We start from the raw sequence: 72,089 nt of genomic DNA, 5'->3' as shown, positions 1-72,089 counted from the left end.
CATTGCCATTGATAGGCGAACTAAAGGCTCACATTATGGCCATTATGCATGAGTATGCATTGATATTGATGACGCTGCTCCCCGAGTGGAAGAGGTGTATGTCGAGAGAGAACAGGCCGGATCATCTGAGATGTTTGTGTTTAAACAGGCTGTAGTTTTTGAACAACCCCCAATTCGATGCCCAGGCTGCAATGGTTTTGGTCACAGGCCGAAGGTTTGCCCTAAACGACATGAGGGGGATCCAACGGCAATTGATGGAGGTCCTAAGGTGGTGATCGGTGCAAGGCAGGAGTGGCGCCAGAGGGTTGCACCGGCGACGGAGGTTCAGGTGCAAGGGACAACGAGGGAGGAGATAGAGTAAACGTACCCAGGTTGGATACGTCACAGTACGTGGAACCAGCTTTGGTTCCATCTTTTTCGGCTCACAACCAGGGATCGCTTGGAGCAGTTGGCGTTTTGAATCAGGGAGAAGAGTCCCCACTACACTCAATCTCTAGAGTAAGTGATTCGCTGGTCCATCGCACTATGGACCTGCCAAGTGGCAACACCGATGTGAAACAGGTTGGATTGCATGGGAATGGGGTGGAACCGTTATCTTTAGCAGGTTTGGGAGAGAAAGCACTAGAATCCTCTTCATGCCACGTTTCGTTACAAGGGGAGCAAAATGAGGCTATTGACGAGGATGGAGCCTCTTCCCCGGTTTCGGTGACGTGCTATAATAATGGCAGGATGGCTATGGTGCATCATGAAGGTTCAACACCAGGGAGTGAGAACGAAACTAGCAAGGAGACTCCTTTCATCAAGGTAGTAAGTTGGAGGCGGAATCGTGAGAAGCATATTCTAAAGTCTAATATTCTCTCCGCTTCAAGGTGACGATGTCAAGGAGTGAATGAACTAAGCCGGGTGGACCATGATCTGCAAGGTGCACATAGAGGGGACGCAGCGGATAAGCGTCACCACAATGCTCTATCCAGTTTGCAATGAAGTAACTCTTCTGGAATATTGGGGGGGTGGGGAACCAGCGTTCTTGTGCTCACCTGCATGGTATAGTGAAGGAGAATTTGCCTGATTTCCTGTGCTTAGTTGAGCCAAAAGTGGGGGTAGTGAAGTGCCCATTAAGCTATCTTTCAGCCATTGGCATGACTACAGATATTATTGCCAATAACCGTATAGATGGTACGCCAAACATTTGGTTTCTCTGGAGGCTAGGGCTGCCGCGCCCTCGTGTAATCATGGATTTTGATCAACACCTCACACTTTAGGTGGAGGTACAAGGCATTAGAAGCTTTATTACGGTGGTCCATGCAAGTTGTTTCAGAGCCATTCGACGTAATCTCCGGTGTGACCTGGTCTCTCTGGCTGGTGCAGCGTGCCCATGGTTAGTGATAGGAGATTTCAACTCCTATCTGTTCGCATCAGACAAGAGAGGTCCAAGGAGGTTCAACATGGGCTCGGCAGAAGTATTCGCAGCTATGATTGACTCAGCATCCCTGTCTCTGATCCCTTCTACAGGTAACAGGTTTACTTGGTCCAACAATCGTCGTGTGGGGAATGTGCGGGCAGTATTGGACCGTAGTCTGTGCAATAATGCTTGGTGGCAGCGCTATCCTAACAGTGCCCAGAGAGTTCTGGTTAGGGGGACTTCTGATCACTCCCCAATTCTAGTTACCTATGAAATGGTGCAACGCCCTTCTAATATTCCGTTCCGGCTCCAACGCTTCTGGACAGAGCATGAGGAATTTAAAATTTTCGTTAAAGCATCATGGGCTGAACCGGTGTGGGGTACAGCTCTATTTGTGGTGGCGCATAAGCTGAAGCGGCTAAAGGGCCCATTAAAGGAGTGTGCTAGAGGGGTTTTTCTTCATGTGGATCAGGAAATAATTCGTACTAAAATGGACCTAGAATCTGTTCTGGCTGCAATAGAGGACGAAGGATTCACAGAGGATCTTTTTAACAAGGAATTACAAGCACGTCTGGAATATGATAATGCAGTGATGTTGCAAGAAAATCTATGGAGGAAAAATCAAGAGATAAATGGATAAATTATGGAGACAGGTGCACCAAGTTTTTCCATCTTTCTACCAAGATCAGACGGGCGTGGAACACCATTCGCGAACTCAAAATGGAAGATGGAATGGTCCTAACAGAAGGAAAGGAGATTGGTGACTGTATGGTTGCTCACTTCGAAAAAAATTTCAAGAAGGGGAACTCGACAAAAAAGCCTAGGTTGCTAGACGTCATTCCCTTCTTAATGTCTGCTGAAGATAATGGAATGCTAGTAAAAATTCCTTCCCATGAGGAGATCAGAGCTGTAGTATTTGATCTTGATCCCAATAGCGCACCAGGACCGGACGCGTACCCAAGAGCTTTTTTCAGAGTGTGTTGGCATAAAATTGGCAGTGACGTTTGCAAGGGAATTCAAAATTTCTTTAAGGAAGGTGTGGTTACGAAAGGACTTAACAGTAATTTCTTAAGTCTTGTCCCTAAGGTGGAGAATGCAAATAAAGTTGGTCAATTTGGACCGATCTGTATGGGTAATTTCTTTTTCAAGTTGATTTCCAAAGTTATTGGCAACACGTCTCTCAGCCATACTTCGTAAATTGATTTCACAAGAGCAGGGTGCTTTCCAGCATGGCAAGGTTATTTTTGAGAATATTGGTGTAGCCTTAGAATTAACAAATTTAATGAATGTTAAATGCAGGGGAGGTGGTGTAGCCATGAAGTTGGACATTCAGAAGGCCTTTGACACCTTAGAATGGGAATTTTTATTTGATGTCCTCCACAAGTTTGGATTCTCGGGCCTGTGGATCTCATGGATACATCAGATTATGCTCTCAACAAAAATCTTTGTCCTAATAAATGGGGGTCCAATGGGGTTTTTTGGAATGGAAAGAGGTCTAAAGCAAGGAGATCCACTCTCCCCATTATTATTTATTTTAGTTGAAGAAGTTTTGTGTCGTGGTCTCACTGCCCTTCGCAATATGGGAGGGATGAAAGCTCTTCCAGGTCCCCGACAGGTAACTACACCCACTCTCCTTCTTTATGCTGACGATCTCTTCATATTTATGACAGCAGAAATGCAGGCGGTGAAGAGGGTAATGCATTTCCTGAAGGAGTATGGCGAATATTCAGGGCAAAAAATAAACTTGGCTAAGAGCAAGGCCTTTCTAGGAAGGATCTCTGAGACACGTAGCATGTGCCTAAAATCCGAGTTGGGAATCCCAATCTGTCATTTCCCCACAAGATACCTGGGGATAGGATTGAGAAGAGGGCGTGTTACAAAAGAATTTTTCCTGCCTTTGATCGATCACTTCAAGAAAAGGCTCTCTGCATGAAAGGGACGACTACTCTCTATGGCAAGGCGGGTAGAGCTGGTTCGATCTGTCATGTGCAGCAGCCCAATTCACAACTTCTCAATCTACCTATGGCCGACTACAGCGATTGAGATCTTGGAGCGATGGGTTGGCAATTTCATTTAGTCAGGAGAATCTGAGAAGGCAAAGGCCATAATAGTCCATTGGGATAGCCTGTGCAAGCCCAAGCGAGAAGGAGGACTTGGTATTCGGCGTATGCGTAGAATATCAAGACGGCGAAGTCAGAGCTTGCTAATTTTTTAAGAGGACGACTGGTGAACATAGATGGTTCTCTTAAAAAACATGTGGGATCTTCATCGATCATGCCAGGTCTACGAAAAGTGTGGAGCTTTATTAATAATGCTGAAAGGTAGGTGGTAGGAGGTGGCACTAAAATATAGTTCTGGTATGACTGCTGGACTTGGGACCAAAGCATTGAGACACTCCTGCTACCAGAACAAATACCAACAAATTTAACTACTATGGTTTCAGACTTTTTAGAAGGGAACAAATGGACTTTTCCACAAGTGGAGTATCCAGCTCTTAAAAGTATATTAGCAGGTATTCAGGACCTGGGCATTACAAGCTCCAACCGTGAGGATGCTAGGTTGTGGGTGCATTCAAAAAATGGCATGTTCACGGTGAAGTCAGCGTGGGAGGCATTGAGATTAAAGGCTGCTCCACCACAATGGATTTGGGCAGTATGGCAACGACAGCTGCACCCTCGCACTTCTCTCTTTGGATGGCGGTTAGTGCATAATGCATTACCAACGGATGACAAAGTATGCTGCCGTGCGGTTCCCTTAGCATCCAGGTGCGAGCTATGTCGATCGGATTCTAAATCAGGTCAGCACATTTTTTTAGAATGTAATTTTACATGTCAAGTGTGGGCAGAGATCCTTTCTTTCTTTAAGGAAATTTGGAGTGGTTTCCCAGAGCTGGAACTGTTCTTCTCTTGGTAGCGAAGGAAAGCTAAAGTGGTTCCAATTCCTGAAGTCTGGAAGGTCCTACTTCTTATAACATGCCAACAAGTTTGGCTGGAGAGAAATAAGAGAAGGTTTGAGAACACTACCAGCTCACCATGGCAGATTGTGTTGAGGTGTATAAAAGGGGTTGCGGACTGGTACTCGCTTCAATGGGATACAAATCAGGTCAGTCCAGGATCTGACTTTGGCAAGGACTTTTCGAACCACAGTTGCAAAGCCTAAAACCAAGAGAATCATAGAAGTGAATTGGAGGGCGCCACCACCGGGCTGGTTCAAATTGAATGTTGATGAAGCCTCATTGGGGAACCCAGGTTCCTCTGGGGCGGGGGGGGGGATATTTAGGAATCACCTTGGTACAGTGATCAGTTGCTTTGCTACATATCAAGGAGTTGAAACAAACTACAGCGCAAAGATGGCAGCTTTCTTTATTGGCATCAAAGAAGCGCAAAAATTAAGAATTGAGAAGCTATGGGTGGAATGTAACTCCACTTCTGTAGTCACTGCAATACTCACGTCCAAGGTTCCATGGACGTTTCTTCAAGCATGGTGGTCTGCAACAAGCTTTCTTCAAGCCATTCAATGGCGAGTTACTCACTGCTTCAACGAAGGGAACATGCCTGCTGATGCCTTAGCAAAAAGGGCTGTTGTTTCAAAATTGTCATGGAACTGGAGTTCTACTCCAGGTTTCATTTCGCAATCGGTCGCATGGGAAGCAATGGGGCGGACATTTTATAGATTTAAGTGATGCTTTGAGTGGTAGCCTCTGGCTGCGCTACTATGTAATGTAACTCTCTTTATTATTTTTCTTATCAATACATTGCTGACCTTTAGCAAAAAATGGATTGATTAGAGATCCATTCCCACCTTAAAATAGGAAAGACTCATTCTGGACGAGAGAAAGAGAAGGGAAGAGTTTTGGAAGTAAAAAGGAAAGTGGGAGAGAGTAGAAAAAAAAAAGGAAAGAGAGGGGGAGGAAGAGTTTCCTTCTGGAACATGAGAGTGAGAGGGGGAAAGAGTTTCGGAAGTAAAAAAGGAAAGTGGGAGAGTAGAAAAAAAAAAAGGAAAGAGAGGGGGGGAAGAGTTTCGGAAGTAAAAGAGGAAAGTGGGAGAGAGTAGGAAAAAAAAAAAGCAAAGTAGGAGAGAGAGAGGATAGAATGAGAGATGAGAGGAATAAGGAAATTAATTTTTAATAAGTAATTCAATATTAAAAAAAATTAGAACCAAGATTTTGGGAAAAATAAAAAAGAAGGAAAAAAATATAATGGAAAAGATAAGGCAATTAAATAAGAAAGAAGGGTAAAATAGTGAAGTGAAAGTTTTGCCATGAAGCATGAGTTCATGCACTTGTAATAGTATGATGATTATTAGATAGGGAAAATGATAGGTATCAGGTAGGGGTGAAACAAGGCCGGCTTTTTAAATCCCCAGCCCAACCCCTAAGTCCTCTTAGCTCAGCCCAAGCTTAACTTGGCCCTAAGTCGGGTTAAGATATCTCAGCCTAGGCCCAACCTTGCTGTCGGGCTCAACCTGACCCTGTTTGACCCTGATTGGGCTTGGCTAGGCCGAGTTGGCACTGATTTTTGCCAAGGGCTAGGTTGGCCCTGATTTACCCCATTTTTGCGACCCTAGCTGATCCTTTTTTGTTCCATTTACGTTGTCTCATGCATTAAAAAAAATGAGAAACATGTGATTGGGTATTGGTTTTTTTATACTCAATTAACTATTAGGCTTTTGTTTGGGTTAAAAAAAACTTAGTCTAATCTTAAATTTTTTAATATTTGGAAAATTTACGTTTACCACCCTTGTAGTTTGAATCTATTACATCTACCACCCTTGAAATTTCATCTATTTCAAAAGCCTCCCTTGTATTTTGAAAAAATCTTACAACCGTACCCCTACCGGTAGATTAAAACAGTTAAGTGATGATGTCATCACCCAATTTTAATCTAAATGCCTATAATACCCTTAATAACACTTCATTCCTTATTTATCCCATTTGGAATAAAGTGATATTACTTTCTTACCCCCATTAGGGATGATGGGATGAAGCAAAGCATCATCTTCTCAAAATGTAAAAAAGAAAAAAAAAACCTGAAAAACAGAGGAGAGAAACCTCCATCACTACTGAACAAATCGAGAACCTCTGCCTCCATTCCCAACTCCGATTAATCGACGCCACCATCGCTAGCCATTCCCATCGTCGACGTCGCCATCACCATCCCTGAGGAACATCGGCCATCACCATTCCCCTCACACTGTGCATGGCCACTCTTCCTCTGTGGATTTGAACTATTCACCTACCTGAGTCAACAATCGGAGAAAATGGTCTATCCCCAGTTGTAGATGCCATGGAACATATTACTGACTAAGGTGAGAAGCCCGTCTTCCTCAATAGATGATTTACGACATGAATGCCTTCGAAGAGGCCAAGTGATTATAAGGGTATTTATGTAATATCCCTTCATATGTTCTAATATAATCCTACTTGTATTAATACCCAGGCTGTGAGGGGCAATCTAGTAATTAGCCCATCTGACCTAAACCCTAGTTTTCCTATATATACTAGCTGGAGGCAGCAGTCTGGGTATTCCAAACTAGATACTCAGGGTGTAATGCTTTAAGCAACCTTGTGCTTAAACCCTAACCCTAACAATCTTAAAGCATTAGATTAATTTTTTAGTAGATCGTCTTCGGTGTTTGTCGGTTTTTGGAATCAACGTTCGGCTTCGATGTTTGTCGAATTTTGGAATCAACGTTTGGCTTCTGGTTTTGTTGATCGATTCTGCGATCGGCTTCAGCTTTGATTCATAAGCTTTTCTTGTGATCGACTTTGTGAAGAGAGAACGTTCATCATAAGTTTTTTATTTGATCGAAAGGAAAAAGGAAGTTTTTTAAAGCTTTGATTTGATCCAAAGACAGGTTTGCAGAACACTATTTCCAAAGCTCTTATTTAACTCCTTTTGATTTGATTAGTTTTGTTTTGAAAAAAAAAAAAAACCAAAACAAAAGCAAAAGGACAAAACAGAGTACTTGATTGCTTTTTCCCATTTTCCTTTTTTTAAAGAATTGGTTCATTATTTGATTTGACAAGAAGACAAAATCAAAACTCTTATCAAATTTTGAAAAGCTTCTGTACTTTAGTTTGATTTGATAGAAAGCTTTATTAAAAAAAAAAAGTAAAAGAATAACATCTGCACGGATTTTCTCCTTTTGGTTTTGGCTGTACATAATCAAATCGGATCGGCACCAGTGTCGACATCATCGCACCAATGTCGACATCATCGCACCAGCGTCGACATCATCACTCCAGCACCGGCATCATCGCATTATCGCGATCCTTTTCTTCGCTGCTCAAATCCAGTGTTCTTCATCTCAGGTGTGATTGTTCCTTGGAGCTTTTATTTTTATTTTAATTTCTTCTTGGGCATATAAACAAATCACATCCTAATGAATAAACATGTTGTTCCAATTGAGATGATCAAATTGGAAAGCTTTAGTGGCTCTGAGTTCGGTTCTTGAAAAAGGAAGACTCAGTTTGGACTGAAGTACCTCAATATTTTCTACACTGTGGTAAATACCTTTTTTGATTGCACGGACCTAACTGAAGCCCAATGGATTAGTGATGAGGACTTTTGCAAAGACTACCTATTGAACTGCCTGTCAGATAGACTGGCAAAGAGACCTATAGTAAATATGAGACTGCAAAAGAGATTTGAGAAAACCTTGAAGCCCAATTCAAAAAAGAGGAGGACCTATCAAAGACCCATTTAGTTGATAAGTTCATGGATTTCAATTTTCAAGAAGAAAAGGAAATCACTCCACAAGCTACAGACCTTGAGAACTTGAGAACAAAACTGAACCAAGAAAATATCCCTGTTGTTGATGCATTCTTAGTGGGTGCAATTATTTTTAAGTCACCATCTACTTGGCATTCCTTTAAAACTGAGATGCATAGGAAGAAAACACAAGTGGGGCTAGATGATCTCAAACGGTTCATTAGAATCGAAGATGAGAACAGAGCCAGGAATAACTTGGACATGGTGAAACAATAACAGGCATCTGCCAATTTCGTTTCACAACCCAAGAAAAATCCTAGGCAGTCTAAGTCACCTAAGAAAGAACCCCAATAGTTGGAGGCCAAAAAAACTAACTTTAAAAAGAAGGACAAGTACCGCAACTGTGAAAAGTGGGGTTACTATGCATCTGAGTATAGGAGTCCTAAGAAAGAAAACACTAACACACCATAGAAGGAAGTTCACATGTTGGTGGATAAGATTGAGCCTACTAACTTTGTTGCCATGGTTGGCAATGGTAAGGGGTTGGCCAATACATCTTCAGATTGGTGGTTAGACTTTGGAGCAACTTGTCATGCTTGCAATAGCAAGAACCTGCTCACTGATGTTGTTCAAGTAGCAGAGACTGTCAATATTGTAAATGGAGACGTCGTGAAAGTGGTTCAACAAGGGACAGCAAACCTGGTTCTTTCATCAGGTAAAATACTTACTTTGAAAAATATTAAAATCTTTCCTGGTTTTGAAAAGAATTTAATTTCAATTAGAATTTTGCTTTATGCTGGCATGTCTATTACTTTTAGTAGTGGTAGAGTAACACTGTCTGTTAGCTCTTTTTATTTTGGATGTGCTTATAATTTGAATGGTATGTTTAGGTTGAGTTTAGCTAATGAGACAATAAACCAGGTTAACCATACTTCACTTGATCTAAAAATACTATACTGTAGGTTAGGACATGTGAACTATAGAAAAATGCTCAAACTAGCTAAAACTCATAATTTACTAGTAGACACTTCAATTAGATTTAACAGATGTGAAATGTGTGCTTAAACCAAAATAACTAGAAAATCTTTCAGAATGGTTTCTAAGAGCACTCAACTTCTTGAACTTATACATTCTAACATTTATGACTTTAAAAGCTACACAACTAGAGGAGGTCGAAGTATTTGATAACATTTATAGACGATTTTTCTAGATATTGTCATTTATACCTGTTAAAATCTAAAGATGAAGCATTTAAAAATTTTAAAAATTTCAAGAATAGGGTAGAAAATCAGTTGAACTTGAAAATTAAAAGATTTAGAAGTGATAGGGGAGAAGAATACAAATTGACAGAGTTCAAGGAATTCTGTGCCTCTGCAGGCATAATCCTTGATACTACTGCTCCTTACTCACCTCAATCAAATGGCATAGCTAAAAGAAAGAACAGGATGTTAACAGAGATGTTAAACTCCATGTTATTGGCAGCTGGCATGCCCTTTTGCTAATGAGGAGAAGCAGTGTTGACTGCAAATCACATTCTAAATAGACTACCACATTCAAAACTGACTTCTACACCTTATGAACTATGGCATAACCATCCCTGTAGATATGATACTCTTAAAGTTTGGGGTTGTATAGCTTATGTTAGGATACAAGACCCTAGGAGAACTAAGGTGGGACCTAGAACAAACACTTGTGTGTATCTAGGTTATGCAGAAGACAGTGCTGCAGATCAGTTTTTGGATCTATCAACCAATGTGGTGATAGAATCTAGGGATGCCATATTCTTTGAAGATAAATTCCTCAGAGATAAAGGCCTGACCTTGCCTAGTTTGACTGAAATGGTTACAGAATCACCTTTGAAATCTGAACCAATTGTTTTTTACATTACTCCCACAATGCTCCCTGAATTAGAACCTAGAAGAGTATCTACTAGAGATAGAGTACCCAAAGATTTTGGTGAGGATTTTGTGACCTACCATTTAGAGGCTGATCCATCCACCTATAAGGAAGCGATGAGATCTAGGGACTCACTACTATGAAAAGAAGCCATTGATGAGAAAATGAGCTCTTTAATGCAGAATGAGACCTGGCACCTTGTTGATCTGCCTAGAGGGGCCAAGATAATAGGGTGTAAGTGGGTACTGAAGAAGAAACTTAATCCAGATGGGTCTATAGCCAGGTATAAAGTACGGTTAGTAGCTAAGGACTATAAACAGGTGAGAGTGATAGATAATTTTGACATCTACTCCCCAGTCTGCCATTTGGCAACGATAAGGATTCTTCTTGCCATAGTATCTATTGAGTACTATGTTGTACATCAAATGGATGTAAAAATGATTTTCCTTAATGGAGACCTAACAGAAAAAATCTACATGAACCAACCTGAAGGATTTGTCATGAAAGGTTCTAAAAAAAGAGTTTGTAAATTAAACAAATCTCTCTATGGTCTTAAACAAGCACCTAAATTGTGGCATGAGAAGTTTAACAAGACAGTAAAGAGCCTTGGTTTTCAAACTAGCAACTCAGATAAGTGCCTTTATTTTTTGTCTGAGTCAAACAAGGTCGTAATTATTTATTTATATGTAGACGACATGTTGATTCTAGGTTCTGATCTCTCTATAGTGAGTGACATTAAAGAAACCTTGTCCAAAGAATTCGACATGAAAGATCTTGGTGTGGTAGACACCATTCTTGGGATGAGAGTAAGCTTCACTGAGCAAGGGATCACCCTTAGTCAGTCTCATTACATTGAGAAGCTACTTTCTAGTTGGGAATACAGTGATTGTAAACCGATTGAGACACCCTATGACTATAACAAACGGTTGAAACCTAACACAGGTGACACCATGAATCAGTTAAATTATTCTAAACTGATTGGTAGTCTCATGTATGCAATGAGTTGCACTAGGCAAGACATAGTCTTTATAGTAGGCATGCTGAGTCGTTTCACTAGTAATCCTGAAAAAGAGCATTGGGATGCCCTATTGAGGCTGATGAGATACCTTAAGGGTACTCAAGGTTATGCTCTATGTTATACTGGACATCCTCCAACTTTGGAAGGATATTCTGATGCATCTTGGTGCTCAGATTTGGGAGATAGCAGATCCACCAGTGGTTATGTATTTACACTAGGAGGAGCAGCTGTAGCATGGAAATCCAAGAGACAGACTAGTATTGCTCTGTCATCTATGGAATCAAAACTTTATGCTCTAGCTTCTGAGGGAGATGAAGCAGAGTGGATAAAGGATCTGATCATGGATATTCCATTAAGGAGTTTTAAGTTAAACTCTATATCTATATTCTGTGATAATCAAGCAACAAAGACGATTGTGAATAATTCACTCTTTAATGGTAAGAGGAGACACATCAGGCTAAAACAGGCCATGCTGAATTACAGAACAGAACAAGGGATTATCACTTTGATTGATGTGAGATTGAAAGATAATACGGCAGATGCCCTTACAAAGGGATTGAACAAAGATCGAACATTCAAAACTACGGGGGAGATGGGGTTAAAGACCATTTAATTAGATCTTAACCTAACCCAGTATTATTTTGAATTATTCGAATCTCATCTAGCCTTGGAAAGCATTCGAGACAGTTTACATGTTTCAGATAACTTAGTTAGGTTACTAAGTATGGGGGTTTGTGAAACCATTCCAAACTTGATGGTGTAGCAGATTTTCATGTGAAGTTTTCTTATTTTGTTATTCCACAAAGGAATATGGAAATTGTTGGATATGTTTCAATGATATTGTGCTAGTCTTTATGTCATTCCAAATTTGATGACATGTCTTTCGTAGTATGGTGTACCATTCTAAATTTGATGATACAACATAAATCTATGACTGATATGACGAACATAGTATTCCAAATAGAAACATGGTATGGTCCTTGTGATAGAGACTATATAAGATCGAGTTCTTGTAAAGAAACTTGATGATGATGCTTATTATATTTTATTTACCTTCAGCCATATATGAAATGTACTAAGTTCTTATTGTTGAACTAGATACTATTATGAAAATGATTGAATTCATATTATCTTATGAAATTCATATTTGACAAATTATAGAGAATGGCAAAGATGGAGGAGAACGGTTGAATCTGGATCTCGATGAGGATGACTTACTTGATGAGTAAAGTCACATGGATTGCAAGGACTTTTTCCTTTTGATTATTTTTCTTGGTTTAGCCACTTGCATGTGGAACTTCGGATTTATTGTTGGGTTTAGTTGTGATCTAAAACCCTAGTTTTATTTCTTGAAGTTTACTTATTGCTTATTTGATTTATTGGATTATTGATATTCAACTTATTCAATTTATATTGATTCAATTACTGATTGAACAATGGTTTCTATATATATGTGTGGTGGATATATGTAGAACATAGGAGGAGATTATAAGGGTATTTATGTAATATCCCTTCATATGTTCTAATATAATCCTACTTGTATTAATGCCCAGGCTGTGAGGGGCAATTTAGTAATTAACCCATCTGACCTAAACCCTAGTTTCCCTATATATACTAGCTAGAGGCAGCAGTCTGGTTGTTCCAAACTAGATACTCAGGGTGTAATGTTTTAAGCAACCTTGTGCTTAAACCCTAACCCTAACAGTGATTACAATCCTTCTCTTGCTGCAGCACTTAGGCCAAGTCAACCCAATCCCAATCTAAACCTAGCTGTCGTTAGATTAACACCAGGTTCTGCTGTTGGACTCGAGGGTCCTGATTGCATCTTTGTGGGTGGGCTTTCATACTATTTCACAGAAGTACAGATACGAAAACTTCTAGAATCATTTAGACCTCTTCCTGGTTTTGATCTTGTCAAGGACAGGGAAACAGGGAACTCAAAAGGCTATGAGGCTATGCTTTTTGTGTGTATAAAGATCTGTCAGTGACTAACATTGCTTGCACAGCTCTCAATGGAATAAATATGGGTGATAAAACTCTCACTATTAGACACATAAACCAGGGAGCTTCGCAGCCCAAACCTGAGCAGTAGAGTATAATATTGCAGGCGCAGCAGCAGGTAGCATTGCAGGTAAGGAACAATTGCCTTTCACATATATCCATTATTATGGATGGTAAAAGCCTCCTTAATTCTTCATGTTGGTTATAATACCATGCTGGTTTCCTTTAACTTTTTGCAGAAACTGCATTTAAAAACCTCTACTGTAAGCCTCCAGTCTTTGGGATCATTAATGAGTGCTTTAACTTTGGCAGAGACTTGTTTTTCAAGGTGGTGCACTACCTACCAAGGTTATAAGCTTAACAGAGGTAGTCAATCCAAATATACTGAAGGATGATGATGAGTATCAAGATATAATGGAAGACATGAGAACAAAAGGCAGAAAATATGGTGAATTCTCATGATTCTGATCTCTTCTTTCTTTATATATTTTGTTAAAATCATTTCATAGTTATTAATCTTCTCTCTCTCTCTCTCTCTCTCTGTCTCTCTCTCTCTCTCTCTCTCTCTCTCTCTCTCTCTTCCAAAATCCAAATTAATTAAGAAACGTGAGAGGTCTCAACTCGTCAGTCGCCATTGAAGAAAAAAAAAAGAAGATTCTTAGGGGCCTGCAAGATTCTAAAGAAAGTGATTTTATGAGTTCTAGAATGGAACTAAAGGAAGCTCGGGTCCTCTTCACTCATCATGGTCGTGTGTACATACAAAGAGAGAGAGAGAGAGAGAGAGATGATATTGCGATGGAGCTCAAAAGCAAAGAAGTTTAGCAGAAGCAGTGAAGAAGAAGAAGAAGTTACCTGCAGCAGCAGGTGGTCATCGCCAGAGCAGGAGGTGGTCGCCTTGCTGGAGCAGTAGGTGCTCCCAAAGTTTTCCTTTCTCGATCTAGGTGGGTATGCAACGATACCAAGGGTTGGGTGGGGTACTTTATTAATAACAAATAGGGAAGGGCAAAACTATCTTTTCAAATTAAAACTAACAGAGTTAGCACTCAAGGGTACGGACATAATTTAGAAAATTTCAAGGGTGGTAGATGTAATAGATTCAAACTACAGGGATGGTGAACATAAATTTGCCTAAATATTTTTGTTCAATATTGGTAAACCAATAGATAATTAGATACTAAACAAAAATTGTAATATGTAAACACTAAATTGTAAAGCATAACCTAACACAGGGCCGGGCTCAGCCCAAGGCCTCAACCCTGGCCCAATTTGACTCTAACCCCGGACCTAAAAATTCCAACCTTAACCCGCCCTCAAGGTTGAAAAATCCAGCCCAAGCCCTGTATGGGCTCAGGGCTGGCTCGAGCCAACAGGGCAAAACTTATTAGACAAACAACGCCCAGAAATGGAATTTGCAGAAGAAAACGAAAAGGAAGAGAAGAACCAACACAAAACACAGAGATTTTGCATGGTTCACCCCCAAAAAGGTAGGCTACATCCACGACCGGCGATAAAACTGTTTCACTATTCTCTAAAGCAATTTACAAAACCCTCAAATCTCATATTAACCCTCTCAATGAGATAAGGACACTTTATAGAAAAACCCTAACCTAGAAAATGATAGAAATGCCCCTAGAAACCCAAAAAATGACCACCCAGTCAGGGTCGGACCAAAATTGAATATATGTCGAAATACATATTGATTTGAAGGTCTCGACAAGCTCTACAGGAATTAGCACCTATGGCGCTATCATATGCACTTTTAGGCCTTTTCCAAACGTTTCAAAGCCGAAACGATCCTCCAAAGACCACTCACTGCACTTTCTGAACTAAGATCAGGCTTCACCAATAACAATCTCCCACTTGAAGACTGATATCAACACTTCAAAGACAAATAAACCCAATTGTATCGCCCGCACACCAACCAATCATCCATGAAGATCGATTAAAGTTGAGCGAAGCCTCAACTTCTCCCTGTCAATTTTCTTGGTTAACATATCTGCAGGATTCTTGCTGCTATCAATCTTGTCAAGCTTCAGCAGCCCAAAACTGAGCAAATGAATTGGTACCTCAACTGAATGTGCTTTGTTCTTGAATGAAAGGCTGAGTTCCTTGCAAGGTGAATAGCACTCTGACTATGACTCCATAACTTATTCTCTTGCACTCTACCCAACTCCTCCATGAACATCTGAAGCCAAATCATCTCTTTGCTAGCTTCAGTTACAACAACATACTTTACCTCTTTGGTTGAAAAAGCAACCACCTTCTGTAGCTTTGAAATCCAACTGACTGTTGTTCCCCCTATAGTGAAAACATATCTTGTAGTACTCCTTCTACCATCTCTATCTCCTGAATAATCTGAGTCAACAAAGCCTTGTACATCAACGTTAGTACCACCAAAACATAAACAATAACTGAATATACCTCTTAGGTACCTAAGTATCCATTGAATTGTTTTCCAATGCTCCTTTCCTGGGTTCTGTAAGAACCTACTAACAACTCCCATTACATGTGCAATGTCCGATCTTGTGCTCACCATCGCATACATCAAGCTCCCAACTACTGAAGAGTATGGCCCATTTGCCATGAACTTCTTATCCCCCTCTGTAAAAGGATACAAATCCTTTGAAAGCTTGAAATGAGCTGCCAATGGAGTAGCAAATGGCTTTGCTTTGTCCATATTGAATCTCTTCAATACCTTCTCCACATATCATTCTTAGGATAACCACAACTTCTTCTGTTTTCTATCTTTCCTTATCTGCATGCCAAGAATTTGCTTTGGTTCACCCAAATCCTTCATGTCAAACATCTTGGATAGGTTATTCTTGAGTTCACTAATTCTTTTTATATTAGATCCTGCAACCAACATATCATCTACATACAATGCAAGAATTAAAAAATCTCTATTTTCAAAATTTTGAAAATAAACACTGTGGTTAGACTGACATCTTGCAAATTTTGTATCCTGCATAAACTTGTCAAATTTTAAGTACCACCGCCTTGGAACTTGCTCGAGGCCATATAAGCTCCTATTCAGTTTGCAAACCAACTTCTCCTTGCTCTTCATTTCAAATCTTTCAGGTTGATGCATGTAAATCTCTTCATCCAAGTCTCCATGGAGAAATTCAGTTTTAAAATCTAATTGTTCAAGATGTAAATCATCTACAGCTACTATACTCAACATATTGCGGATTGAAGTCATCTTAACAACAAGAGAAAAGATTTCTTGAAAATCAATACCTTTCTTTTGTGCAAACCCCTTTACTACAAGCCTTGCCTTATACCTTTTTGTTCCTCCAGCTTCATCTTTCATTCTGTACACCCATTTAGTGTACAATGCTTTCTTTCTAGCTGGCAGCTTTACCAAATTCCAAGTTTTGTTTTTCTTCAATGAATCCAACTCCTCATTCATAGCTTGCTCCCGCTTGACTCTGGATTTATCCTGCATTGCCTCATGAAAACATTCTGGCTCACTAGAATCAGTATACAAAATAAAATTTAAGGATGGAGAATATCTGTTGGGAGGTCTAATGGTCCTTACAGATCTTCTTAGAATAGGAGTTTCTGGTTCCTGCTCTTGAAGATCATCATCATCATCAATTCTGCTCCCAGACTCACCATCTGAGTTTTTAGATTCACCATCTGAATTTCCAAATTCATCATCCAAGTTTTCTGAAATTCCTTACACATTAGGTGTGGTCTCACCTATAGTCTCATCAAATTTAAAGAACTCTGTTTCTCTTTTCCCTTCTGTTGTTGCCTATCCTTGTACATGCGATTCTCATTAAATATAACATTTCTACTCTTGATGATTTTGTTATGTTCATAATTTCATAAATGATAGCCAAAAACGTCTCCACCATATCCAATAAAAGCACATTTAACAGATTTAGAATATAATTTTTGTCTATTTTCTTTATCAACAAGAGCATAAGCAATGCAGCCAAAAGTTTTCAAAAAAGAGTAGTTTACTTGCTTTCATGTCCATGCCTCCTCGAGAATCCCTCCATACAAAGCACTAGATGGACTATGGTTTATCAAGAGAACTGCAGTGCTGCTGTTCAAAATTGTAATGGTAGTCTAGGATGGATTCTCATGCTCCTTGCATGTTCCAAGATGGTCCTATTCATTTTTTCTGCAATTCCATTTTCTTGTGGTGTCCTTGGTACTGTTTCCAATCTTCTGATTCTATTTTGGGCACAATAGTCCTTGAAATCTCCATCATTGTACTCCCCACCATTATCAGTCTTTAGACACTTAACTTTGTTCCCTGTTTCAGATTTTACAAGAGCTTTCCAATTCTTGAAAACATCAAAAACATCAAATTTATTTTTGATTGCATAAACCCATGTTTTTATAGTTGCATTATCTATAAATGAAACAAAATAAGATTCCCTACCAAAAGATTTTACCTGAGCTGCTCACCTAACATCTGAATGAATTAGTTCCAACCTCTTCATTTTCTTTTCTTTTCCATACACACAGTCTTCACAGAACTCAAAATCAACACTCCTTAGCTTTGGTAGCAGGTTTCTTGAGTGTAGTTTCTTCATTCATGTCTCATTCAAATGTCCAAGTCTGTGGTGCCAGAGTGTGGTATTCCCATCTGTAGAAGTTACTGAAACAGTATGGTCATTAGTACTAGTAAACATGTACAAAGTACCAGTCAAGTTACCCTTGGCCACAACTAAAGAACCCTTTGTAATCTTCCATTGGCCATTATCGAAACCAATTGAATACCCTTCACTCTCCAACTTGCTTGTTGAGATAAGGTTCTTCTTCAAATCAAGGACATGGCATGCCTCCTTCAGTTTCAGGTGTCCACCATCAGTTAATTTTAATAAAATTGTCCCTTTCCCTGCAATCTTGCACACTTGTTCATTTCCAATGGTAACATGCCCAAAATCTCCATGAATATAATCCATAAAGTAATGCTTAAGTGAAGTACAATGAAAGGCAGCACCAAAATCAATGAACCAAGCATCATATTTAACATCTACTGATACAGATAAACATAAATCACTGTATAACTGATCATTTGTAGATACCAGGTTTGCTTCTTCATTTGTCTGCTTACCCTTATCATCCTTGTTCTTTCCACTCCAACAGTCCTTCTTCATGTGACCTATTTTTCCACAGGTCCAACACTTTTCATTTATTTTTCCATTACTTTTTCCTTTTTTCTCTTCTCTTTGACTGAGATTTACCTCTGGATTGTGACTTCCTTCCACTCGAGTTGCTTCTTTTTTCTTGTTGTCTGCCTCTTGTCTCTACCGATAGTGCAGTGCCAGATGAGGTCTCAGAACTCTTTATGCGCATCTCATCACTCACTATACAACTGATAACATCATTGAAAATCAAATTTCCAGTGATAGTATTACTCATTGTCATGACCAAGTTGTTTCAACTTTCTAGCAAAGAACACAAGAATAGCAAAGCCCTAAGCTCATCATCAAAATTAACATCTACAGATTGCAATTAACTAGTGACCATATTAAACTCATTCAAATGGTCAACAATAGATCCAGAATCAGACATAGTCATATTAAACAATTTCTTCATAACAAATACTTTGTTAGAAGTAGAGGGTTTTTCATATAACTTAGCTAGGGCGAATATCACTCCAGCTATAGTGGTTTCTTTAGTGATGTTGAAGGCCACCTGCGATGTGAGCGATAGTCTCACCGTAGCCAACACCTTCTTAGCAAGAATCTTTCAGTCTTCGTCCTTCATCTCCTCTGATTACTTCCCTTCCAGTGGTTGATACAAATCCTTCTGAAAAAGAAGGTCCTCCATCTGCATCTTCCACCACTGAAAATTTTAACTGTTGAACTTCTCGATTCTTACCTTTCCATCTTCTGCTGTCGCTCCCACTTAAGCAAAAAATGTAGATCTACTTCTTGAACTAATGCTCTGATATCAGTTATTAGACAAACAACGCCCAGAAATGGGATTTGCAGAAGAAAACGAAAAGGAAGAGAAGAATTAACACACAACATAGAGATTTTACGTGGTTCACTTCATTGTTGTGTTTTGATCAAGCAAGCAATGAAGTCATGTAAACTTTTACTTACTTAATGTTTTAATTAGACTAGTAATGAAGTCATATAACTACCTCCTCATCCTTAATGGGAGGAGTTGGAAGTGTTACATATGAGGTAAATTCTTAAGTCCCACTTTCTATTTAAACACATGCCTCGTCCCATTGAGAAGACAAGACTTAAGAGAAATATTAAAGAAAGATAATAGACTTTAAAAAGGGGGAGACTCAAAGAGAGGCTTAGAGCATTCCCAACATCCAGTCATGGCAGGTTACTACAGTCCAAGAGGAGGTAGACTATAATGTTTATTTTTCGCACCTAGTACAATCTCTAGGATTATTCTCTTTTAGTTTAGAACTTGGTGAGCAGCTCCTTGTTGGAAAAGCAAGGCACGTGCAAAGTACCACAAACCTCTCAAATATTGTACGTGCTCCCATTCTCCAACATGAGTTCCTCACCTCCCTCCCTCTCTCTCCAAGCTTTGCTGCTACAGTACAGCTCCTACACAATTGTGGTAATGCTTGTGAATTTCATGGTAAGATTAAGTAGTTTCATATTATTTTCGTCTCTAGTCTTTTTTGTCTTTAGCTGTATAGTTCTTCAATAATACTTAAGTTCTTATTTATTGTTTGGCCAAATGTTGTTCAGGCTATGGATATTCCAATAGATACACTAGATAATGTCATAGGTCTAGATGATGAGAATAAGCCTAAGATTGGCACGCAATTTAATTCTGAGAATGAGGCATTTGAATTCTGTAATAGTTACAGAGGAATATTGGGTTTTAGTGTCAGGAGAGAATATGCAAATAAGAGAAAAAAGATAAGTCAATCATAACTTCGAAGAGATTCATATGTAATAAACAAGGTAATCAGAAAGTAGACAAATGTGCTCATGTAGGAATAAAAATTCCTCGAGCGAAAACTAGAACCTATTGTCCTGCTCGCATGGGAATAAAGATGTTGGAAAATGGGAAATACCAATGCAATAATGTCGTTGAAAGTCATAATCACGAGCTTCATATACCATCTACTACTCACATGCTGCGGTCATAACAGAAAGTTTTAGACATACATGCCTTTGTAATTGATTTGGGAGATGATTTTGGAATCAGACCTAAGACTATTGTTTGAGTTAAAATAATACCGCAAGCGTACGGGTCAATCGTAGCTACGGGTCGAACACGAGGAGATATACGCCACCCTATTTTACTCACTTTAAAGTAATGCAAAGTGAACAAAATTAAAGTGTTAAATCAAACTAATTAAACTAATAAACTAATGGATCCTAACTCACAAGCATCTAACGAATTAAATTGGCATTAATTAAAATGGCGTCCTAACACATATCCATCTAACCTATCAAACTAATGCGGATTGGAAGGGATAAATTACAGCCACACACCATAACCAAAAGAAAAAAAAATAAAAGAAGAAGAAGGAGAATGAGATAGAAGAGAGGGAGAATGAGTTTAAGAGTTTAGAGAGTAAAAACCTGAATGTGCTTGACACGGACTAAAATTGCTTGCATGAATGTAATTGAAGAGCTTGAATACTTGAACAAACCTTGCATGGCTTCCTCTGCTAAATCTCCAAGTCTTGTCATCAACTTAGGAACTTAGACTAGAAAGCTTGAAACTAAACTAGAATTATTACAACCATATTGAAGACATAAAATTAAAGCATTAATCAAAAGCATTACAACTATGAAATTGAAAGCATGAAATCAAACTAGAACTTAGAAAGCCAAAAACTAAAAGAAGAGAAGAAGAAATTTCACTAAAAAATTGAACTAAAAACTGAATTAAAATTGAACTAAAATTGAACAAATTACAACCCAAATAATGGGGTATTTATAGGGGCAGTAGGGAGAAGGGAGAAGAGGGGGGGGAGCTTCCAACGAATTTGGGAGCTCCTCTCCTTCTAAAAAACTTGGAGAGGAGAGAGAGTGGGAGAGGAAACCCAAAATAAGAGAATATTCCTTTCTCCTTCCTCCTTTACAATGCTTGACTCCCAACAAAAAAGAGAAAAAATAGAAAGAGAGAGAGAACAGAATCCTAGTTACATAAACCTTCTATTTCTAGAAAAGTAAATTTCTAATTCTAACTTGTACTTCCTTTTCTTTGTAGATATCTTCTCCAAGCAATGAGATCAAGGCATCTTTGACCTTTCAACCTTCCATAGATGAGAGAATATCTTTAAGAAGAAATCTATCTCAAGTAGAATTCCAAAAGTGCCCTTAGAAAGTTGGAGGAGAGAGAGAGCAAGGGTAATGACTAGGATTTCCACTCAATCAAATAACACAATGCCCATCATATCCTCAAGAAAAATCGTGGAGCACTAGGTGCAGGCCAATAAAAATCGTGGACAGTAGTGGGCCTTCAAAAATAATGGAATCTAGTGGCAGTATGGGTCCCTCCATGTGAGTAGCAGTCCTTCTCTCTCTTCAAGGATGAAAAATTGTTGTAAGTCCTATACTTGCAGTAGATCTCCACCATTGTTTAGAAATATCTTCTATAATGTCAAAAATATCCTTGGGCAATGGTAGAATGACTATGGGCTTGCACTACAGCTCCTTTCTGATTCATTATCCTTTCTTGGCCTGAAAAGAATAATCGATTGCATGGTGGCCTAAACGAATGCATACTTGCGTTCCGTCACATCCATCTTGCTCCAAATTTAGTCCTCCTTACAGCCATGAAAAGAAAAATGGCAACTTTACATGTAACTTGAGACATGCAGCTCCCGATAGTCCAAAATAGCCCAAAATAGCCCAAAACCTGAAAAGCACAAGAAAGCACCAAAGTAACTCTGTCCAATGTGATAAAATGTATGCTTTATGCCCTAAGATTTCACACATAAATGTGCTCATCAGCTATGTTTGAGTACAGGGGTAAACAAGCAGGTGGTAGACAGAACCTTGGTTATATGCCAATAAATCATTACAATTATCTCCAAACTGAACGTTAGCTTGACCTATGTTATGATAAAGCGGGAGTTTGTTATGGTATTTTGGAAAACATAGTAGCCCTTAATCCCTTTTTTACCTATAGGATGCATTTGGATACAGATAAGCAGAAGGGCTTAGAAGGTAGCCTTGCCTGATGACCCTTGATCCTTTAAAGAAACCCAAAGGGCTCTCATCCAATTTGATGGAAAAAGAAGGGGTTGTTATCAGGGCAGACATTAAAGCGCACCAACGATCTCCAAACCCAAGGAACTTAAAGATTGAAAACAGGAAGGACCATTCAATTATATCATAACCTTTAGACATCTCAATTTTAATGGCTACAAAACCTTCCTTACCTTTCTTATGATTCAAATAGTGGAAAATTTTCTGGACAATTTGTCTTCTCGACACAAAAGCAGCCTGGCAGGGTGAGATAAATAGGGGGAGAAAACTTTTCAATCTGTTAGCAACAAGCTTAGCAATAATCTTATAAATAACATTGCAAAGGCTAATGGGTCTAAAATCCCCAAGTTTGGGAGCATTATCAAATTTGGAATGAGACAAATAAGGGTTTGAATAATTCCCTCAGGCAAGGATGCAGAGGAAAAGAAACTAAACATAAACCTATACAGCTCATCCTGAATCATGTCCCATAATTTTTGGAAAAAGAAAGCTTGAAACCCGTCTATGCTAGGGGCTTAAAAGGAGTAGAAAAAACAGCCGATTTGATTTCCTCCAAAGAAGGAGCACAAAGAAAACTATGGTTTTCAGCTGCAACAACAGACGAGAATAAACATTCCACAGACCATGCATGTAAAGGATTAGAGGAAGAGAAGATCTTACTCATGTGATCCACAAAGGCAAGAGCAATGTCTTTTGGATTAGAGATTCGTTCTCCGTTGTCCAGAGAAATAGAATCAATCCTTCTTCTTCTAAGACTAGATTGGACCACCAAGTGATAGAATTTTGTGTTTCTGTCTCCGTCTTTAATGTGCATGTGCTTAGACTTCTGGAGCCAAAACACTTCCTCAACCTCGAAAATCCATTTAAGTTTATTAGATATAGAGTGCAGAGAGTCAAAGGAAGGATAAGCTTGGTTTTCCAGGGTACCATGATAAGAAAATAACTGGTTTTTAATACCATCAACATGTTTGAAAATGTTTTTGTTCCAAACTCTCTTATTTCCAAAAAAAATTAAGACGGCAGTGAAACTTGTCACTGGAAGAGGATGACCAAAAGGATTTACAAAAGTTAAGAAATTCCGGGTGATGGATCCAAGCATATTGAAAGTGGAACATCTTTTTGAAAAGTGCGAGAGGAATTGAAAAGCAGAGGGTTGTGGTCTGAATAAACCGATGAAAGTTTCCTTACATCCATGTTAGGCTAGCCATTTTTTACCCAATTGCATGCTTTTGCTAGGTGAAGCGTTGATTTAGGTCATCATAGCTGTTAGATAGAGAGAGCTTATTGGGGGTGGGGAGGAGAAAAGATACAAGCAAAAGCTGAAATACAAGTAAAAAGTACGTATTGCCCAAATCAAAAAGAAGATCTAGGCATCGACAGAAATCTACAGACACATTCCAAGTAAACGCAACATGTTGATTCTTCACTATGCATGACGTGATAAGGATTTTGATGCGCACATCAAAAGCGATGAAGCCCAAGATCCGATCTTGAGCTCTAAAGTTACATGACCAAAGCCTGATATTGCGTTCTTTCCACATATTATAAACCAAAGAACCAAAACCAAGATTACCAAGGGAATCAATGCATGATTTGCCATTGAAATGATCGATGATCCACTTCCGGGATCCACTCACTATCTAAAGATCTAATGTTCCTAGGCTTATTTAAGCATTGGATTTGCATGATGTATCATAATTGTTTCCCCACCTTATTAGTATGAAGTATGAAATGCATAGTACATGAGTGGGTGAAGAGATTCTTCATTCACCATGAATGAAAGAAAAACAGAGTCTAATTTTAAACTTTAGGCCCTCCTAAGTCCTAAGCATCATTATGCAAAGTAAAGCATCTTCATTTCCTGCCATGTGGCCGACCTGTATACCATGCATAGTGAAATTTATTTTTTCCATACGATCCACCTTAGCAAACAATTACTATTTTCTGCGTGGCCCATCCATGTACTTCTATGTACAGAGAGACAGTAAAACGTAACACTTAGGCTATGTTTGGTATGCATTTTTGGAATGCATTCTATGTCAATTTTGCATTCTCAAATGATAAAAACAATAAAAAAAATTTAAGGGAAAACTAATATCATATGTTTGGTATGCATTCTAGGTCGATTTTGTATTCTCAAATGATAAATTTCGATTTTGCATTTTATCATCCGAGAATGCAAAATCGACTTAAATGCATACCAAACATTAGCATTAGTTTTGCCTTAAAATATTTCGGTCTCCATCAAGACCAGACTTGGAAATTATTGGATTAGCATTAATGGTGTGACCCACCACAACTCACTGGATTTCAATCTGATATTTTTCAATAGGGAGCCTGAGATAAGGTTGGTGGTATATCTCCACTTTAACCGAAAAAGAAGACCGAAGGACCAGATATTTCCAGCTCAACATTTCCAACTTTTGAACATTATCTATCCATTTACTTCTTATTAGTTAGTGCATCTGAAAAATTCCTGAAATGGAAGGCCGTTAAGACTTTAACCATGGGATGCTTGGTTCGCTGTGTTCTCGTTCCCTTACTCTCACACCTCACAGTCAGAAACAAGCAATCAAGCCCAACCAAATTGCTTTGGCTTCCCAGCTATGAAGCCACCACTACTTTACCCCAAGGCCCCAAATTTCTCCGAACACTATCTATTATGAACACCCGAGCTCTCACCGTCTCATCTCTTGCCCAGGGCGTTTCTTCTCCCCCAGCAGCCTCTGGTGACGTATCTGTTCTCCTTCAAATGAGGTGCCCTTCTTCTCCTTTGTATTGGTTTCAATGAATACTTTAGATTTATATTCTGTTCCCTTCCAATAGTACTGTAGAACAAGTTGAAGATTATATGTTGCTTTGGGACTAGAAAAATATGCGAAACCCAAACAAGTACACCAGAAAACTTCCATTTCGTTGAGAAATTTTTCTTTTTTTTTTTTTTAATTTTCAACAGTGCTGTTCTTCTCATGGCGTATTGGATTACCAATTTCGTTGTGCCGGACATAATCTCAGAGGCTCTCCAATTTGATAAGCCAAGCAAAGACCAGATCCCTGAAGACAAGATTCCCTCACAAGATGATTAGTGAAACACGCTTGGGAGCAGTGAAGGAGGTTCAGGAAGGACAAGACGAAGTTTCAGGATACAAAAAAAAAACCTCCTAAGTTCTGATTTTTGCCTCGTCTTCCTGCGTTATCCCTTATTTTTGTTTTTTGGAGTGTGGTTCATGTTCCACCAGTTTTCTCCATATTTGCCATATTTCCAATCTACATTTCTTCAAGCAGATGCTATAAAGTGCTTTTTATTACACTTCAATCTAAACTTTACAATCCAGGGTCACCATTTCGAAAACTCTTGAATCTTCATTTCAGAATCATACAAGAAATCAATATTAATGTATCTGTGGCAAATTCAAATGGATGGATATTTACAGATTATTTGACAATTGCCCAAGGAAACAAATTGCAAAACATGTACATATTTAAACAACAGTCCATTCATTTTCATCTAAACATTGGGATAAATCAGTCTGTGATGCGCTAGTGGGTTTGGGTGGCTTCTTTGCAAATAGATATGACTTCCCATCAAACAGATTAGAGAGTACTTGTCGTGTAGGACTTTCTTCAGGTTTCTTCTGGTCTTTCAAGGCTTGTCTTCTCAAGAAATTTCCATCTTTGACTCCAAAATTGAGACCCAGTTTCTTAAAACGACGCTTTGGTTCACTTGGAGATGTTTCTTCTGCATGCCCGATGATCTTCAGGCCATCTTCTGGATGAACTAAGATTGTCTCCACTGTTTCATAGACCTTTAGCAAAATTTAAAATTCAATCTTCAGTGAACTATTGAGCAAGAATATTGCCATAATCTGCATCTCATTATTTAGAATGCACATGGCTAACACCAATTAATTTTCATATTGGAAAGAAAAAACTAGAGCGATGTAACCAGGAACATCATTGACATAAAAAACTTAATTACCTAGATTTCTACAAAATGCTGCAACCTCATAAGCAGATGATTGTTTGTGCATTAGGGCTGGATGGAGAGTGAGTGCAGTTGATCTATCTGCAAATAATTATCAATTTAACGAGCCACAGTTGGGCAAATCTTCTAATATGGAGAACATTGTTCCTCATAACTCAGTCTTAATCGTTATGTTAAACATCTTACATAATTTAATTTAGGAAAAATCTTATTGTGACCGAAGTGGTAAACTAAGATGTAACCTTACATTTTGGCCTTTCAAGATAAAACACTTTTCTTCAATGATGATGGCAAATCCTATCATTTCACATAAATTTTGCATTAAATAACTTTCAACTTTTTGAATGCCTTTTTTACCCCTCCATCAAATACTGCATTAGATAACTGTTGGGAATAAGACAAGGAGCAATTGAAAGGTTACAACTTCGTTTAGTTTGGTACTGCATTAGTTACTGCATTAGTTCACCACTTTGGTGACAACAAGGTGCACCCTTTAGTTTATCTATTATGTTAGATAATATTTTGTTACTAAGTACGTACTTTCCTTGCGCTTGAAAATAGGAGTTTAAATCAATTTTATAGTCTTAGAAAGCAAGCTCATTTCTTGAAGGCAAGCAAAGTCTTCCACAGGTGGGAAGGTTATGCCAACTCCAACCCTAAAATAAACATGACTTGAGCTGAATGGACGGTCTTCCATTCCTGTATACTTTCACCAAGGCTGACAAACTTGGTAAATTACCAATGCTTTACATAGCAGAAAGTGGATGAATCCACAATACAAGGATGATCCATCCACCTCATCAGTCAATTTTCAGCCCAAAATGAGCGTTGTCATCTGGTTGAGAAGTGTATTTTAAGCCATTATCAAATTACGTAATGCCATTAACCTCCACTAACTCGTGGCATTTTTGTAATTTTTCTTTAAATAATTTTTTACTGTGAATACATATTCCCTCTGGCTGAAACTTTACCAGTGACATGCGTTCAGGTTCATCTACAACTACAACCATATCTGCAATTGCCCACTATGTGGCAAATAGTGAACATTCTCATGTTAACTACCTAAAGTGAACTTTCTTCTTCCTGTATATTGTAATATCTACTATTTAAGTAATGAGAAAAACAAAGAACCTCCTGGATAAACAGTAGCCCAGAACATGATTTGGATGTCCCCAAGGAGACGCCAAGCACAAGAACTGGCTTGCTAATCGTTCAACTATATTATTTTCAAAAAGATAATCTGTATAGCAGTTCATGCAAAAAACTTTTAATCAGTTCTAAAGGACGGGATTGACCAATTGACGTGATGTTCAGGTTCAGTTGCTTCTTATATGAGAGGCAGCATATGATAGGATAACCCAATCAATCAGACAACTAGATCATAGCACCAAATTGCACAAAAAGTAAAAGGTCTAACAGCCTTTTTTTTATAGGGATGAGTGCGGAACCAAATTTCTTGTTCTTTTCAGTGTCTCTGTGCCTAGCACCAACAGGCACATTCATCTGTGGTTAACCTAAGCTAGTATATATAGTAAACATCCAGAACATACCTGCAAGAGATCATCTACATTATCACTCCAGATATCCTGCTGACATGTAGCAATTATGTAGTCTTTGCAATCGTAGAATGGCTTGGAAAAGTTACTATTTGTTGAGAGTGTAGCTTCAGCAATTACAAATCCTGAGCACAGCTGAAAATTTCAGACATATAATCCGTTAAAACCAAATAAGCAAATAAAGCTAGGCCTCTTAAAGAATTGCTACTTTTGAATAAGCCAAAAGCACAATCACAGGCCACTAAACAGTCAGAATCCAATATGAAGGATCTCGAATATCAAGTCTATATTAAGAGAACCATGCCAGAAAGCACAATCACAAACCACTCAACAGACTAAGTCCATTGTTTTAACAATGGATATCACATAATTACCAAGCTAAAGACCATCTAATTACGTTATAATTTTCAGTTGTTACGCTAATTAGATTTAATAATTCAGTTGCTATGTAATTTTCAGTATCTTTCAGTTGTTATACTAATTATGTCATTAAATTTTCTGTCGAATTGACAATGTAATATTTCAAACCATGTAGGTATTGGAAGAAAGAATTTAAAAAGTTCCCACCATTATAACAACAAAAAAAGGACCAACATTGAGCACCAGAACTAATGCACAAATGCACCACATCCCATTGGAGCCAGCAATGCTACTCAACTTTTTTTGTCATTTCAACTTTGAGAAGATCAAGGGCCAACCCCAAAAAAAAAAACACAAAAACAAAAAATGACAAGATCAAGACACAATATAAAGGGCGTACCCAGTGCACGAAGCTCCCGCCACTGCGGGGTCTGGGGAGGGTCATAATGTACGCAGCCTTACCCCTGCTTTCACAGAGAGTCTGTTTCCAGACTCGAACCTGTGACTTCTTGATCACAATGGAGCAACCTTTACCATTGTACCAAGGCCCACCCTCTATATTGGTGCAGTAGCACTCGACTGGTTGGACCAGCATGACCAAGTTTGGAAATCCAAACCCAGACAAAACCAGCCCAACCCGGTTTTTTGATCCAACATGGGTTAGAAGTAGTTTAGTAAGTCATTATGTCTTTTATTCATGTTTTGTGTTGGATACGTAGGGATAGGCTACTTTTGTTTTAGAGTTGGATTAGGAGATATAATTGATTGCAAGTTAGTTCATTAGTTTCAGCTTTACATTTCAATTAGGACTTCTTTGATTTCAGTCTATTTATTTCATTATAATCTAATGATGAAAGCACAGATTTGAAATTAAAAAGTTGATTGGATTGCTCTACGTGAGTGCGTGAATGTGATTCTCTCTTTCCCTGCAACTCTGACCTTCTTAGATTTCACCAATTCTCTAATCAGCCCTCCACCAATTTGGCATCAGAGCAAACCTGACTATAGATTCTTTTTGTCTTCAAGTTTAGAGTGTGCTTGCCCAACGGAAAGCTTGCTAATCTGTATATTGATGTAGGGCAAAGCAACTCTGTGGTGAATATGTTATCAAAGACCAACCAGTTCATCATTGAGTCTGAGGATGATGTTTCGTCGAATTCTCCATTTCTTAGTATTGTGACGATGGTTATTGTGAAGTGTTTGATTCTCCTCGGTGCATTATTAAATTGGGTCGAGAGTGTTTGGAAGAATAAAAATGCATCGTTGATCGTGATATAAATTTGTGCACCCTACAGCCTTCTCACATGCGTCGTTCTTCAAGGATTAGTTGACGACATATGCTCAGAGTCAAAGAAAGTGACATCGACAGTGTAGCCACAAGATGAGTTGATTGGGTCAATACAAGAGGAAGACCGCTTGGATGTGGGACAACAATTACCAGTCATGGAAAACGAGACTGTTATTATAAGTGAAGATACAACAGACTCTAGTGCAGCAACAAGTCTTCAAATTGAGTTCGTTCTTCCCCACGATTTTCCAACCATGATTACAACCCCAAAGCTTCATATTTTGGATTTTCTCCAAGTTGCAGACAAGGAGCCAATAGCCCCCGTTCGTCTACTTTTATTTCTACCATTTTACAAAACTCATGGTCGAGTTTTTCTCAACACCAAAGAAATTGAAGCAGTAGCATTTGACTGGTTGGACCAGCATGACCGAATTTGGAAACCAAAACCCAAACGAAACCGGCCCAATTGGGTTTTTGGTTTAATAAGGGTGTCAACTCGATACCAAAACCAAAACCGTACTGAACATATTCAGTACAGTACCAGTATGGATAAATGGTACTGTACTCGGTATAGTAAGGTACTTGTATGAAGGTTGAAACTGTCGGTACATACTGATACCGTACTGAATTACCGAATACCGATACCGTACCAAATTGAAAGCATATATGTATATATATATATATATAGATACATACATACAATATATATGTTTATATAAGTATATATGTATTTCATAGATATAATAATTTATATATACAATATAACATACTTTATAATATATTTCATATTATATATAATAATTTTATTATATGCCGGTACTGTACCGAATACCATATCGAATAAAAAACTGTACCGAAACCGTACCGACTGTATGGGAACGTCACCATTTATCCGGTACGGTAGGGTATCGGTATGGGGTATTTGACTTCTGTAACGTACTGGATTGACACCCTTAGTTGGAAGTAGTTTAGTTAGCCTTTATTTCTTTTATTCATGTTTTGAGTTGGATACGTAGGAATAGGTTACTTTATTTTAGAGTTGGATTAGGAGATATATTTGACTGCAGTTTGTTGCATTAGTTTCAGTTTTACATTTCAATTAAGAGTTCTAGTTTCAGTTTTACATTTCAATTAGGACTTCTTTGGTTTCTGTCTATTTATACATTGTAACCTAACGATTAAAGCACAGATTTGAAATAAAAAAGTTGATTTGGTTGTTCTACGTGAGTGTGTGATTCTCTCTTTCCCTTGCAACTCTGAGATCCCTTCTCAGATTTCTACGCTTCTCTAACCAGGCCTCCACCAGGATTTGTATGGATAGCTCCACATACAAATATTTTCAGGTAGGGTGAATCCTTAAGTGTGGTTTTTCCTCACCAAGCCTAAGGGGAAGAAACATATCCCCAAGCCTTCAGAAAGATTCAAGTATCAATCCCCTTCTGTGCAAACTATGGAAGAAAACAAATGGATACCACTACTGTTCTGTCCTTGGTCAAATTATAGTTGATTGCTAACCTATATCCAAGTATCAATTAGCTGTAGTAGCAAGAAAATACATCTGGTTTTAATATGATGCAGTTTCTTGCTCTTCTTAAAGAACTGCAAATACTAAGGGTGTATTTAGATATCTGAGGTACCAAGGACTGTAGGTAAAAGAAAAAACAATATGAAATGGAATGGAATAAAAAAGGATCTGCATAACTACATTGTCTAGGAAACTTACTAATGAAAGAAACAGCTGCCTGAAAAGCTCAAAAGGGGGGATGTCCTCCAGGATATTCAAGATACCTTCCCTACAAAATGCGGCCATTATGCAGCTCCATCAGACAGTTTTTCAATAATGGAAAAATAGATAAAACATTATTCCTACTTACACTGCTAAATCCTCATCAAAGAGTGGTGCTTGTTTAACAGCAGCTAATGGTTTAGAGGTTTCCCACAGTTCACGCCACAAATTACCTAGATGTTAGAGAATGTTAAGATTAACATGAATATTGGCCCAAGAGAAAAGAAACACTCATTAGATGCTTCCTCATGTCTAACTCACTAAAAATGATTTGGTTGAGAAACAGCATAATTATGGGGTACACAATGTATCTCTCTCCCACATAGATGTTGACCATGACATGAATTATTACTTGTTTTCCTCTTAGTCTAAATTCCTTTCTCTACGAATTAGTATGTGTTACACTTATACTAGGTAATGGCTCTTTTTTTGATAACCAATCAACCAAACTTTTGGTGCTTGCAATAGAACAAGATCCTGTGGTGATGTTATTAGAAAAGAGTTTTGTTCTGTGTAACCACAGTGGGTTACACTGAACCAGTCACGATACCAAATTCACCCTCATTTTCAAACAGGGGGCCAATCTTCTTTGTCCTGTAGGGCAAAAATGGTAACACAGAAATATAACAATGTCCGCTTTCACAATTGCCCTTTGTCTATTATATAGTCCACATCAGATGGTGATAGCTCCATACACACAGAATATCCCATTAGAAAATTCTTGGAAGAAGTTACACAATCATTACAATATCTCCTTTAATGTTAAAAGGGAGCATAAAAAAAAAAACAGCTATAAATCCTCATTATCATGAACACATCTTCATTTGTATAGGCATCATACCATCAAATCCAGTCCTAGAAGTTAATAGTCAAGTATGGCTTCTGTATAATCAAAGGTGTGCAAGAAACTAACAATAACCCACAACCTCCAACACCACCAGGTTCATACAGTATAATCAGCTGTACACATCCAACAAATTCCATTTTTCTACATCCAACAGAGTCATACATTAAGGAATAAACTCTAAAAGGCAAAGAAAGGGGCATTTTGGGGAGGATTGAAACATGCAAGTCCATGCCACTAATATGAATTTGTTATCCTAAAAATTTCAAAGTATACATAAGGATAAAAAGTATGACACAAATAACGTGCATGCTAGCATGTTTCATGTCAAAATGATGGGAGTTCACCTTCTTTTTGCATTCTAGTACTTAGTTGACCTCTTTTAGACGATGGATCTGCTTCATGAATGGAGTCTTTAATCTCAATACTTGGCTCGGCTTCATTCCAATCTGGGGGAGAGTGCCATCTTACAAAATCTTCTAAAATGCAGCCAGGATTTGCAGCCTAAAATATATATTTTTAGAGAACAGTTAAATGAAGTGTCAGGCACTATGTATTTTTTCATCTTGTTGCGAGACTAGCAGAACTAGCAGGAAGGTACACATCTAAACTCAAAAGTACATATATAACGGACAAACTTTACTTCATTATTAGACCTCACCTTGAAAGCCTGCATGTCAGATAAAAGTTGAGAACACCCTGCACCTACACTGAGCATTAAAAAAAAGACAGTGATTTATTAAAGAAAAATCTAATCAGATCAAAGTTTAAACCTGAGAAAAGATATAGTGGTATTTTTGAAAAAAAAAAAAGTAATGAAGAGCATAAATATTAGACTATTAGCAAGTCAGAACATTAAAAATGTATTCTAATGATATTTTTTGCATCATGGAAGAGTAAACATTCACCATAAGTCGCAACATGTGACCATGATACAGTAAAACTTCTACAGCTTCTTAATTTGGGATTGGGCTATTATATTACATTACAATATTTAATGCATGATGTATTTAGTAAATTAGAAAACATCAACAAACAAAGGTTATCAAAATAAGTAGCCAGCAGTCATTCCATCTAAATATTGCATTTTTGTGTGGAGCAGTCCAAAGGATCTCCAATATGGTGCCATTAGAAATATCACAAGCTAGCTCTCCAACAAATAAAGGATTGAAGAAGTTGAACAGAAAATAACCAATAAATTTAGAGTTTATTTATTCTCAAACATCAACTTCCCATGGTTTGCAGTTTCACTCGGCCATTTGATTTTTCTGGTGATTATTTCATTCTGCATCTGTAAGGCTTAATTTGAGCTCCTAATCTATCTCTGAAACTCACTTTTGGCTAGGACCTTTACATACCATGTTCACCAGTAAGACTGCCACCAGCACTTTCCAGTATGGGAATTACATCAGTCAAATTCAACTACAGAAAGGAAACAGTTAATGACTATTTCTTCTTGGCCTTCTGGGGAAGCAGTATGTGTCTTGTATTGTAAATGTCAGAAGTTCAAATTCAAGAACTTCTGCCTAACTATGAGAGGAACCATATGGAAAAGTTGCTTTAAACTTAACTTAATCACAGCAAATTAGAGATGATGGTGAAATGAAAATTTGAAAAACTTTTTGACTCTTTCACATAGAGAATAAATGAGTCAGACTTTACACCTATAAGCCAAATAGCATTTATTCTGTCCACTTTCTACTAACCTCCCTGTTCGTAGCACAAACTCTTCCGTTTCTCTGATAAGATCTTCTGTAAGAATAGGACCCTCCTACAGATGGATATTTATACTTTAATAACACACCACAAGAGAAATTCAAAAAAGGCATACATATATATATATATATATATATATATATATATTTCTAGCCAGGTATGTACCAGACCTGTGTAATTGGAGAATACACAGGTTCACCAGTTTCTAACATGGTTAAATTTTCAGACGGATGATCAGCCCCAAGTCGGAGAACAAGGTCCCCAGTGCTACTTCTAGCATACAAAACTGGGACCGAAGACACCATGCCATGAGAATCAACTGACTGCTCAACAACTGGATTGGCTTCTCTCATTATAGAATCCAGCAACTCAGTGGCAGCACAGCGACGCTGTTTCCTTGAAATACAACTATTAATAACCTGCAATTGCTGATGCAGAAGACATGAGTTTAGGTCTGGGCTCTCATCCAGGGGTACACCAGGAACTGGTTGTCCTTCAGACCAACGTCTTCTCAACTGCATGATGATGAGGATTTTGCCAATGAGTTACAAGCTGATAAAGAAAAACTATGAATGGGTAACCAACCATATCTAGAGTGAGAAAGTTTAAACAGCTTTGTTACCTGGATGGTAGATGAAGAGAAGTTACAGTATACGAAACAATATTAGGCATGAAAATATTCTTTTCAGTTCAAGGTTACCGTACAAGTGATTCATCAACACATCCATAAATGGACTTTCTTTTATTAGAAAATTGATCATTGAATTCCTTCCATGCCATTGATACTAAACAAGTTGAGATAGAGATATGTAAGCTTTGAGTCAAGAAAGCATGCTTCTATCTTACTAATGGCTCATAAGGTTTCAATACACTAAACATCCTTTGTTATTTCAAGAAGAGGTATCTGGTGGTGTACGTAGAACCTGAAGAGAAATAGGTTTTAGTAAATCCAAAAGCTTGCAGTTTAGAAAGATGGTTTTAGGGCTTTCCATTAACGGAGTTCTGGAGGACTAAGGGTCAGAGAATGAAATTAGGGATTAAGAGCATTGAGATCAAAAGTATTACTATTATGGGGGGTGCTACACTTAAACAAGAAGATATGAGATCAGGGCCTCTAGTTTATTGAGGCAGGACCATTCAAGCAAGGCTTTAAATTATGGAATCAGGGACTGAATCGGTGGCTGCTGATCCTGATACGGATCAGACAATCTTCCTCAAAGATCAGCTGGATCAGAGACTATTAATCCCAATTAGGATCATGCAATCCAGACAATCTGATCCCGAGTTCTGAAACCATGCATTTGGGAAACAATCGCTAAGAATCACACTTAGAAGCTCAAGAGTGTAGTCAGACTTCACAGCTGTGCTTTCTGTTATTCTCTTTTTGTCTATATGGACTGTTCATAGGGTTGTAGTCAATTATATAGAAGTCATATGATAGACATGCAACTAGTTAGGAGCAGTATGGTCTTCTTTATTTCTGCAACATTTCGATAGGACAGTTATATCACTGCTTTGTTCTCAAAAAAAAAAATTTAAGGATCCGCTTTGTGGTATCAAGCAAGCCCTAGAAAACTTAGTTTTCATCGATAATTAATTCATATCAATAATTATCGTACTCCATTGCTGCTTCTATTGTTGAGTTTCTGTACTTGTCTGTTGCTACACCTAGACCAACAACTAACATAGAAGATTGAGCGGCGTTGCTGTGTCATTTAATACTGTTGCTGTTGTTACTTCTCCTATGAAGGATCAACCAGAAATTTGCTTTCAGTTCTTTCATCACCTTGGAGATATATCTTACAATGGCATGGTGGAGCGAATCCATCCAACCATTTTGACAATGAAGATGCGTCCAACCTAACTTCCCAGACATTGCTTGAAAAATAGTTGCTGCATATATAATAACTATCTTTCATTATAAAGGCTTCAACCTGGGCATGGCATGGAAACAACAGCAAAGGAAGTTTGATATTACAGGCTATAGAATTACACTTTGGGTAACTTGGTAATTACACTGACAGTTATGTGAGCCCAGCTGGACATGTGACAAATTTGGGAAGGCCACAGCAGTATGACAGAAAAGTGATCTACAAAGGGTAAAAGAATATAAACCTACAAAGTAGGATTGCTAGCATTGACAAATTTTCAGTTCATCCAAATTTCAGAAAATAGATCTTGTTACACAGATTTTGTTTAGTTCAGATAATTCATGCTCAACAATTTCTACTTACTTCATCAACTACTGTGCACCAAAATAATGCCATTTTCCGGACAGTCTTGAAGGTTCCAATCACTTCAGAGAGCCTAACAACAAAACCTTCTGGAGGAGCTGCATGAACATCTCTTGGCAAAGATGATGCTGTAGCTGTTGCTGAATCAGATGCATCCTTTCTCCAGGGGAAGAGTCCATCTGAAATATCTTGCGCATTAATGGAAGCATCTGAAATATCTTGAATAAGGGAAATGAAAAATAATGATGGGATAATGCTGAACTAAAGATGATAAATTCAACCTAGGGCAAGGGTCCATCAGGTATATATATGTATACCTTCGTTGAATAGAAAATGAATCAATGACAGGATTTCATCATCGACAAACTGAGAAGTTAACTTCTCATCCTTTTCACGAAGGACCAAAGACTTCACGGCAGAGAAGCTCAAGCCTGCTCTCTCTTTTACAGGGGAGGAATCTCTGGCTGATGCAAGCAAATCTTTCATTGATTTAAACTTCTTTCCTGCTCTGTAGAGAAGCAGAACACCAAAAGAATAAATTCATTGTGCATAAAGGTCAAAACTTGAAGTAGAAGATAGAACTGTTATTGAAACAGAGCAGAATTTCAAGGAAGGCAGAAAACAGATCAAACAAAGCAGATGAAGTTAGATTGACATCCAAAATACAACTTGCAGCTACAAGTGCAGCCAAATTGGTTAACAGAATACTATCAAAGCCAACAGTTAAGTACATCCCAACCCAATCCCCCACCCCTTAAAAAGAAGGCATGCCCCACTACTATTGAGATAATTGCCACATAGGAAAATGAATTATGCAATAATTGAGGCAATGGTTTCAAACTGGGTGGGACATCAGACCATTAAGGCCTTCTGGCTGGAAATCAAGTGGCCATCTGGCACAGTGGTCCACTTCATTTAACCAATGATATGCTTTATTAGCTTTATTACTTTACAGAGAACAAAAATCAAGATTTTGATGAAACAAGCATTTTTGAGCTGGTGGTTGACAAACTGGTAAGTGGTGTCAGAGATCTTCAGTTCAAATCCCTAAACAATGATGCATTGTTGGTTGTATGGGACAGAATACCGTGGGGGATATTCTGGTCCTTTTGTTCTCTTTTTATTTTGCTTTGTATTGAGTCGGTTATGAGGGACAGAATTGTCCCTGTAATTTGTCTTCTAATATTATAAATAAATTGCTTGGGATCAACCTTTGATCATCCAAGCCTTATTCCCTAATTCAGATCTGTCAACATGGTATCAGAGCAGGTTTTGAATTAGGGTAACTCTCCTCTCTTCCATTCTCGATTTCTTCTTCTTCTTCCCTCTTTCATTCTCAAGTTCTTCTTCCACCCTTCTCCTCTTGTTCTTCATTCTCCCATTAGGGCAGCACTGATGAGGTGATCTACAGATCCAGTTGCTGCCCTCCATCACCTCATTCATGTTCTAAAAAAATTTCAGAATCTATAGAAGCTTGTGTACCCTGCCTACGAATTTGAAGCCTTCAAATTTTTGGACTGATTCAACTTTATCTCCCAAGGGATCTCTCCACATTATTGAAGCTCAGGAACTGCAGCAGATTTATTGGACAAGGGTCTATCTCCAGCCATACTGAAGACTCTCTATCCCTATTGATTTTTGCTCTCATCAGGGTTTTTTTCTAAAACCCTGCAAATATTGATCTTAGGGTTACTGTTCTCTGTTGATGCTGATTTTTGGAAGGGTGATTCAGCACTACTAGAAGGCCACTCGATCCAAGTTTCAGCCCATTCCAGTGTGTTTTTGCTTCCATTCTCTCCTACATCGATCTCACCATATTCAAGGTTTTTTTCAAAACCCTAAAAAAGTCGATCTAGGGGATTGCCCTGGCTGCTGTTGCTGATTTTTTTAGACAATTATTTCTATGTTTCCAGCAGTCTCTCCTCCAATTTTCAGCCTTTATCTTGGAGTATTTGTTGGGGTTCTCTTCACAACAGCCCCTCTTTGCGATTTGGGTTTTTCTGCTACAAGTATGGGTGACTCAATCACTTCCACTGCTACTTCTGATCAAGATAGTCAAGGCAAAACTGATTACCACACTTTTCCTCCTAATCCCATCAAACTGGATGGCTCCAACCACTTGTTATGGTCTCGATCTGTAGCTTTTGCTATTGCTGGCCGTGGCCTTACTGGCCATATTGATGGCACCAGTGTTATGCCGCCTACACCAAGTCCTCTTCAAAGTAGGTGGCTTGCCAACAATGGGGTTCTCATGTCATACCTGATTGGTTCTATGACTTCAAACCTTGCACATGGATTTCTTCTCCTTGACACAGCTTCTCAGATTTGGTCTGCTTGCAAAGAGACATATGGTCAGCTTGGCAATGATGCCCAGGTTTATAAACTCAGGAAAAAGGTCTTTCACACTACTCAGGGAGATTTATCCATCTCCAAATACTATGCTACCCTGCACAGCCTCTGGCAACAATTGGACCACTTCTCTGATTTCCACCCTACTACAGCTGCTGATATTACTGTCTATAAGAAACATGTGGACAAGATCAGGGTCTATGATTTCTTGGCAGGGTTGAATATGGAGTATGACTAGATTCGTGTTCAAGTGTTGGGCCATTCTCCTTTTCCCACACTTGAACGGTCTTATGCCCTGGTCTCCTCTGAAGAGAATCGTAGGGCTGCTATGTTACATCCTCCTACCAGTGATAGGTCAGCCCTCTAGGCTGCTGCCCCGACTACTCCTGCATCTGCTGGAAACCTTTCTCTTGGTGATTCTACTACTGGCACTGTCACTTGTGAGTACTGTCATAAGCCCTACCATACCAAAGAGAAGTGTTGGAAACCCCACGGGAAACCAGCTGACTTTGAAGCAAAACAGGCTACCAAGAAAAAACCAAAGAACAAGGCTCATCACACTAAGATTGTTACTACAGCTCCTACTATTGACCTTGGTTTATCCCAGGATGATCTACAAGCATTCCTACGTATGCTAAGGACTTCTGCTGCTGCGGCTTCTACTACATCAGCTCCTGCCAATTCCTCTGCTCCTTCAGGTTCATATTTTGCTCAATTAGGTATCCTATTTGGTGGTCACTGTGCTTCTGTAGCATCCCATCCTTGGATCATAGATTCTGGTGCTACAGACCACATGACTGGATCTTCTAGTTTTTTCCATCGTTATTCTCCCATTTCAAGGAAGGACAAAGTTAGGGTAGCTGATGATTCTCTTCCCTCCATCTCTGGAAAAGGATCCCTTAACTGCACCTCTTCCCTTATCTTGTCTTCAGTTTTACACATTCCTAATTTTACTACTAATCTTCTTTCCATTAGTAGTTTACTCGTGCCCTTAATTGCAAAGTAACCTTTTTTCCTTCTCACTGTGTTTTTCAGGATCTGGTGACAGGGAAGACGATCGGATGTGGTAAAGTACAAGGTGGATTGTACCTGCTTGATGATGGTCGTCCTTCTCCACCAACCGTACCTTATCCACTTCATCAAAATTCATTGATCTCTTCTAAACTTTACCAATGGCACTCTAAATTAGGTCATCCCCCATTAGGAACTTTGTCTCATTTGTTTCCAGCCTTAGTCAAGGGTTGTAATAAAGATGAATTCTAGTATGAGGCATGTGTACTGGCCAAACAGACACGTTCAATTTATTCTAGTTCTAATAAAAGAAGTTCTTCCTTTTTCCATATGGTTTATTCTGATGTTTGGGGCCCTAGTTGAAAGACTTCAATTTCTGGACATCATTGGTTTGTGTCATTTATAGATTGTCACTCTAGAAACACATGGATATACCTTTTACACACGAAAAGTGAGGTCTTTTCCTGTTTTCAACATTTCCATAAGATGATCCAAACTCAATTCAAGGCCACTCTCAAAGTTTTGAGAAGTGACAATGGAACAGAGTATAAAGAGGGTCACTTTCCAAAATATCTTGCTGACCATGGCATTCTTCACCAAACTAGTTGTATTGATACCCCGGGCCAAAACGGTGTGGCCAAAAGGAAGAACCGTCACTTACTAGAAATGGCCAGATTATTAATGTTTGCTCAACATGTTCCCTCCCAATATTGGGGAGATGCTATTCTCACTGCAACTTATCTCATTAATCGATTGCCTACTAGGGTCCTTGACTCCCGTAGTCCGGCTGAAGTTTTGTTTGGGAATTCGTCCTTTGTAGTTTCACCTAAAGTGTTTAGTTGTGTGTGTAATGCTAAGGATACCAGGTCCCCTGGCAAGCTTGAACCGCGTGGATTGCGGTGTGTATTTTTTTGGGTTATTCTCCAACCCAGAAAGGACATAAGTGTTATCATCCCCCTTCCCGTCGTACCCTAGTCAGTATGGATGTTACCTTCCATGAAGGCCTTTCTTGTTAGGGGGAGCATTATAGTGAAGATGTGGATGTGTTTCCTTCCCTTGGGCCTACTATTCTTTAACCTCCATTACCTTTAGCTGTTGCCCCATCACCTTTAGCTACAGCCCCATCACCTTTAGCTGCTGCCCCATCACCTTTAGATAATCCTATAAAGGGGGAGACTATGGAAAATGGTGATGGTGAAGCTCCTACTCAGGGGGAGTTGACTCCAATTCAAAATGAGAAATTTCAGAAGAGGATCGACGACTCCAACACTTTAACATATCACAAACGATGTTCCAGAAGAGGGCAGCCTCAATCCACCGTAGCTCCAGTACCCATCCAGTTGCCGACTCTGGATCCAGACCCTACTTCTCCTGGTAAGATTTCTCCTTCCGACCTACCTATTGCTCATCGCAAAGGTACTAGGACTTGCATTCAGCATCCTATTTCCTGTTTTGTTTCTTATAGTTCTCTTTCTCCATCTTTTCGTGCATTTGTGTCCTCTCTTTCTTCTGTTTCTATTCCTAAAAATTGGCAGGAAGCTTACACAGATGGAAAGTGGAAGGCAGCAATGTTGGAAGAAATGAGAACATTGAAAAAAATAAATAATACTTGGGATCTTATAGATCTTCCTCCAGGGAAATGATCAGTGGAATGTAAATGGGTATTTGTGGTCAAACAGAAGGTTGATGGGACTGCGGATCGATATAAGGGCACGCCTGGTTGCAAAGGGCTTTACCCAAACTTATGGAGTTAATTATCAGGAGACCTTCGCACCAGTGGCTAAACTCAATACTGTAAGAGTGTTATTGCCATGTGCTGTAAAACTTGAGTGGGATCTTCAGCAATTGGATGTGAAGAATACCTTCCTCCATGGAGAGCTAGAGGAAGAGCTATATATGGATATTCTACCAGGCTTCTCTGATGATAAGACCAAGGGCAAGGTCTGTAAATTGAAGCGTGCTCTTTATGGGTTGAAACAGTCACCTACAGCTTAGTTTGGCAAGTTTCACAAGGCTATGATTTCAGTGGACTATAAGCAAAGCAATGCTGATCATACACTATTCATCAAACGAGTTGGTGATAAGGTAACTATTCTCATAGTCTATGTTGATGATATTGTTGTAACCGGAAATGATGGTGATGAGATCAAGAAATTAAAGCACTTCCTTGGCCATGAGTTTAAAATAAAGGATCTGGGAACTCTAAAATATTTTCTAGGAATAGAAGTTGCACGATCTTCAAAGGGCATGTTCCTTTCTCAAAGGAAATATATCCTAGATCTGTTGTCCGAAACAGGGATGTTAGGGTGTCATCCCACAGACACTCCCATGGAAGCTACTGCAAGGCTTAAGGAGAAAGAAGGTGAACTAGTTGACAAAGGTCGCTATCAACGATAGGTTGGCAAGCTAATCTACCTCTCTCATATACGGTAAGATATAGCTGTTGTAGTTAGTCTAGTGAGCCAATTTATGCATAATCCTTATTCCCCTCATATGGAGGCAGTTATTCGTATTCTTCGGTATTTGAAATCTGCTCCTAGAAAAGGAATACTTTTATCTCCCAATGGCCATCTAAAAGTTGAAGCTTACACTGATGCTGATTGGGCTGGCTCTACTGACAGAAAATCCATCTCTGAATATAGCTCTTTTGTGGGTGGGAATCTTGTCACATGGCATAGCAAGAAGCAGAATGTTGTGGCAGAATCCCATGCTGAAGCTGAATTCCGTTCTATGGCACACCGAATCTGTGAGTTGCTATGGCTTAAAGGGTTGTTGCAAGACATTGGAGTTGCTGTCCATCTTCCGATGGTGCTATATTGTGACAACAAGGCTGCCATTAGCATCGCTCATAACCCTGTCCAGCATAATCGTACCAAGCATGTTGAAGTTGACCGACATTTCATTAAGGAGAAGATTGAAGCTGGTCTCATCTGTGTTCCCTTTGTGAAGTCTGCTGACCAGTTAGCCGATGTGTTCACTAAAGGGTTGAGTAGCAAAGTTTTTTGTCCTATTGTTAGATATAGCCAGAATACCGTGGGGGTATTCTGGACTTTTTCCCTTTATTTAATTGATTGTTTTGTATATGGGTTTAGTCCCACATTGCTCATGTACAACCTTTTATGTATTATTTACTCTTATAAATAAAATGGAGCTTTGGGTGAATTAATCATCCAAGCATTCAGCCTAATTCTGGTCTGCTAACATGGTATCAAAGCAGAACTCGAATTAGGGACCTTTCCCCATCCCTCCTTCTCTTCCATTCTCGATCTCAGCCCTCTTCGTCTCTCTCTCGGTTGCTGCCTTCTCCTCTCTTGCTCTTCATTCTCCCATTAGGGCAGCACTAATGAGGTGATCTGCAAAGATCTAGTTGCTGCCCTCCATTACCTCTGTTTTTATGAGCTCATTTTCTGCTCGATAGGTACCCTTACCTGTCTGCGATATTTGGTTTCTTCAGTTTTTGGGGATTGATTCCATCTCAGCTATAAGGGATCATTCCTCCTCTTTGAAGATCAAGAACTGCAGCAGGTCGACATCTGTTCCTATCATCAGATCTCTTCAAGACCCCCTAAGATCGATTTTTCCTCAAAAACAGGGTTTTTTTCTAAAACCCTGACAACCATCAATCTAGGGGCTGGTGACTTCGATTGCTTCTGAATTTTTGAAGACTTGTTCTCCACTATTAAAGACTCACTCGACCTTGGTTGGGACTACATCAGATCAGTTTTTTGGCATATCACACCCTTTATCGATTTCAGCATTCCAGGGTTTTTTTCAAAACCCTGCCCAATATCGATCTAGGGTTTGCAGGTTTCAGGTGCTGCTGATTTTTGGCAGGGTGCTTCAGCATTATTAGAAGATTATTATCTCCTATTTTCAGACCCATCTGCAGTGTTTTTGTTCCCTTTTTTCCTTACATCGATTTCAGCTCTTTCAGGGTTTTTTTAAACTCTGTAAGAATCGATCCAAGGGTTCACTTTGCTGCTGTTGCTGCTATTTACTGCTGTTGCTGTTCCAATTATAGACCCTTCAACTACAGGTTTTTGTGGGGTTCTCTTCATAACAGCTTCTCTCTATATTTTGGGCTTTTATACTGCTCTCATGGGTGACTCTGTGGATTCGACTATTACTACTGTTGCTGATGGACACAGTAAATCAGATTATCATAATTTTACTCCTAATCCAATGAAGTTGGATGGCACTAACTACTTGCTTTGGTCTCGATCAGTCTCTTTCGCTATTGCTGGCCGTGGCCTTACTGGGCATATTACTGGTGCCAGTGTTATGCCAACTGAGATTGGAGCTGCTCGAGACAGATGGCTGGCCAACAATGGAGTTCTCATGTCCTACCTCGTTGGCTCTATGACTACAGAACTACAGAATAATTTTCTTCTTCTTGATACAGCTGCAGAGATTTAGGCTGCTTGCAAGGAAACCTACGGGCAACTTGGCAACGATGCCCAGGTCTATGAACTCAGGAAGAAGGTCCTGCACACTACTCAGGGGGAATTGACAGTCTCTAAATATTATGCTACTTTACGTAGCCTTTGGCAGTAGCTGGACCACTTTTCTGACTTCCACCCTAGTACCGCTGCAGATATTACCTCCTATAAGAAGCATGTGGACAAGATTACAGTCTATGATTTTTTAGCTGGCTTGAATGTGGAGTATGATCAAATCCGTGTTCAAGTGTTGGGCCATAAGCCCTTTCCCACACTTGAACAGTCTTATGCATTGGTGTCCTCTGAGGAGAACCGTCGGGCTGCCATGTTGCATCCCCCTGTTACTGACAGATCAGCACTTAAGGCTGCTGCCCCTGCTACTCCTGCACCTAGTAGTACTGCTTCTCTTGGTGATTCTTCCACAGGGACTGTTGTTTGTGAGCACTGTCACAAACCCTACCACACCAAGGAGAAGTGCTGGAAACTTCATGGGAAACCAGCTGATTTTGAAGCTAAACGGGCTGCCAAAACAAAGACAAAGCAGAAGACCAAGTAGAAGACCAAGGCCCATCAGTCTGAAGCTATTACTGCAGCCCCTGCTACTGACACTGGTCTATCCCAGGATGATCTACAGGCACTCCTACGTATGCTCAGGACTTCCGCTGCTGCTGCTACCTCTACTACATCAGCTCCTGCCCATTCTTCTGCTCCTTCAGGTTCACACTTTGCCCGGTCAAGTATTGCATTTGGGGGTCATTGTGCTTCTGTAGCTTCCCATCCTTGGATCATTGATTCTGGAGCTACAGATCACATGACCGGTACTTCTAGATTGTTTCACAGATATTCTCCCACTTCTGGGAAGGACAAGGTCAAAGTGGCTGATGGTTCCCTTTCTGCCATTTCTGGAAAAGGAATCATCAACTGCACTTCTTCTCTTCCCTTGTCCTCTGTTTTACACATTCCTAACTTTACTACTAACCTTCTTTCTATTAGTAGTATTACTCGTGATCTTAACTGCAAAGTCACCTTCTTTCCTTCTCATTGTGTGTTTCAGGATCTGGAGTCTGGGAAGACGATTGGATTGGGTAAAGTGCACGGTGGGTTGTACCTGCTTGATGACGGTCGCTTCTCTCCACCACCATTGCCTTCTCCGCTACACCAGAACTCCATGGTCTCTTCGGAACTCTACCAGTGACACTCTAGGTTAGGTCACCCCCCTTTAGGAATTTTAGCTCATTTATTTCCTAGTTTGGTCACCCTTCGTACTAAGGATGACTTTTTTTGTGAGGCTTGTGTTCTAGCCAAACAGACACGTTCAAATTATCCACTTTCAAATAAAATGAGTTCTTTTTGTTTTAATTTGGTGCATTCTGATGTTTGGGGCCCTAGTCGTAAACCGTCTATTTCTGGCCATCGTTGGTTTGTCTCTTTCTTATATTGTCATTCTAGGCATACATGGGTGTATCTTTTGCACACAAAAAATCAGGTTTTTTCATGTTTTCAGCATTTTCATAAGTTGATTCAAACTCGGTTCCAGGCTACTCTCCAAGTATTGAGAAGTGATAATGGAACAGAGTATACAGAATCCCAATTTCAAAAGTATCTTGCTGACTATGGAATCCTTCATCAAACTAGCTGTGTTGATACCCCTACCCAAAATGGTGTGGCGGAACGTAAGAATCGCCACTTGTTAGAGATGGCCAGGGCTTTGATGTTTGCGAGGAATGTTCCATCTCAATATTGGGGGGATGCGGTACTCACCGCGGCCTATCTCATCAATAGACTGCCTTCTCGGGTTCTTGACTCTCGTACCCCCTCTGATGTTTTAATGAGAAATTTCTCCTTCATTGTGCCCCCCAAGGTGTTTGGTTGTGTGTGTTATGCTAGGAATACTAGATCTCCTGGCAAACTTGAACCTCGGGGCTTTCGTTGTATTTTCTTGGGTTATTCTCCGACCCAGAAAGGTTACAAGTGTTACCATCCCCCTTCCCGGTGTACCATGGTTAGTATGGATGTTGTTTTCCATGAGTCCCTTTCTTACTATTCTTCGCCACCTCTTCAGGGGGAGAGTTCTAGTGAAGATGTGCCTTTTGAGATTCCTCTACCAAAGGTTCCTCAGGCTATTGTCCAGCCTACTTTACTACCACCCACGGCTGCTGCCCAGCCTACTTTGGATGTCCAACTTCCTTTGGCTGTTCCTCCCTCACCTGATGGGAATCCTTTACAGGGGGAGACCATAGAAAATAGTGTTGTTAATGTCCCTATCCAGGGGGAGCTGACTCCAGTCCAGAGGACTATTGGTGAATTTCAGAAGAGAATCGACGACAACTCCAACATCATCACCTATACAAGGGGCAGATCCAACAGAGGGCAGTTGCAAACCACTGTAGCACCAGTACCCATCCAATTATCGGCTCCAAACCCGGATCCTTCATCTCCTAGTAATCCCTCTCCTTCCGAACAACCTATTGCTCATCGCAAAGGTACTAGGACTTGCACTTTACATCCCATATCTCGCTTTGTTTCGTATAGTTCTCTTTCTCCTTCTTTCCGTGCTTTTGTATCCTCTCTTTCTTTTGTCTCTATTCCAAAAAATTGGTAGGAAGCATATACAGATGGAAAGTGGAAGGCTGCAATGTTGGAAGAAATGAGAGCACTACACAAAAATAACACATGGGATCTTGTGGCTCTTCCTCCAGGGAAAAAACCAGTGGGATGTAAATAGGTCTTCGTAGTCAAACAAAAGGCTGATGGTTCAGTGGATCGGTATAAGGCACGTCTGGTTGCAAAGGGGTTTACTCAGACTTATGGAGTTGATTACCAGGAGACCTTTGCACCAGTGGCAAAGCTCAACACTGTCAGGGTGTTATTATCTTGTGCTGCAAATCTTGGGTGGGATCTTCAGCAGTTAGATGTAAAGAATGCCTTCCTCCATGGGGAGCTTGAGGAGGAGGTATATATGGACATTCCACCAGGCTTCTCTGATGACAGGACTAGGGGCAAAGTCTGTAAGTTGAAACGTGCTCTCTATGGGTTGAAGCAGTCACCTAGGGCCTGGTTCGACAGATTTCATAAGGCTATGATCTCAGCAGGTTACAAACAGAGCAATGCTGATCACACCTTGTTCATCAGACAAGTTGGTGATAAGGTTACTCTACTCATAGTCTATGTGGATGATATAGTGGTGACTGGTAATGATGATGCTGCTATCAGGGATTTGAAGCTTCTCCTTGGTCGTGAGTTTGAGGTCAAAGATCTAAGCTCTCTAAAATATTTTCTAGGGATAGAAGTTGCTCGCTCTTCAAAGGGCATCTTTCTTTCTCAAAGAAAATATGTCCTTGATCTATTGACTGAGACAGGGCTGCTAGGTTGTCATCCTTCAGATACTCCTATGGATGCTACTACAAAACTTAGGGAGAAAGAAGGTGAACCTGTCGACAACAGTGGTTATCAGCGATTAGTGGGCAAACTAATCTATCTTTCTCACACCAGACCTGACATAGCAGTTGCTATAAGTATGGTGAGCCAAGTCATACATGATCCCTATTCCTCTCATATGGATGCAGTCCGTCGTATTTTGAGGTATTTGAAGTCTGCTCCAGGGAAGGGAATTCTCTTATCTCCCAATGGTCATCTCAAGGTTGATGCTTATACTGATGCCGATTGGGCTGGTTCCTCTGACAGAAAGTCTATCTCTGGCTATTGTTCCTTTGTGGGTAGGAACCTTGTCACATGGCGTAGCAAAAAGCAGAATGTTGTGGCAAGGTCCAGTGCTGAAGCCGAGTTTCGTGCGATGGCCCAAGGCATTTGTGAACTTCTATGGCTTAGAGGGTTATTACAGGATATTGGTGTGGCTGTCCATCTTCCAATGATGCTCTATTGTGACAATAAAACTGCCATTAGCATTGCTCATAACCCTATCCAGTATGATCGCACTAAACACATGGAGGTTGACAGACATTTCATCAAGGAAAAGCTTGAAGCTGGCCTCATTTGTGTTCCCTTTGTGAAGTCTACTGATCAACTGGCGGATGTGTTCACTAAGGGGCTGAATAGCAAGCTGTTTCATCCTATCTTAGTCAAGTTGGGCATGCATGATATATATGCTCCAACTTGAGGGGGAGTGTTAGATATAGCCAGGGTATTCTGGACTTTTTCCCTTTATTTAATTGATTGTTTTGTATATGGGTTTAGTCCCACATTGCTCATGTACAACCTTTTATGTTTTAGTTACTCTTATAAATAAAGTGGAGCTTTGGGTGAATTAATCATCCAAGCATTCAGCCTAATTCTGGTTTGCTAACACCTGTTTTAGTCAAATTGGGCATGTGTAACATATATGCACCAACTTGAGGGGGAGTGTTGGTTGTATGGGATAGAATACCGTGGGGGGTATTCTGGTCCTTTTGTTCTCTTTTTATTTTGCTTTGTATTGAGTTAGTTATGAGGGACAGAATTGTCCATGTAATTTGTCTTCTAATATTATAAATAGATTGCTTGGGATCAACCTTTGATCATCCAAGCCTTATTCCCTAATTCAGATCTGTCAACATGCATCAATAAATAGCTTTCAAAGATAAAATACATTGCCAACAACAGATCTGTAGTCCAGTCATCCAATTCTGACAATCCAAATGATAAGATCCAATAAACAGTGTGTTCCTACGGTAAGGTATGGACTGTCCAAAAATTGCAGTTGAGGTCCAAATAGTCTAAACATATTAATCAAACGTGCTTAACTGGACGAGAAACAATATTTTCTGGACTGATATGAATTCTCAACTTTGAACTTCACTTTCAAACCAAACCTTAACCTTTTGCCCCTTCCAATGCCTCATCTAAACTATTTCCTTCTGTATCTCCACAAATATTCATTGTATCCTTCACTGACCTCATTTTCCAGAAAAGCATCTGCCAAGCATTAGAAAAATAGCCAACGAGATACCACAATGAACATCTGTGTGGGACTGAACTCAAGTCAAGCAACAATATGCAGAAGTAGTAATGTGACTGTTTGATGCATAATCTACTTATGCTTCAAATACATCACAAAACCTGTTTCACCATTCAGCTCTGGTTAAACCCATACCAACTGTTAAATCATAAGCACTCCTATCCCTTCTCACCACTTCAACATTTCAACCCAAGTCATCTTTCATCACCAATGTCCTCTTACCACCTCCAGTCAGACAATATCATGCTTACTGATGCATTTGTTGGCATATATTTATATGAATGAACCATTTCAATAGACCTATTGAAGAAAATCCTAAGCTCCTTTGTATGAATTTATTTCTAATTCCCATCCTTTCTAGTCTTGCCACTCAACCATCTCAACATCTCATTCAGCTATGCCCATTTCATGCATACAGCTGAAAGAGCTTTGACTAAAAACTCAACAAACAAAGAAATCAAGGAAAGAGAGGTTTAACAAAGAATACAAAAAACAAGTTATATGGCACAAGGGCCGAAATGCAATGGCAGGAATATTATTCCATATCTACACCTTGACAGTAACTTGAATCAACAGACAAGGATTCCTAAAAAAAAAAATATGACAGAACAACAGGCAACCTGACATTACCCTCAAATGTCTGCAGTGCAATAATGAGATAGAAATGAAAATAAGAATATGAATCAGAAAGCATGTCATAATATTATTTCTGCCATTTCTCTAATTAGATGCAAATAATTAGAGTTTAAATAAATTATGAAAACGAGTAACAGCAATGTATAACACTATGCTGAAACATAGGTTGTCAGATTAAGAGAAACCTACTCAACAGCGATTCTCAATTGCTTAACAGCAGATGCTGTAGGAATTTTAGGTGTCCCAGCAGCATTTGTATCTCCCATTACAGAGGAACCTCGTTCTGAAACCTAAAAAAGCATTAATGGTATATCAAAATAATAGAACAAAGAAACTTCATTTGAAGGATTCTCAAAATCCAGCTAAAGAAACAGTGCATCTGTCAAGAAATTAAGGCAACAAGTTCAGCAAGTGATTCTTGTTATAAACTGGCAAGAGAACTGCAAAATCTGTCAAAGTAGAGTGATACTCAGCAGGAGATTGCTATAGAATAGCAAACTCAAATAGGATCAGATCACCCAATGGAAAGGTAATCAGAACCTAGCACCTGAGAAATCCAATCCATTAAACAGATGGAGATTGTTCACTTCCCATCACTTCACTTACCTGCAACCAGAAGGGAGCTAACATGCATGATTTGTTCCACCGCCTACTGGAATTTTTTGGTTTAGGTAAGTTTATTATCAAGTCAATGCAACTAAATTGTACAACTGAAAACAAATGCAGTCCATGCTTAATAACGCTAGGAACTATATGATATCTCCAGAAGAGAGCAATATCAGAACCAAGGATGAGAAATGTAGTTTCTGGATCTTGGTCAGTTATGGCAACCAAATGGGATCAAATTAAGCATGTCCACGTATGGGTGCTGCTCAAGTGTTCCTTCAGTTCGGAGCTACAGAATCAGGGTTCCATTTCTTGGCTATAAAAATAACAAAAAGTGAGTACTTACAAGCATACTCCAATTAGGTCTGCAGCATAATTTTAATGCTGCCAATACAAATCTTATGCAGTGTTCCTAAAATTTAAAAATTAAAGAATGCATTGCTTTAATACAATAACAAATTGAAACCACTTAAACTGGCATTCTGAAACTGTCACTCCCTCCAACCATAAAGATAGTCTTGTTTAAGGTTCTCCCAGTCTGAAAATATTTGATTGTAAAGACCAAGATGTGAAGCTTTTCTGAAATTCCCATAATGCCCTAGTTAATCATCTACACATTGATTTATAACCACTTAAGGAATTGTTTCCCTCTCTTACATAGGCCAAACTGAAGGGGTAATACTGAGAAGAGGGTTTAATGCATTAATAAAAATCACCTTAAAGTGTGGGTTTTTAACAAGACAGTCAGTGGGATGGAGGCAATTTATACTACAAAAACTTTTGATGTCCATTTTAGTAACTTATCTAAAGGCTGAAGAAAAAAGGAATATGTATCGCACCAATTCTGTATACATCTGCATACATTTTAAGATTAGATTGGCTCCACAGAGAGTGGTGGTTATTTGCTAAAATAAACATTTAAACTCTTCTCATTCAGTCAGGTTTTAGTTAGATGCTTCAAAACTGTACAATTCATGGTTTTAGAAATTATCTCCAAAGTGAATTCTAACTTTTCTATGCCTGATTAATGATTAATCATATTCAAATAGCCCCGTCATGTTCATGAGAATATGCATCACAAACAAGTTGTTTGTTTTTTAAGAAGTGAAGTGAGCAAAAGCAAAGTAAAATGGCCAAACCATTTTCACTTTCTTTCCAACCAAAAATAATTCTATTTCAGTTCACTTCACTTCCACTGTGACAATTCTATTCAAATTTACATCAATTCTAGTCAAATGGGGCTTAAGTTGAATTTAGCCGACAGGAATGACATTAGGATCTTTTACCTTCATTTCAGAAACATCTCCTGCCTCAATCTGATCCAGATATTCATCAAGAGACAAAGCAGCCAAATTCAAATTTTCAAATCTATCCTTATCTACCACTCCTGATTTCCCTTTTGTAATGATCTTCAACCGGTCCTGCCAATCATGCTTTCTCCTTGAGAGTGCAGGTTTCCCTTTTGCCTGCTCGGATTCGTCGTAATTCTGTATAATCAAACCAAGAGTTTAAGTTATCCAACAGATAAAACTCTCAGATAAACAACGAAATATATCAAAATCCATAAAGAATTGTGCATGATTGAACAACTTGAGAACATAATTGAAGTCCTATACTCCTGTATATAGAAATAGACTGTGAAGCTAAGTGATACATTAGGACAGCGATGGTAATGGAAAATTTCATCCTACATTTCCAAATTCCAATAGAACAGAGCAATAAGTCATCAGCCACAACAAAATGTAATGAGCATTAAAATCAAACCGAGAACAGAATTACAGAAAATCTTATTCTTACCGTTCCATCCTTTATAGGTATCGTTTCCTGCTCCGCTAGCTCTCTTGGAGTCTTCTGAGATTGAGATTGTCCTTCGGTTTCTTATTATCGGATCGGACAAAAAGGAAATCCAATTGAAAATCAAAATAAAAAACAAGAGAAAGGCTGACGAATTGGGAAGAAGCAGAGATTCAAATAGTGGAATTAGAAGGAGAAAAAAAAAATTAGAATACCTCGATCGGTCTTTAAATCAGCTTTAATGTCCGTCAGAACTTTCTCCGCTTTCGCTGCCGCTGAATGGAAGGCCGTTTTGGCTTTGGAGACGAGAGAGGTTGACTCCATTTGATGGTAACGAGTGAGTACGCATAGATAGGAGATGGGAGAGAGAGAGAAGAAGAATGAGGGTTAGAATCCCGCAACGAGAGACGGTAATGAGGCGAGATTGCCGGGAGGGAAGAACTGGAACTGGAAGATAGCTCTCCCCCATTTTCCTTTTTATTTTTTTTTTTCCCGTATGGCTTCTAATCTAGTTTTAAATTTTGAAATTGTTTTAAAGCAAGTGAACGCAACATTGTCAATGTTGCTATATATGGCAACACCGGCAGCAATATCTTTTCCCCACGGTAGTTCGTGTGGGTCCAAATTTCACTGATTGGTATGCTTCAGCATCTCCTACATATGTGATGTTTAACGAACTAAGGTTTTTGTTTTTTGGTGAAAAATGAACTATGGTTTTACCCAAAAAATATATATATATTAATGAAATATGAATTTTCTAAGGGATTAAATAATAGAAAGAAAAAAAAAAGTTAGGTATTTTATTATTGCTTGCAAGGGAAGGGAAGGGAAGTCACTCTTTGAAATGAGAATGTTTTGTATTTTTTGATTGTGTAATTTATCAAAACTCTTATTATATTTAGTAATATATTTTTGGGTTAAATACGCGTACCCCCTGTAAATCTGTAATGCACCCAATATTCCTTGTACTCCCTAAGCTTCTGATAAGTCCACGTACCACCCCTCAATATTTCACGTACCATCTTTGTTTTACCCCCCTAATGCCATTTAAGTCCATACCAGGCATTAAATGCTAAAAAATTATCAAACTACCATTTCTTATATTTTTTCTAAAATTTGAAAAGACCTAATTGCCCTGATCTATTTGCTAATGAAAAGACCAAAATGCCCTCATCTTCCCCAAATCATCATCTTCTTTTACATACCCACCACCATCATCACCACCACCCACCGTTAACACCATCACCACCGTGAAGCCCCACCTCCAGCACCACCTCCAACTCCTCCACCTTTACCAATTCCACCACCTGTCCCGCTCCCTTGCCTATTCCTCCACCAACACCGCAGATTTGGTAAGGGTGCGGTGGTGGATTTAAGCTTGATTGGAGGAAAAAACGAAAGGGAAAATGGAGAAAAAAAAGGAACAAAGAAAAAAAATTTCTGAGAACTAGAAAACAACCAAAAAGAGCGGCGATCGACGAGATGGGACTGGTACTAATCACATACCCTTCTCTCTCTTTTTCTCTTCCTCCCAAATCCCCAAGTCCCCAAGTCCAGACGGAAACTCATATTCACAACCGTTGAACCGGTAGCGGAAAGAGAGATAGCGAGAGATAGAGAATGAGACATGGGAAGGTGGTGCTATGCCTTCTGAGTCTTGTAAACCAATATATTTTTCTTCTCTCGTTAATTAATTCGAAAACCCAAAAAAGAAAAAAAGAAAAAAAGGGGGAAAATTTGAAGCAGAATGAGTAATAGAAGGGGACAAAACTAAAAGAGCAAAAAACCAGAAGGATAAAAGTGGGAGGTGTTTCGGGGGAAAATCTTGGATTTTGGATGATTCCTTCTTTTTTAGTTTTAGTTTTAATATTTTTTTATGTGTGATTTTCAGCTTTGGTGGGACGGGAATTCAAAATCTCAGTTCTACTGTGTGTGAGTGCGACTCTGAGTCTAAGATGGCTGGCAGGGTTGGCTGGCTGGCTGCCCTACGCTATGAGACTAGCCGGCCGCCTTATATTTAGGAATTCTATCTGGGATTGGAATGGTAAATTAATGGGATAATGGTGGGTGGCCGTGATGCTGGAGGTGGGGCTTCACGGTGGTGGTGGTGGGTATGTAAAAGAAGATGATGATTTGGGAAAGATGAGGGCATTTTGGTCTTTTCAAATTTTAGCAAATAGATCAAGGCAATTAGGTCTTTTCAAATTTTAGGAAAGATATAAGAAAGGTTAGTTTGGTAATTTTTTAGCATTTAATACCTGGTATGGACTTAAATGGCATTAGGGGGGTAAAGCAGGGTGCTACGTGGAATATTAAGGGATGGTACATGGACTTATCAGAAGCTTAGGGGGGTACGAGAAATATTGGGTGCATTACAGGGGGTATGCGTATTTAACCCTATATTTTTGGAGGTGGTTTCCTATGGTGCCAGTGTGGAAAGGGATTTGCACGTCACATCAATGGTTGTCTTTGAAAAGGTATCATTCTTATGGTCACATATTTAGAGTAAGAGAGAAAATTTTAAAAAAAAAAATCTGTGAGAAAAATTGCACTTTAGCACCGTGGGGAAAATTTTTCCCGTATATTTTACTTGTAATATTTTTCTTACTTTTCAAATCAAAGAGCTTTAATTAGGACTACAAATTTGGCTTGACAAACTTGAACTGAACCCGCCCAAGCCCATGTTGAACCAAGTGGCCCTGGGCTAAGATTTTCATGTCCAAGGTCGGGTTGGGCTGAGGCCTTGATTCGAGCCTGGACTAGGACAACCATACTCTATATATTTAAATAACAGTAACAATAAATATAAGAAAAATCTTGTTGTAACCAACCTTGATTATAACAAGATCGTAACCTTATTTTTTTCCCTTGTTTTATTTCCAAAAGTCATTTGATGCAGGGGTGAAAAGGAATTTTGAAAAGGAATTTTCAAATAGGACCTACATTAAACGTTGTATTAAATGGTTGGGGGCAATGTTCTCTGCCTTTGAGCGCACAAGGGCACAAGCTACGCCCAGACGCATGGGGCGGGACGGGATAGCCATTTTGGTCATTAAGGGGGGGGGGGGGGCGTTGGTCATTTCACCCACCACCATGTATCTAAACGCATCCTGCTCCCCGAGTGCAGAGAACATTTTTCCTACATGATTTTTAACTTTTTGAAAATGCTTTTTTACCCCTACATTAAATGAGTTTTGGGAATAAGACTCTGGGCAAAAACAATAACGTTATAACTTGTTAGTTCAACTATTTTGTGACAACAAGATACACCACTAAATATATATCTCATCCACAAGAGCGCACGAAATTACTGCCTAGGCCCTACTGAAATAAAATATCTCTTCTGTATTGATACCTTTGTGTGCACTCTCATTGACCCACACACTAGTGGAGCGGCTACACAACCAAACAACGATCTCTTACCTATATATTATTTAAGATGCAATGAAAGGTAGCAAACTATTCTACAGACTTAACACCCATCCTAGATAGTGGGCAGGTTTCCAAATTAGAGATTTTAAAATGCAAAGAATTTTCTTGAGTAGGGCAAACTAATTTATACTCCTTCCATAATGTTATCATATACACTTTGATGACATACTCTATGTGGGACTCTTCATTAGGTCATTGCATGCATGTTGTTTTTATAGGAAAGAGTGAAGAGTGGTTGCTACTTATTCTTGTGTCCAAATTTAAAACTCATAAATGGTCAAATTCTTCTATATATTTATTAATGTGAGTTATGTGTAAGTCTATTGTTAGTTGTGAGTTAATCTAAGCTAAGCATCAGTTTGAATCCATTCTATTGCTAATGAGTAATGGCTGGATACATCTAACATTGGTTAGAACTTTCATATGAAGACTTTTGGTTGGACTTCTCAAGTGCTCGAATGCATACGGTTATTGACATCTTATTGAATCTGAGTTGCTATTCTTTTATGTTTGTCTGTAAGTTCCTAAAAGAATGATTAATGCTGGTGATGTTTCATTTTTCTTTCGTATTTTTTTAAGTGTATATAGAGACAAGAAATGGCAAAAAATGGGGGCATTCAAGGTCAATCAAGGCCAACCCGGCCTTGTGCTTCTAAACCAAACAAGGTCGATCAAGGTGGGACTGGGTTGGGCTGAACCCGACAAGGTTGCGCCTGGACTAGGTTGGGGTTTTAAAAAACCTAGCCCAGCTTAAAACCTCAGCCCAATCCGATCCTGTTGCACCTCTAGTTCTAATTGCAAAGTAAAATAAAATTCAGGGAAAGAGAACGCCACCTGGTCACACAGCGGACACCGCCCCTGTGCCTAGACACAAGGGAGCACGAAATGACCGACGTACCCCTGGTCATTTCCATCTTTCCAGGGGGTGTGGCGGTCATTACGCATGCCTTGTGTCTGGGCGCAAGGGCAGCGCCCACGATGCGACGAGGTGGCTTTCTTTCTCCCTAAAATTTAAGTGATAAGATCTCTCTACTTTCAATTTCCCATGCCTTCTCAAAATCTCTCTCATCCCTGACCATGTGGCCCCCTATTGACGAAACCGCTCCTCATACCCCCATTGATGTGGCATAGAAAATGCTCTTCAAACTGGTAGCATGGGAAATTCTCTCCCAAAATTTAATAATTATATTTAGAATGTTTTTTAAATTAGTTACACAATCATATAAGATAATGATTAATAAAATTTTCCACTTTATTATTGATTTCACTTCCCTTCTCTAGTTTTTACAATGCTAGCTACTGTACCAAGCCTCCTCATTGGACCGGCTATATAAAACACTGGAAAAATTCAAAACCAAAATAATGTAAGTGTGGAAAATTGAAAATTGCACCATTTGCATGTGAAGTAAGCATTCTACCATATGATCAAAAGAAAATTTTAATAATAAATAAAGAAGAAATAGAGGATTCTCTTGCACAAAAGATGTAGAATGTGGTGGGTGAAGTAGAAGAATGCCACTAGAGTATTTGTGTGATTAACGTATTCTTTTAAAATTCAAAGAAAAATATTATATAATAGTTGGGAAGAAGAGCCTTGAAAGGCAGTGTGGCCCCTATGCCCATACACAGAGGGGCATGAAATGACCACCTCATCCTCAAGAACGACAGAAGTCCCATCTGTGTTGATGCTTCTATGCATGCTTCCATGGTCCACACATTAGCTCAGGGACCACGTTGCTTTTTATGGAACCCTCTCCCATAACAGTTATATGGTCAACAATGTTGTATGAAAGTAATTGTTCGGCAGTGGAGAAACAACATATAAATAAATTTAGTGTAGCTAAAACAAGAATGTTTAGATGGTTGAGTAATAAAACTACAAAATATAAAATAATAAATAAACAAATTAGAGCTAATTTAGAAGTAGCTCTGATACATGATAAGTTGCAAGAAAAATCATTTGCGGTGGAATAGACATGTGCATCAAAGGCCTTTGAGAGCTCTAATATGGAGGGATGATTTAATTCAAATTAATGAGCTACAAGAGCCAACGGTAAACCTAAAACGACTCTAGGAGAGATGGTGAGGAAAGGCATGGGATAGCTTAGAATTAATAACAAATATAACTTTGAATAAAGTTGACTGGAGCAAAATGATACAAGTAGTTGAACCCATTTAGTTGGGATAAGGTTGACTTGAGTTGACATGGATTAATCATATGGTCATTCTGACGATAGATAGATGGGGATTCTCCTTAATAGAAAACATGCCTAATTTGTTGGCCAATCTCAACTATACAATCATCTATCCTCAAAACAGACGATAAGTTTTCCTTCACCTAAGATGTAGAGAGAATCTTTTCACCAATGGTGATTTAATTGTGTGAGTTTGGTGTTCAAATTTATGGAAAAATTGCTCAAATCGCCCTAACTCATGGTAAGTTAAAAAGTGAAAATACTACACTATAAGACATAATCAACAAGTGTTGGTTGTCTTAACTGATAAGGACATTGGCCTTAACATTGAGGCCAAGTATGTAGGCCATGCTATGGTCCATGGGATCATGGTACTCATGTATCAAGCTGAGCTCACAAATTTTGAAAAGTTTGGGTTGCCCTAGGATGCCCCAAAGTTGCCCTGGGCACCCTATTTAAATTTTTAGGATTTTCCATGGTCGCCCATGGGTGCCCTACTGTGACCCTATTAGGGTTTGGTATGACAAACCAATGTCCAGTCCTTCTCTTTCTTGTCCCATAAAATTATGAAATCCATGACAAAGAGAAAACACATCTTGATCTATTCCATCCCATGGAAAGAGGGGTCCATCTTATACCTGAATGCGCAACAGAAAGAGATCGATTTGGATTTCTTTCATATCCCATGAATAATCACATAATCAAAACAAGAGGAATTAACATAAATTTTTTAACCTGATGAGCCTCAAGTGTTGCTCCTCCAATAGACAGTACTGGTTCTTCCTCCAACGAGCACTCCAGGTAAACAGATCTGAATCTCCAATGGTGCAACCAAGGTTCTCCAAGCTAATCCTAGATCCTCTTCAATTCTTCAAGCACAGATCTGGGTTTCTAAAACCCTAACTCTCAAATAATAGAGAGCAAGAAGAAGGCGAGAGAAATGATCACAAGAGAGAGAGGGGAGAGCCAAAAACGTGGGAGGGGGGCACTGCCAAAAACGTGGAGCTGCCCCCTCCCCTTGGTGTGTTTAAATAATAGGGTTTCTAAAACCCTGCTTGGATGAATCCCAGTGAGAGTCTGACACTCTCTCTCCTTATTGGCTTAATCCTATTTAATCTTGAAGAGCTTCTAATTGGTGAAGAAGCAGAATCTAATAGGGAATAGTATAATTAATTAATTATTTTAATTCATGGATAATTATAATTAGCACCATATCCATTAATTAAATAAATAACCAATTATTTTAGTAAATTCTAAATAAACCCCTACATGATAATAAATCATCATGTACCAACCCTCCACTAATCAACACCATCATTATGGAATCTAGAGCATGTACACTAGTACTGCCAAACCCCATTCCATAGTACATGTCCATATAAGAGTGTCTGTGTATATGATCGGGTCCCGCAAAACTTGAAAAAATATTTTAATTAAATAACTACATATAATCTATCATTTTATATAAAATAGGTTTTGCAAAAGCTATTTCCAAAATGGCACTGGATCCAGATTCCATCCAACCATTCATAGACAACTTCAATTTTGGTGTTCCCCAATCGGGCAATGGTGACCATGTTGAGTAACTCCACTCACAAAATGTTTGTTCCCAGAACACCGGCTTTGACTCACTTGAGTCTCAGTCATTGATGAACCAAAGAATGCAGTCACATTTTGTAGTGACAGGGTCCCCTCAGGTACAGGGTCTCGGTGACTCATGTCTATCCCATCCTGCATCTGACAGTAACACATGAGTGAATCAACAAAGAAGATTCTTCGCCAATACACAGATCAAGCATATGAGTACTCGCATTCGTACCCTGACATCACATGTCTAGGCATACCCAATGCGACGACCATATGATAAGGGTGTCCAGTCCAAACCCTAGTCGTGACTACCATTTTAAGTAATACTTACAAACACATAATACTCAAAAAATTTATATCGCATGTGATAATATAAAATCAAAATGTATAAAAGTTCAATACAAGTAAACCAGACTGAACCAGATTTGATGGACACATATATCCAACAATCTCCCACTTGTACATCAAAGCCAATTTCCCATACATTTTAAACCCATACCCTCCATGTGTTTTTCAAACACTCTAGGAGACAAACCCTTTGTCATGGCATCAGACACATTTTTAGTAGTGTCCACTTTGGAGACACGTCGCCCTGCTGGATGATCTCTCTGATGAGGTGATACTTCTGCTGCACATGCTTGTTCCTCTTATGAGCCCTAAGCTCCTTAGCTTGTACAATGGCCCCTCTGTTGTCACATAACAGGAGAATAGGGCCCTTGACAAGGTCAGCGACAACCTCCAAATCTGATAGGAACTTCCTCAGCCAAACACCTTCTTTTGTTGCATCGCAAGTCGTAAGTTATTCTGCTTCGGTAGTGGAATCGGCTGTAGATTTCTGTTTAGTACTCCGCCACATAATAACACTTCCACCCATTAGATATACCATCCTGGACATGGATTTTCTATCATCCTTATCAGTTTGGAAATCTTTGTAACCCAGAACTAACAACTGATCAGATCTAAAAACCAAGAAGTCAAATGATACTGAGGCTACTAAAGAAGGTACATGTGATGTTTATGTTATTTATGAGTCTAATGTGTTTTTTGAACCGATCAATTCTTGGTTGATGGATAGTGGTTCTACTGTTCACATTTGCAATGTATTGCAGTGGTTCAAGGAGACAAGGAAACTATAAAGAAATGAGGTGCGTCTTTGGATGGGCACTAGAGCTGAAGTCATGGTGATGGATGTTGAAACTTTTACTTTAAATTTTAATTATGTGAATTTAGTTTTAAAGGATTGTTACTATGTACCCTCTTTTAAGAGGAAGATTATTTTAGTTTCAAAACTTATTTTAGACGGGTATAGTTTTTCCTTTAATTCTAAATTAGTTATTCATTTTAATAATTCTTTTGTGACATCTGGATATTTGTAAAGTGGATTGTATTTCCTGGATTGCCCTATTAGAACGAATGTTGTTTTGAAATGGAAAGCAGCTTCAGTGAACTCAACAAATCTATGACATCTAGATTAGGTTACATTAATTTGGACTGAATCAGTAGATTGGTAAGGGATGGGCCTTTAGAGAGTCTGAGAGTGGAACCATTCCCTACTTGTGAGTCATGCCTTCAGGGCAAGATGACCAATAAACCCTTTAGCAATAAAGGTACTAGAGCCACAGATTTGTTAGAGTTGATACATACTGATGTGTGTGGACCCATAAATATACAAGCATGGTATGGATTTGAGTATTTCATAACATTCATCGATGACTACTTTAGATATGGTTACATCTACTTGATGCGTAGAAAATCGGAGGCCTTTGATAAATTCAAAGAATTCCAAGCCGAGGTCAAAAGACAGCTCGATAAATGCATCAAGTCCTTATGATCAGATCATGAGGGAAGTGAGACCAATCAATATATTCAAGAAACTCGACGTAGTGGGAGGACTATTAGACCACCCACTAGGTTTACTCTTCTCACCGAAGAAGAGGAAACAGTGGAAAAGTTTCACATGGTGTCGGTTGAATCAGATGATGATCTGATAACATACTTTGAGGCTCTTAAGGATGTTGATACCACTAGGTGGCTAGAGGCAATGCGCTCTGAAATCGATTCGATGCACTCCAACAAGGTCTGGACTTTAGTCGATCCACCACTTGGCGTTAAGCCGATTGGATGTACATGGATCTTCAAGAGGAAGAAGGGCACAGATGAAAAGGTCGAAAGATTCAAAGTGAAACTGGTGGCAAAGGGCTACACCCAAAAAGAGGGTATAGATTATGAGGAAACCTTTTCACCAGTGGTGATGATGAAGTCCATCAGGATTTTATTGGCAATCGCCGCATACTTTGATTACGAGATCTGGCAGATGGATGTGCAAACTGCATTTCCAAATGGATTTCTTCAAGAAAAAATTTACATGCACAGCCAGAGAGGTTCTCTTCCTTGGAGGAAGAAAGAAAATTATGCAAATTGCAGAGGTCCATCTATGAACTGAAGCAGGCTTCCAGGAGCTGGAACATCAGGTTTGATCAATCAATCAAATCTTTTGGTTTTCATCAAAACATGGATGAACCATGCGTTTACAAGAAGATTAGTGGGCGTGCCATATGTTTTTTTATTTTATACTTAGATGACATATTGCTGATGGGTAACGATGTAGGGTTTCTTTTATCGGTGAAATAGTGGTTGCCCACAACTTTCTCGATGAAAGACCTTGGTTAAGCTAACTATATCCTTGGGATCAAACTCGTAAGAGATTGCCATAAAAGGATGCTAGGCTTGTCACAGATTACCTATATAGACAAAGTCCTGGCCAAATTTAGTATAGAGAACTCCAAACAGGGAAGTGTCGCTTTTCGACATGGAGTCAATGATCGTGTCGTTGAGCCAATAAAAAATAAATCTAACTAAACACTAATACAGTGGAAAGTACGGGTATTGAACTACGGGGAACAGAGGCTAAGTTGCACGAAATTAAATCAAGTATAAGATGAAACTAAAAATGCAAATTAATTAACTTAAAGCTAACACTATCAACTGACTAAAGCGAATAAAAGATGGTGAAAAAATACTGTTTTTAGGTTGAATCAACTTTAATTTAGATTCATCACTCAATCTCTCTCATATTCGGCTCATGGCGACTACAAGCCCCATGACAACCACAGAAAATTGGGTCCTTTCTAGGTATAAAGTATCTTGGCAAAATTATCGTCCGATCGCTACAATGAATCGAAAGTTCAAAGAACTCGGATATGCACAATACATTCAGGTATACCGTATCATCGATACGACCACATGAATCAATTCAATACCATTGTTTGGTAGGTTAACTTGAATCAAAGAAACAAATTATCCTAACTAGATATAAACATGATTACACAAAAATCATAATGAGATGCCTAAGTCTTTTCCAAGCAATCAATAAGAAAAGAGAATGAATAATTAAATCATCTTTAAAGTATCATCTTCCCAAAAACAGCAGCAAGTTTAGTTACTCATTTAATATGAATTAAATAAAGAGGGGTTAGGGATACAAGCCAAAGAATTAGAGGGAAGAAGAGAGTAGAAGCGATGGTAGCAATGGAGATTCAGGTGTGTGAAGGTGCTGGATGGTGACGATGGTAGATGCTCTTCCTCTTCTTCTTCTTCTTCTTCTTCAAGCCTTCTTCTCCCAAAACCATGAACTAGCAAAGCCCAAAGCCCAGAACCCCCTCTTTTTTTCTCTCAAAATCCCTTATAGCTTGCTATCTCCCTTTCCAATACCCCTTTTTCCTCCTTTCCTATTGATAGTTTCCACATAAAGAATGAGAGAAAAATCTTTTTCCAATCGTAGAGGAGAAAGATAAAATCTGTGGAGGGATATGGAAGGAAGGGGATTAGGAATTAAATATGGGAGAGAGAAATATGGAGAGGCAAATATGGGAGAGAGAAATATGTGGGACCGAGAGGTGGAACTGTGGAGAGAGATATGTGTGAGAGAGGATTTACGTAAGAGAAGAGAAATTAAGGAGAGATATCTATCTTATTTTATTTTATTTTTTTTTCTTTCTTCACACAATCCAACTTTGCCATAATCCATTTTTTGGCCATAATCCCTCCTTCCTTGAACCGAATTGATTCGACCCACCTTTAGCAAAAAATAAAAAATAAAAAAATTGACTCGACCCAAGAATTAAATGTTAACCATTTAATTGTTCTGATGCAATGAGTCCAATATCGACTTTTCTTGAGAAATTTCCTCTTTGTCAAATTACGATAATGCCCTTGAGATGACGATTTGCACACATGCGGACCCTTGGTTGCTATTAAACATCCAAAATCGACTAAGGGGGCCGATTCTATCACTGATTCATGCTTTTCTCCTTCCAGGCCTGCAATCATAGAAATCACATAACAGTATCAAATCCTTCATGAATATTCAAATAAAAATAGCAAGTAAATAGTGATTTCTATCTAAAATTATAGCCCAATCAGTCAGTCTTTCCAGATCTTAATGTCCTCAGTCTTGAATAGATATTAAAGAGATGAAGAAGATTCCCTATGCCTTTGCAGTAGGGAGTCTTATGTACACTATGTTGTGTACGAGGCCGAACATTTGCTATGCAGTAGGTATTGTGAGTCGTCACCAATCTAATCCTAGATGAGAGCATTGGACTTGTCAAGAATATCCTCAAGTACCTGAGAAGGACTACGGATTATTTTATCTTTCACAGTTGCCAGGAATGTATGACAGTTTCTTTTCCAGTGACCCTCCTTCTTGCAATAGAAGCACTTGCCTTTAGCTTTCTTATTGCCAGACTTCCCACCCTTGGGTTTCAGGGCCTTACCCTTATTTTTCTTTTTCTTCTTCTTCCCATTTGAAGGAGACTTCACATCAGTAGCATGAACTTCAGCCTTATCCTTTTTCAAGGTGGACTCGCTTCTACCAGTGCATTAGCAAGCTCGGTGAGCTCCAGTTCCTTATCTGACATCTTGTAGGACATCTTGAAGGATGCATAGGCAGAAGTGAGTGATGCCAAGATCAAATCAGTCTTGTATTGCAGTTCAAACCTGGTTCCCATGGATTCCAATTTCTCAAAAAGATTGATCATTTTCATGACATGGTCCATCATTGGAGTCCCTTGGAACATTTTTTTGTAGTTATGGATCTGACTCACTACATTAGAGTGTGCATGTGTCAGCTGCCTATTAAACAATTCAGCAAGCTTATCTATTTTACTACCTGAGGTACGTATATCCTTAACTGAGTCCAGTACTGCTTTTTCCAACGATCCCAGGATATAAAGAGATGTCTTGGAGTCCCTCTTAAGGAAATCCTGCATCTCCTCATATACTTCAAAATCATTTGGATTGGATTGAGGAGGAACTTGTTCATCAAGAACCATATAAAGACCTTTTACAGTCAGGATCAATTCGATGCTCCGGTACCAATCAACATAGTTTATCCATTTAGTTTGTATTCGCTAATGAGTGTCAATAGGTTGGAATTAACGGTAGCCATTGAATAATAATCTACACATGTACAAGTAAAAACACACGCATGTTAATAACCATTAGTAAAAATTTGAGCATACACATCAATGGTCTCTCATAATTTAGGTCTTCCTCATAACCCAAAAAATGAATTGGATACCTACAACCCTTGCATGTGTAACTTACCCTGTTGGGAGTCATTACATACCATGGTAGTGTGGACTAATCTGTCCGTCTCATGGGCTTCCAATATTTTTGGCCACCTGGGTGTCATATCCAAATCCTGTTGACTGACATACACCCAAGTCATGCATACACTTATTGCATTAGTTAGAATCATGAAAGATGGTCCACTGTCGCAGTGCTCTCTCACTATCCATATCCTAATGTATCTAGATAGAGCTAAATATAGATGATCATATGATAATAACCCTGACAATGTCCTGTCGGGGTATGTAGGGTCATATCATACAACCTCTATATTTACCTTCAACAGGAGGCCATGGATATGTCTACTAACTTAGACCAATCCATATCATACATGTATTATGATCAAAGAGGGATAGCAATCAACTCTCACATACATATCATGGAGGGAATCAAATAACATAATTAATCAACATTAATTATAAGTGATTATGGGATGACAACATTTATACTAAAAGCAATTAAAAACTCTCCCAATAAAAATAAAACTAATAACTTTCTATGAATTATGGGTGCATCAATCATGCCATGGATGTATTAAATGCCACGCCTCGATCATCTCCTCCGTCCGATCATGTATTTAAATTATGCTTCTTCTCCTCGTTCCTCCTCAGGGTTGTAATGTATTGTTTGTAGGTAAATTAATGGTGCCACATGTTAATGCGGTAACACGACAATTGAAAATAGTAAACATTTAAGATGCATTTTAATTTAGTTAATACGAGTTTTGTCGGTTCAGCCATTAGAGAAGACTGTCCACGTTGAGCCTTTTCAACGTGTTTAATCTCTTCCACCATTCCATGAGGTTTTGTGTTGTTTTGTCGTTATAACAGTTGCCATTGTAAATTAATAAAATATAGGATAAGGTAGGAATTGGGAAAAGTAGTCGATGATAGGATTGGGATGATGTACGTATATATTGTCCCATCTCTATTTGTTGTTTTGGTAAGTTTTCAGCCATAAAAATAATCTTTGTGGGAGAAAGAGGAAAAAAATATGACAGAAGCTACAGGAACCCAAGACTGGTATTTATAATATTGTCCCAACCCTAATCTCAGTTTCATAGTGAGTTGAGTTGGCCTATCTCTATATATGACAGACCAAACCGGTTCACGTATGTAGGCTCCCACTAAACTACTAACTCTTGTAATTAATTAAGCCCACATAATTGAAAATTCCAACAACTCCTATTTGGGCTATTTTTACAAAATCACCATAGAAAGACGTGACCATAAAATCACATCACAAACAACAGTCATAAAACTTTGATACAGTCAACAAACATACTCATGTTGAACAATAACAGAATATATGCTTCAATATACGACATACAACTTTCTGTCATCTCTAACAAAAGTCTATTTATTAATATGAACCGCTTTAAGATAGATATAACCATAGAAATAATATTTCATATAGGTCCTTTCTATAGTTTTACAATCAACCTACTTAAGAATATCCTTCTAACAAAAGTCTATTTATTAACATGAACTGTTTTAAGATAGATATAACAATGTAAATAATATTCTACATAAGTCATTTCTTTGGTTTTACAATCAGCATACTTAAGAATATCCTTTTAACAGTAAACTTTGATATTAACTAGTACTTGGAAAAACCTTCATATACTTTGGTTAATACTTAACTTTAGCTATTATAATCTTTAAACTTTGATAATGGGTTTTTTCGTGTAAAGAGACCTGCTGATGGTACAGTAGAGCGCTACAAAGCGCGTCTAGTTGCCCAAGGCTTCCATCAACAATCTGGCCTTTATTACACCGATACGTTTAGTCCAATTGTGAAAGCAACATCTATCCGAGTAGTTCTCTCTCTAGCAGTTTGTAATACCCTGATTTTGGACTAGGAGTAATTTGGTCTTTTACCTAATGCAGGATTGGGGCAAGCTGAAGTGTAAGAACTTGGACTAGCTGGAGGTGCACACATGCATGCATGGTAAGTAGTGTGTCCTAGTGTAACATCCTCTTTTTGATTTTATTCCTTACCTAAGTGTAGAAATTAGGGTTTTATTTATAACATATATAATTTGATTTGGAAAATAATTCACAGTTAGTAACCTAGCCTAGGTGCTTAGACATTTAATTCAATTTGTTAGAGGTCTAAAGTTCTATTATTTAGAGGAGCAATTAAATATTTTATTTTTATAATTTTGTAGGGCTTAGAATGGGCTTCCACGATTCTAACTTGGGAGGTCATAGATTTTAGTTAGGGAAGTATTATGGATTGATTAGGAAAGGTGAGGTGGTAATCTCCAATTGGTTGAAAGCTCAAACTTGCAAAAAGAAAGTCTTCATAAAATGAAATCTCAACAAAAAATGAATTTTAGCTAAAATTAAATTACCTAATCTAAAATTTAATTTAAAAATCTTCAGTTAAGATTCATTTTAAAATATTTTCATTGGATGACAAGTAAATAGATGTAGTTAGAGACAAAATTCGGGGACTATAGAGAAAAAGAGAAGAAGAAAGGAGATGAAGGAAATTTGGACTGTGCAGAACCAATAACTTGTCATCCAATTTTGACCCTTTTTGGAGCTGAATTGGGAAAATCTTATTTCACAATAAAACGTAGCCTCATCTCTTATCTTCACAACCCAACTTGAATCAACCCAAACAAAGTTTTGAGCAGAGAGTTATCACTAATTTACTGAAGGTAAGTCATTCTATCAAAAATCTGTGTTTTCCAAATCCGAGTTTAAGCAATACATTGATGTTGATTTCATCATTGCCTTAATCATAGGGCTCCATTAAAATGATTTTGAATTAGAGAGAGAGATATCAACATCATTGAAACATTGATTTGAGGTCACTTATAGAAATCCTAGTTGCTTCACACAAGGTGAGTAGATCTTTAACCATTATACTTGATATTTTCTCTTCATATAAAATTTGTTTTAAAACATTGTTTAAATCTGAAATTTAGTTTTAGATTGAGATTTATCATGCCAAAAACATATTTCATTCATGCTTTTTACTCAATTAAATTATTCACACATGATTGCTTGTAAGAAATGGTGATTTCCTTATGATTTAATTGATATATGTGCGAGCAGAATTTTAATAATATCATGTTTATAGACTAATGAATCCAATGCCTATTTGTTGATAGTATGATGAAGGTTTATGAATGATTCTTCATGATTATAACCTAATGCATGATATTTTTGGATGATGCATTTAAATCTGATTTTTATTTGATTTATCGATTTATATTATATTAGAATTGAAGATGCTTAATGACAACTTTGTGCAAAGATTTTTGTCAAATCTTCTCAATTTATGTATTGCATTCTATGCCGTGATATGTTGATGAAACTCAATTTATTTCTAAGTTTTTTTTTTACAACTCTTGATTAGACGTTTTAGTGTTTGGAATGTAGGGAGTTGCAAATCCTAAGTTTTGGACTAATTGTATAGCTTTATGTATAAGCATAGATGTTCTTTTCTGTTATCTTATCGATATGGGTTAAAGTGTTGGGATAAGGATAAGTCAAAGGATTTTTGAGCTACGGGCTTACCCTTATTGGAGCTATATGGACTACTAGAAAGAGGGAGATAATAAAAAACTCTCCAAGAGGGTTGGGGCAAGTTTGGTTACTAGTTTCTCCATTAGTTTCTTGATGTTGAGAGGGGACAATGGTGTTGTACTTGATCATAGCTGGAGTTCATACGCCGCTATCATGAGGGCCTTGACTAGTGTATGGTAACTAGTTCACACTAGTCCATTAGGGAGTGATGTATTTGTTATTTTACGTTCTTTCGATATATCTTTTGTTGATTGTTGTCATATATACTTTTCATTACGATAGTGGTGATAAACAAATATGGTTATGATCATTTTATTTTATTTTATTTTTTCGGATCTATATACATATTATTGTATGTCTTTACATTTTGTATTACTTGTGCATGTTTTCACACCTGTGTAGTCGTTGTGGATTTACTTGCTAAACTTTTCCCGAAGCTTACCCTCACCACTTTCCAGATGAACAACTTTATGAATGCTGTTAAACGTATGGTAAGATAATGAATGGAAATTCTTGTGTACCTTCTATTGATGTAAAGAATCACATAAATACAATGTTTACAAGGGTCAATTACCCCAATTAGTCCTATGATAATGCTATTAAGATAGAAAAGAATAAAAAAAGGATCGATTATCCTAGTCAGTGATTGATATGAATTAATTATCCCAGTCAGTGATTGATCTGAACATGTATGGTAAGTATGAAAAATCATATACGGTAAGAAATGCGAACCTGGATGTGAGGATGTACTAGAGGAGGAAGTCCAAGAGGACAAAGCGTTTGGATTAGAAGAGGACTACTACTTTTAGAAACTTTACACTTTCTTTCAATTTTAGAAGAACTTATTATTTGTTTGAGTTTAATTTAATTTTTGAGATTGTAACCTTTATTTCAGAATTTTAAGTTTAATTTGAAAATTGTAATAGTTTAGTTTAACTACCCTACTTTAGTTGAAGTCTTAATCTATATATTTTAGACATGTGTTTGTGTTTTGGTTTTACTCCGATTCATATCTCCTTGACATAAACGATCTTGTGGACCGTCAATGTCCCTGAACCGCTAGGGCGGTTTTTGGGGACATTACAGAGTGGTATCAGAGCACACTAGGTTTGACTTAGGATATATGAACTAGAAACATGAACTTAAGACATTAAACTCAAACACATAAGAACTTAGAAACACTAAAACTTGAAAGTTAAACACTAGTAGAAAATTTTCAGAATTCACTGTGTAGGAACCCAAAATTGCATAAACATGTTAGAGACACTTAAAAATTGAATCTAGGCTTGAAATTTTACTGGAGACACCTGGATATGTGGGGAGTATGCCTATAAAATTTTATTGAACTTAGAATAGAATTAAAATGTCAAATAATTAGTGAAACCTAGGACCTACCAGAACCTATGAGATTTCGGAGTCCGAGGAAGATGGTGTTAGAAGAGGAACTTAAAAGTGTAATTTTAATCTAAAAATTTTACAGTAGTCTCCTTAATGAGTATACTTTCTATCAAAAAAATATTGGAATCTGTTGAATTCTGGGAGAGTACTTTACACATTGTTTATCAGGGTTTGATCAAAACCTACTAGAAACAGAACACTGATTTTAGAGGGACCAGAAATCTAAGTTAGAAAAACTTTCTTAAGGGGATTTTTGGATATGTTTCAAAAATCTAAATTATGTTTCTTAGAAAGTTTGTTGCATCAGATATGAAATTTCATAAGTATTATTTTTCTATTTTCTCCTATAGGCGGACAGAATTGGAGGAAATAGAATTTTTTTAATGAGTTGCAATTTTGAAGTTTGAGTTGTTGATCTTTCGTACTTGGCCAGAACAGGATCCAATGATGGAAATCTTCCACCACCACCAACTGAGGATGAACATTGATTATGAAACCACATGAGAATTATTGGAGATGACTTTTAGTGCATCCTGAACTTAGAAACTAGTGACATAGGATTTTGAGCATAGAGACATTAAACATAGACTGAAACTCTTTGGTATTTTGCAGTAGACTTGAACTATGGAATGGGAGTGATGTATTTTCTTTACCATTTGAGGAAACTTTTGTGGAAGACACTGTATCTTTATCTTGTCAAGTATAGATAGAAGGTGGAGTTATGCCAGCAGATTTGATCTTTTTTTTTAAGTGACGGATTTTGATGTCTTATTTGACATGAATTGATTATCCTCCTACTATGCCAGTGTTTATTATTTTTGAGGGAATAATTTTGTTTGGTATGAAGGACAAGTTAAGCCATAGGCTATTGGGACCCTTCAAGATTGAGGAAGACATAATTTCAAGGATGAAATATTTTTAAAGGAGGGGAGGATGTGATACCCTGAAAATTTTAGAAAACTTATTAGTGGAACATGCTAAGGTAAAAATAATTTAACTTATATTGTGGGATGCATGTATGCGAGATTAGGTGATTTATAATTCTGGTTGGTTCACACAAAGAACTTGAATAGTTTGAGCTTGAGTGATTCTATATGGATAAATGTCGAATGGTTGAGGACCAAGTCAATTATAGGTCAATTTATTGGTTAGTCCAACTCAACTGTGAGTGATTCAGTTATAGCGAAGTTTACTTTGGTCCTCTGTTATAGGCTATGATTGAATAAATAAAGATATAGAAATAACGTCCAGGAAGCTTAAAGATTTATTTGCTCAAGTTTGCATATTACATTAGTGGTTCAAGAATAGTAGGATTGATTTTGGTTCAGCTCAGTGACTCAGTGTTTAACCAAGAACCAAGTTACCATGTTGAATATTATTTATATTGGTCAATAAATTTAGTATAATCAAAGCCGAAGTATGGGAGTCTGATTTAGTAAATTGATTAAATTTCTAAACATAATGTCTTGAGCAATAATTGATGGGCAATCAGAGAGAGTGACTCAGATTTCGAGGAAACACCTATTTGCTTTGGATCGCAAAGGGCAAGTCCTATATAATCGCATCATTTTATTTGTGATAATTCTCTAGAGGAATCATGATATTCAAGAGGTTTTGTGAAAAAAAGGAGATGATATGCGTTACAAGTATTCGTAATTGTTTAGAGATTTAGATATTTAAATTTTGAGGACGAAATTTCTTTAAGGAGGGTGGATTATAATACCCCGACATAATGGGGAGATTCAAATATGTAAATTTCGAGGACGAAATTTTGTTAAGGGGGGGAGAATTGTAATACCCTGATTTTGGACTAGGGGTAATTTCATCTTTTACCTAATGCAGGATTGGGGCAAGTTGAAGTGTAAGAACTTGGACTAGTTGGAGGTGCACACATGCATGCATGATAAGTAGTGTGCTCTAGTGTAACACCCTCATTTTGAGTTTATTCCTTACCTAAGTGTAGAAATTAGGGTTTTATTTATAACATATATAATTTGATTTGAAAAATAATTCATAGTTAGTAACCTAGCCTAGGTGCTTAGACATTTAATTCAATTTGTTAGAGGTGTAAGGTTCTATTCTTTAAAGGAACAATTAAATATTTTATTTTTATAATTTTTATAGGATTTAGAATGGGCTTCCACGATTCTAACTTGGGAGGTCATATATTTTAACTAGGGAAGTATTATGGATTGATAAGGAAAGGTGAGGTGGCAATCTCCAATTGGTTGGAAACTCAAACATGGAAAACGAAAGTCTTAATAAAATGAAATCCCAACAAAAATGAATTTTAGATAAAATTAAATTACCTAATCTAAAATTTAATTTAAAAATTTTCAATCAAGATTCCTTTTAAAATATTTCATTGGAGGACAAGTAAATAGTTGTAGTTAGAGACAAAATTGGATTCTTCCCACCTTCTTGCTTGTTAGGATTAAATCTCCATAGCTAAATCTCAATCCTCATTCTTTTTATCATAAATTTGAGAGAGAGAGAAAAATTGGGGGACTATAGAGAGGAAGAGAAGAAGAAGGAAATTAGGACTG

The 72,089-nt window shown here is 38.3% G+C and overlaps 2 protein-coding genes across 4 annotated transcripts; one reads left to right on the top strand and one right to left on the bottom strand.

The window, feature by feature from the left end:
• The first annotated feature begins 24,698 nt into the window (after positions 1 to 24,698).
• LOC122642890 lies at positions 24,699 to 25,530 on the top strand. Its single transcript, XM_043836505.1, has 2 exons — positions 24,699 to 24,957; positions 25,157 to 25,530. Exons 1-2 carry the CDS (start codon positions 24,707 to 24,709, stop codon positions 25,284 to 25,286), a joined length of 381 nt encoding a protein of 126 aa, XP_043692440.1. The 5' UTR covers positions 24,699 to 24,706; the 3' UTR covers positions 25,287 to 25,530.
• Positions 25,531 to 25,543: 13 nt separating this feature from the next.
• On the bottom strand, positions 25,544 to 52,243 carry LOC122642889 (rab3 GTPase-activating protein catalytic subunit). 3 transcript variants are annotated; one of them, XR_006330123.1, is made up of 15 exons: positions 51,974 to 52,243; positions 51,762 to 51,841; positions 51,251 to 51,451; positions 49,548 to 49,648; positions 36,287 to 36,477; positions 35,970 to 36,157; positions 33,906 to 34,250; positions 33,726 to 33,790; positions 32,681 to 32,729; positions 32,367 to 32,523; positions 31,264 to 31,348; positions 31,113 to 31,182; positions 27,736 to 27,876; positions 26,180 to 26,236; positions 25,820 to 26,006 (listed from the first exon to the last, which is right to left on the bottom strand). XR_006330123.1 is itself a non-coding variant. In XM_043836503.1 (14 exons), the coding sequence occupies exons 1-14, from the start codon at positions 52,080 to 52,082 to the stop codon at positions 25,683 to 25,685; spliced, it is 2,106 nt and encodes a 701-aa protein (XP_043692438.1). In that variant the 5' UTR covers positions 52,083 to 52,243; the 3' UTR covers positions 25,544 to 25,682. The 3 variants fall into 3 exon arrangements, 2 of the variants coding, with proteins under 2 accessions (XP_043692438.1, XP_043692439.1); XM_043836503.1 differs by lacking the exon at positions 26,180 to 26,236 and having other exon boundaries at positions 25,544 to 26,006; XM_043836504.1 differs by lacking the exon at positions 26,180 to 26,236 and having other exon boundaries at positions 25,544 to 26,006; positions 35,970 to 36,148.
• Between the last annotated feature and the right edge of the window lie 19,846 nt (positions 52,244 to 72,089).

This window comes from Telopea speciosissima, chromosome 10 (assembly GCF_018873765.1).
Source record: "Telopea speciosissima isolate NSW1024214 ecotype Mountain lineage chromosome 10, Tspe_v1, whole genome shotgun sequence".
Lineage (NCBI taxonomy): Eukaryota > Viridiplantae > Streptophyta > Magnoliopsida > Proteales > Proteaceae > Telopea > Telopea speciosissima.
The sequence above is the reverse complement of the archived record's forward strand: the minus strand, read 5'-3'. Positions and strand labels throughout refer to the sequence as shown.

Bases quoted from the DNA above. Each gene is read 5' to 3' on its own strand.
- LOC122642890 (XM_043836505.1), top strand. From the start codon at position 24,707: ATGGGATGCTTGGTTCGCTGTGTTCTCGTTCCCTTACTCTCACACCTC. The intron at 24,958-25,156 runs GTGCCCTTCTTC...AATTTTCAACAG, and splicing joins TCTGTTCTCCTTCAAATGAG to TGCTGTTCTTCTCATGGCGT.
- LOC122642889 (XM_043836503.1), bottom strand. From the start codon at position 52,082: ATGGAGTCAACCTCTCTCGTCTCCAAAGCCAAAACGGCCTTCCATTCA. The intron at 36,478-49,547 runs GTAGGTTTCTCT...GCTTCTCTACAG, and splicing joins CAATTGAGAATCGCTGTTGA to AGCAGGAAAGAAGTTTAAAT. The intron at 31,349-32,366 runs GTGAACTCCCAT...TCTAACATCTAG, and splicing joins TACTAGAATGCAAAAAGAAG to GTAATTTGTGGCGTGAACTG.